The 60811-nt window shown below is 41.5% G+C and overlaps 1 protein-coding gene across 1 annotated transcript; it reads right to left on the bottom strand.

The window, feature by feature from the left end:
- Positions 1-18711: 18711 nt before the first annotated feature.
- SLC39A5 (solute carrier family 39 member 5) lies at positions 18712-51162 on the bottom strand. Its single transcript, XM_018560784.1, has 12 exons — positions 51122-51162; positions 46922-47215; positions 43660-43826; positions 41639-41828; positions 32595-32775; positions 28530-28699; positions 27105-27251; positions 26501-26576; positions 24152-24349; positions 22764-22844; positions 19767-19957; positions 18712-18940 (listed from the first exon to the last, which is right to left on the bottom strand). Exons 1-12 carry the CDS (start codon positions 51122-51124, stop codon positions 18797-18799), a joined length of 1842 nt encoding a protein of 613 aa, XP_018416286.1. The 5' UTR covers positions 51125-51162; the 3' UTR covers positions 18712-18796.
- Positions 51163-60811: the final 9649 nt, after the last annotated feature.

Below are 60811 nucleotides of genomic sequence, written 5' to 3'. Positions count from 1 at the left end.
TTTTTTTTTTTTTTTTTTTCTTCACAGTTATCTAGAAATATCTTGATGCACATACTCATGTTATCAACTCTGGAGGCAAATTGTTATTGGTAAAGGCTCCATGTTGCTTTCCATGACTTCTCTTGTACAGCAGCCTAATAAGCTTTATAATGTACTGTACACCTCTGGAGAAGCCAAAACCTTGCATTTTTGTACGCGGGGTAAGGCTGCAAATGTTTTTTCCGCATTTCATCATACTGGACCAAAGCAAAACTACTTGGGTTTTCTCAAATTCTGAAAAGATACTTTGCTGACCTCTACAACAGCACACAGTCTGAGGTGAGATTAGAAGTTGGCAAAGGTTGATAGCTATCATTGTGAAATGTGTTACATGCATTTAAATAGTGGGCTCACAGACATAATTGCACGGCTGGGTGAATATTGTCTAAAATCAATTCAAATTACTGTAGCCCAGTGAGTGCTCTAAATCTAAACTGTTTAGCAATATTTCTAATTATCCAATAGAGTGAATGGTGGGAGGCAAAGCTTACTCGTTTTATTTTGCATGCAATTGCAATAAGACATTGCAATTACATTTAAAACTAACCAAAACTAAAGACTGGATTAGTGGTGTTTTGTTGACTTTTTTTATTTCCAGACTGTAAACCAAAAGCAGAAACTAAACTTGGACCAGATAATACTTACTCCTTTTTATATGTGTACCTTCTCTCAGTATGGAGAGGTCTGGTGTCAACCAGAATTTGTGCTTTAGAATTGCGTGACATTTATCCAAGAACTGCTGACCAGCTGGTTGGGTACTATATAGTAAAACATAGATATTTTTATGTTTCCAGTGTTGCGTTTTGTTGACACATCTGCGTCCAAAGCACAAATGGACACCAGACGTCATTAGTTGTCCAAAGTTGACAATATTGCATGTATTATGCACCATTATATGATAACATCAGCTGCTGTTTAAAACTGTTTGACTTTTTTTTTTTATTTCCTTTTGTAACCATTTTGTGTTACAACACTTGTAATGTGTTGATGCCACACAGTTAACTTGTAGAGTTGCAGTGCAGCTAGTTCCATCTCCACATATTTTGCTTAACTCCCTGAATGTGGCATGTTTCCTCTATATTACAGAGTAACGCATGGCTCGCCCAGATAAAAAAACAGGGATGCCTTTTGTGTAGATACCAAAGCAAAACACTGAGCTGTTCTATAATAAATAGACTGAATGTCACCTACATATTTATTCCCTGGAAGGGCCAGTAATGTTCATTTTGATTCGTGTCATTGTGTTTTTAATTCATTTGACTAATACCCCATTGTGGCTTTGGTGTGAGTGATCTATTTGGTGGTGGTTAAGTGCATTAATTGTTAAAAAGTAAAACAAGAAGCGTCAAAGAATAGTTTTTATTTAATGAGTACTATGATTGGAAGCACAATAACTTGGCCTGTTTGTATGTTTTAATCAGAAAATTATTTAAAAATAAGACCTAATCGTCTCCTGTCTCCAGCAGTAAGACGTTCCCAGCCTCCACACTACCTCCATGTTCCCATTGCCACTTTTCTTACTTTGCACATGCCCTCTGGTGACACGTCCAGAATCTGGAATTCTGTGCGGCAATAAAGTCATGAATAAAGCTGTATTGCAATCATGAAATATTTCTCTTTTCGGCTGAGATTATCTGAGAAGGCCCACGGGGAGGAATCCTGCCTTTTTTAACTGTGTATATATGTCATTACCCTGTTTGTAAATGCTGCACCCATTATAACACCTCGAGGCCCCCCTAGCCGGGCCTGAGAATCTAACAGACCTCGTTCTCACAAGTCAGGTAAACACTGAACTCATCCTATGATTCTTGATGGACTATTCCTTTTACATCTGACAGCACATGTGCACAACATATTAAACACTAACTGGAGTCTAGTGCTTCCAACATTTCCTATAGTGTATGGTGGTGGTGACTGTCCTCATACACCCTGGTTTACCCAGTTGTCTTTGCAGTTTAGCGGGGTTTTTTTTTTTTTTCTTCTTTACTGCCTCAGCTTGCTACTGGTTTGAACTGTGTGCTTGCGTTTTCTCATTAACCTCTTCCAATACACAAGGAAACAAAGCCTTATTTATACCAGTTCTACTTCAGCTGTTACAAGTGAACCAGTGTTGATGAGGAAAAATAGAGGGCCACTTAACAATGTATTGCTGCTTTATGTATATATTCTTTAATGCAAAGCCAGTATATGTGCTTTATGTCCATTACATTTGTGTCCCACTTCAACTTTAGGGCTGGATATTGAAAAAAAAAAAAAGCCTGTACACTCAAAGAGAATTATAAACATAGTTGCAGAGATCTTAATCAAAAGAGTGCTTCCTCTTTGACCAGTTTTCTGTTTTTGTTTTTTTCTATTAAAGTTTCCAGTTTTGGAGGGTGGGGAGACAGATTATTGTGAATTTTCTCTTGTATTATCCCTGTGTCTGAATAGTGCCATAGAACAGCAACTCAGGGACATGTAATGGCAAAGCATATATTTGTAAAATCCTAACTTATTTGGAACTGTGATGAGATGCCCTGTTATCTGGGGAGGTCCAGTAGTCTATTGCTAAATCTGAAAGAGTCCTACTTTTTTTGATCTTTTTCTTTTTTGCTACTAAATGTCAGTGACCTTGAGCTATGCATTAGATCTTTAAGGTTTAAAAGTACAATTTCAGAGGTGTTATCTGAGCTTTGCTTTTAGTGGCTCATTCTTAATCAAATATTACTTTGTTTAGACCAGTAGTTGCCAAACATTGCTCAACTGTGAACCAACACTTTCCAGTGTCTTAACTGCCTTCTGTACCATTTCATACAAGCTCCACCCACCAATTTAGAATTCAATCAGGACATTGTCTTCTACAAAATCTCTACCATAACCCATAGCAGACCATACCGATCATTTTACCATGGCCTCTGTCACTGGTAGGTGCATCGCTCTAGTTTTATGTTCTCCCACAAGCCAGTTCTGCACAAAAAGCCCAAGGCCTTTGGGTTTTTATCAACAGTGAAAGAGTACAATCTGTGGTACATGTCTCACAGTTTGAGGAAACACTGGTCTAGGCACTCCTCGATCTGCAAGACTAGTCACCGGTTTTTAACACCAGAAGGAGGGCTCTTGCATGTGATTTAACCTAAGTTACACTCCTTGAGCTGCAGTTTATTCTGTGGCCTTTTTTGTGTGTAGCACAGACCAACTCGGCCATCTTAGCAATCAAATGTTGACCTTTCTTACCTCCGTAGACCATGGTCACAAAGGCAGCACAACTAAAGGAAGCTTGGACACAAAACATAATTCAATCTGACTCCCCTCCTTCCTGTGGCTATAGGCCACACGGACTGTGAAGTTACTATGGGGGTCATTTAAGTTTTAACTTTTCATATGTCTGGGTTTTTGAGCAGTAGCCTGTGAGCACAGCTTTTTGAAAGGTCTATTTTAGAGTATTTTTAGAATTTATCTAATAAACCTAGTCAGTGGCAAGTCAATGATGAATGAGAACCAATTTAGTATATGGATACTAAAGGAAACTGATTTCATCTGTAATAGATATCCCGTGATGACCAGGAACCAAAAGCACTGACATTTATGAAGCCATACGTAGATACTTCTGAATCCTATTCCTGCTGTCCTGGAAAATGATACAATATGATATGCTTGCCATACACAATATAAATTAAGCGTTTTGATTTTCAACTCGTGTCTTTTGAAAATAGAGTAGTCATGGGTCCATGCTAAGCAGAAAAATATTTAGACACAACAAAAATTTAGTGTGGGTCACAAGCTGTCCAGAATGCTGGAGGGATTCTGTTGTCTCATTGCTCATGCTTATGTGTGAATAAAAATAAGAAAAACATGAAGTCAGAGAGTAAATAACATGGATGTTCCAAAAAAAAAGTTTTGCCAGGTCAGACTTGTTCACTTCCAGAGTTGAATACAATAGGTGAATGTGCATGCAACAGCCAACAATTGCCATTCATTTTGCCTGGATGTTGTTCACTTGACAGATGCCCAACTCCATGTATTCCCCTTTCATTGCTATCCCACCACTCTGGCTACTGTGTGTCAAGAGAACTCCCAGTGCTTCTGGGTATGTGGAGAATGTGTCTTGTTGCCCACAAGAGTGATTGCCTGCTTCTGACTGAAGTTGGCTATACCCTGCGAATTTTGGATGGTTCTTGAGCAACTGGTCGAAATTCACACAGTGGGTTCCGCTGTCTGCACCCTTTCGGCCGACATCCCTCGATCAGCTGATCGAAGGAGCCGGTCGGAAAATATATATAATGTATATATTTTTTTTTTGTTCAGCTTGTGGGTTGAATGAGAAAAATAGCAGTGTATGGCCAGCCTTAGAAATTAAAGCTGAATTCCAGGCAAATTGCTAAATAGATTAAATACGTTTTACCAGCCAAATAATTAGTATTTCTATACGTTCAGTCTTGAGAGTTGCACAACCCTGCCACACAGTACAGCCAACCTGGAAACTTGCCTTTTTTTCTATTCCAGTTAAGTAATGCAAATATGTCTCTTCCTTGCCCCCAACCTTGGATTGGATATTGAAGGAGAAGTGGCTTATCTGGCATTCAGCTCCCCACTTCTGTCACCATGTTCCTTATTAGCACATGAGCACCACAGCACCAAGTAATAGGCTCCTTGTGCTGCGTCTTCCTCTCCTAGCCTGAGCTCTTCTGCACAGGGAATTGATGGATACTAAAACAATTAAGTGAGTCCGGTATTTACACTCATTCTTGCTTTAAGCAGAATATCATCTTTGCTTCCAGTGGCCACAAAACAGCGGGGAAGTAAAACGAGTGGTAGCTGTTCAGTAAACTCATTGCTCTGTCCTTCGTAAACAAAGCACGTTCCCTTTACAGAGCGCTATCAGCTTTTTGGTAAAGACGAGGGTTTTATCTTGCCGACCACTGCAGCCAGCCCAGCTTCTTTCCCTTATTTCTCCTCCACTACTGTGGGACAATGAAAAGAAGTATCTTCCCTGTCGGGGAGCAGAACAATTCAGACATTTTGATAGAACCCTTGGTTTGCACCACTTCATACTTCAATTTGAAGTATATTTGTGCATTCTTCTAGCACAATGAAATTAAAGGGTTTTATTTTATTTCCCTGTTTTAACGCTCCAATTTTATTTATTTTTTAAGGGGTTTTAGTATTGAATACCCCATGCTGTTTATCTTTCAAAAGATTGCAACCATCATTGACTAAGTAGAAATTCCTTAGAAATTCAGGCTTCACCCTGAAGTGTGGCCTTTTCAAACTTCACCAGCATAGCATTGCTTTAAATATGCCGGCCTCCTTTAGTAGACCGCATTGCATGTCTATGGGCCAGTTATTGGAGTTGTACAGTTACATCATTTAGAACTGGTGTTATGTTGCCATTTTTATCCATGCATTGTGGTGGCACTGATTGGAATTTTCCATAGTTTTGTAGCAGAAATATATTCCCAGCACAATCACTGTTCAACTTTGTACAGCTGTCATTAATAACTGGTGATTTGGCAGGGGAAACTTTTTTTTTTTTCAAAATTGATTTTATAGCGCTAATATTTTGCAGAGAATATAATTAAATGGTAACCACTTTGGCTCCAATTTCCTTTATATGCTTGAGAAACAGGCAGCTATTAACGTCACATCCTGACAATGTCCATAAGAATGGAGAACCCTAAAGAGCCTGGGAACAGTTAACATTTATAATTTATTTTTTTTGTAAGATCCAATATTTCAAGGTTAGAAATGAAGACTATACTGGACCATGTTGATCAAGAAAATACATTTCTTTGCACAACACCTAGACCTCTTGAGACCTTTACATTTTGTGTGTGTGGACGTGTGTATTAGGTTTTGTTAGGGCATTAATGGCTGTAAGTATTCAACATGTATGTGTTGATGTCTACTGTGTGGGAATAATTTTATTCCTCACTGAAGTAGCAGGATGGGTTTTATTGCACTTTCATGGCAGAAAACAGGATTCTGTTGGATGTAAAGTTTTCTTTCGTTAATCATGATATTGTTCAACTTGTGTGACTATAGTGTTTGTAGACTTTTCTCTAGTGAATGGCATGTATAGTAGTCTGGCAAATTTTTGCATAGCTTGCATTGGTCAACATATTGTGAATAAAGTCTTTTTATTGTTCGGAAGTGCATATATCAGTTTTTCCAACTTAAGTCGAAATCACAGTATCGTGTTAAGTGCCTAGGAGGGGACCCTGTTGTGCAGCTGTCAGTTTTGAAGTGGACCTAGATCTATACACCATGGAAGCAGAAATATTGGCAGTACCAATACAGCTTATCAGCACGGTGGTCATAACCAAACTAAATGGTGTTTTATGGTCTTTTTTTTTTTTTGCCCAAGCTACGTTTATTTAAAATGTGTGGAAACAAATGTGTGAAATTAAGAAAAGTAGATGTAAGATTATACCAGCATATTGCCTGCCCATACATCATTTTAAAACGTCATTGACCAATTACTAAAAAGCATTGTCAACTATTTTGGAATCTGCCCTTCTTAATAGTCTTGGATCCATCCTAAAATCTGGTGTTCACTGAAATGGCCGTCAGGTGGTATCATAGGCAGGCAAGTTGCTGTTTTGAGTTGCAAACAAATTTTTTGTTTCCACAAGTATTAACTTTTTTTTTTTTTTTGCTTTTGATCATTTTCATCTACATCACCTTAAATGCCATTTGTGGAATTACAATCGCCCTATATTAGTAGCACAAGTTTACAAGTTCCTATTTAATTTGAAGCATTCTCTGAATTATCCATTGTCCATAAAATGGCTGCTTCCTTGGTGCATGTGGGCCACAGATACAATTTAACTTGGTAAAACCCAGATTTCATCAGGACAGTAAAACGGCAGATGTTAAACTTTTTAGTCTTGAAAAGAAGCCGGTTATGGGGAAATAAATGTGCATGCTACCATGCTGACCTTTTTAAAAATTCTAGATGCTTTACCATCCCCATCTAATTGCTACATGGCAAACCCGTGCATACTTGTTCAAGGTCAGTGGTACAAAGTTATGAAGCCAGAGATGGCCATGCAACTAACCTTTTCAGAAGGTCAGCTGTGGCAGCCTACATTTTTATCTCACCACAGTGTTCCTCTAATTAACTTCTTTGTGGGTTTTGACAGCTGTCTTTGTTGGTAGGAACCATTTTCAAGAATTTTCTCCCTTATCAAGCAGTTTCAGTGTTTGTTCATGAAGACGTTTCTGATATGTTCACCCACACAGACTTTAAAATATTAGATTAAGAATGCACTAATTTCTGAAGTGAAGATTTCACTTCACAAGTCTATCGAAGCAATCTGATGTAAATAACCATGTAATGATATCTGAAATTAATGTCCATATTACTTAACCAGTATGTAACAATTCCCTTATATACATTGTCCAGATAAACCTGTATTATAAGGCAACAATATTTTATCTTTAATATGGGCAAAATTAGAAGTCTTGTTTGACACCTCTAAATGAGATTTCATAATAATGATGATCTTCTAGAAGTCCCTTTTTATGTAACTGTAGATTCCTTTATTTTGGGTTGTAGAGAATGAGCCTTCTATTTTGCCTCAAGCAGAACGTTGTAATTGTCTTAGTAATATTGTACAGTATTAGTAGTAGTGATAGCACTGTTAAAGCCACCCCAAAAAACCCTCAAGCTACAATACAAGACATTGCCAGACACCTTTTTGCCTTTTGACTCCCACAAACAGGATAACCCTGAACCTGGGGATTGCAAAACATGTTTTTGTTTTTTATGATTTGGTTGTTTCCTCTTCTTCTTTTTTTTTTTTTCTTTTTTTTTTCCTCTCTCAAAGAAAATGTTGGTTCTTGGTGATTTTCCTTGCTAATTCTTTCTTTTTGAGAGGGGTTTTGTAATACTTTTTTTTTTTTGTCTATCATATTCCCCTGTATTGCAAATAAGAGTCCTCTCTAACCCTACTGGTTATTTGTGTTTTTGTTACAGCTAGGTAATGTTGCTGTGATGGCTTTTCACTGCCTCATAGTTATGGTATATCATAGTAATGCAACTACTGAGTGCCTGTGTGGCCTCCCTTGCTGTGCCTGTGCCTTCTCTATCCCACTTGCAAATGTTCAGTCTTCTAACAATGTTACTCTGACAGGGCCAGGGTGGGGGGGAACAAGGGTGAATGTGTGCAAATTATTTTTGTGTTTTTAAGTTGTGGGAGTTCAAACTTGGGGATCATTTTAATAGGAGAGTTCATTAAAACTTGATCTCTTTTCTATAAAAGTTCCCTGCAACCAAGTCCTGCTGCTCATATTGTGGCTTTGAATCAATTCTGTTTATTAAAAAGCTTTAGCTTCTAATGTGTCATGTGTGTGGTGTTTTTTTTGGAGGTAACCGCGATTTACTAGATCCAAGCAACAGAAAAGTCAATGATGGGAAACTGGATCACGTAACTTTTAATGTGCATTTTAGCATGCATGGTCTTGGAATGTTTAATCTAATACAGTTGGTGCATGGGTTACATTGGAGGAGGTTCAGAGCACTTGCTCCACCTAAAGGTCTTGGCATAATGCTGAAAAAAAAGAGAGTAGAGGAAGGATGACTCTGGTTTTAGCTTCCATGTAAATAAACTTTAACCCCTTCATGACTGAGCTAGTTTTTAGTTTCTGTTCCTAAATGACTGACACACTTTTTACATTTTTGCTGTGTGATCCTTCCACAGCAGCAAGTTTTGATTATTATTATTTTTAGAATTTTTTTAATAATAATTATAGTATACAAATATATTTACATATAAAAGTTTTATTTTCCTAATTTTTTGTACACTTTTTTTTTTTTTTTACACTTTGTAAAAAAAATAAGTGTAAAAAAAAAAAATTTTTTTTTGTCAGTTTATATCAAGCAATCACTATGACTGCTTAATAAATTAACTTTTTAAAATTTTTAGTTATTATCAGGCTGCTCCAAGCTTAGGAACAGCTAATAATAACTTTAGAGACTGATCCTGACAGCATGTCAGAATCAGATCTCACTAAAGGTCTTTGATCGTTCCTAGACGATCAAAACTGATACATTTCACTCAAGAGATACATTTTGTATCTAGTGGTTGAAATGTATCATTTAACATCGGGCCAGGCTCTCCAGCTGTCAAAACGAATAGCAGAGAGGTGAGTCACTGCTACCTCTCTGCTATCTTCAGCTGTCAGATACGGGATCGCTATTTAGCGAACCCGTATCTGAATGTAAAGGCTTCATTCTTTCATTAATGAAAGAAAGAAGCTTTTAAAAAAGCTTAACTATTTCATTAATGAATGTCTCAATAGTGAGGCATTAATTAATGACTGGAACTGCTGAGAATCAGCAGTTACCAGCATTACAGAGGCTAATATAACTCGGCACGTACAGTGTACGTGGCCAGTCATATAGCCACTTTGTGACGGGACGTACACTGTACGTCTCCCGTCACGAAGGGGTTAAAACCCAACTCCAGCCATAACTTTTATTTTTGATAGAGCAGGGAACACGTAGAACCACTGCCAGATTTTATTCCATTCAGTGTCTCTAGTAGGATCATTTGCCCCTTACTGCCTCTCAGGTTGGGATTGGAAATCTTTCCAATGAGGACATGCACATTTCTTTATCATATACTGTACAAGGGAAGTGGGATGTATGAATTTAATGTCAGGTGATTCAACAAATCAATTAAAGCTTAAAGACAACCCTTCCCATGCTGATGCTGCCTTCTAGTTTGCATCCTTTTCTGCACTTGCCTACTGAAGCACTTTCTAGCAGATATATACACTGAGTGGCCAGATTATTATGACCACCTGATGTTTGTAGGCAAATTAGCTATAATTTCGCCCTGAAGTTGCTAGAGGGCCAGACCATTATAAATAGGGAAGCAGGTTGTTTACCACGACAGTAGAAGTGATTTTTTTTTTTTTCTGAAGATATGGGTCAATTGCGATTTTAACAGCCTTTGAACGTGGGATGATTGTTGGTGCTCTGACCCATGGAGCGAGTATTGTATCATTTAATATAGGGGAAACTGTTTTGTTTTTTTAAATTTCGGTAATTTTTCCTTAATATAGTAAAAAAATAAAACCCCGCAATGCTGAACGGGCAGATCTTACGATCATGCTAAAAACCAGCCGAAAATCGTACGATTCTCGGCTGGTTTTCTAGCGTGCTCCTAAGACAAAAGATGTGCGACCGTACAGTAAAACCGGTGGCACGCATTCCATACACTTTACGATTATCGTATGATCGCGGGATTTCCCGCGATTATCGTGCGATAATCGCACAGTGTATGGGCACCTTTAGAAAGACCAGGGACACTGAGTTCCCTCTAATTATCATACAATGCTTCTAGATTTCTAACCCGTTGTTGGAACATCTAGTTTACAACCGATGAGATCTGCCAACACCGGCAAGATTAATCAGGTTAAAGATAGGGATGCACCTATACTGAAACTAGTATCGGTACTCGTAATCTTAAAAATGTCCAATACTAAAATCCGATACCAGCCCTTTAGAGGTACCCAGACAGCAGCACCATGCAGCCTCCTCTTGGGGGAGAGGGGAGATCGGGGGAGGGGCTGCAGGGTCTTTTCCTTGGGTACAGCAATTCCGCTCCTGAGATGTGCAGAGCATTCCTCCCTATCCCAGCCATGGTACGTTATCTGACAGAAGAGCATTTCTCCTCATTCCAGCCATGGTGTATGTTATCTGACTGCAGATCATTCCTCCTCATCCCAGCCATAGTACCATGTTAACTGCAGAGCATTTCTCTTCATCCCAGCCACAGAACAATGTTATCTGACTGCAGTGTGTTCCTCATCTAAGCCACGGTACAATGTGAAAGTGCTGCGTAAAAAGTGTTGGCGCTATACAAACACTAATAAGAAATAAATAAAGATCAATGCCCCAGGTCCCTTGCATTCCAGAGGAAAATTTAATTTAGAGAAAAACTTTTATTTCTCTCCGTTCATTGAAGGGCACAGGGCAACAGATCGTAGATCCTGTATGGTAGGGTATATCGCCACCTGCAGGAGAAGGACGCTAGGCACAACAAAAAGACAAAAACAGCCTAGGGGCGGCCCCTGCTGGTGGCCCAACCCCCCACCTGCTGACAAGCCTCCATTTTTTTGCCTAGCGTCAGGAGTAAGGAGCTCAGAATTTTTTCTCCTTTGAATTCTTCGCAGATTCGTCCTTCTTTCACTGGATCTTCTAGCAAGTGTCGTCAGGGTGACAGGTTGGATGTTTGGATCCTTGGAGTCTCCCCTGTGCGACGTCGACCGCATGCAGACTCTGCCTCGGTGGGTCGGCTGCGACAACTCTGCCATTTTAGGCAGAGTGGCCTGTGGGTTTGTCCCGGTGGGGTGCATAGGACTGAGGGTCTCGGCCCACCAGTCACAGCATTCCATACAGGCTGGCGGCGCCGCGACTACGGTCGGGGGCGTTTTTTCCGCCGTCCCTGCATCCTCGGTGCTTTGGCTGCCTGGATATCCATGAGGTGGCCTCCCCAGGACGGTACCCAGAAGAGGGTCAGTGGCAGGGACTTCGCTTTGACCCCATGGTGTGGTATGTATGTGGGGTCGGGCTGGGGCGGTGAGGACCATGTGTGCGGAGATCCTGTGTGGCTAGCCTACTAGTATGGTGTGGGGGGATCTGCTGCTGCAGCCCCCCTTGTCCTGTCTGGGATCCTCTGCAGGGGCCTCGGGAGCTTCTCCTCTTTCCCCCTCCCTCCATCCTGTTCTTCAGGCGGCCTTGCTGCTGCCAGGGCTTACCTGGGTCTGGTAGCGGTCCAGGGGGGCCGGTGGGCTGCTGTTCACAGCACTGATGGCAGGGAGCGCCGCGGCCGCATGTCTCCTGTTTTTTCAGCACATGTGCTCGGACAGCTGAAAATTTAGGCCCCGGCTCTCTTTTGCGGCCTAGCGGAGGCCGAGGCCGCCATCTTGGTTGAGGGCTTCCTTGCCCTTTCCGTGATGTCCTTTCCGGTTTACACAGCGGCGGCCGGCTGTGGCATCCATTTATTTGGCTGATTGCTGGGAAACAGAACTGCTGCTGCCTTTTCACAGAAGACAGATCTGGAAACTGGGAGTCGGACTGCTGTGGCTTTCCACTACCCACAGGGTTGTGAGTACTCTGGGGTGTCCCGCTGTCTGCTCTCTGGGATGGTTGGTGTGTGCACTAGTGGTGGGCACCATGGACTGCAGTGCATGGTCGTCCACAGGGCTATGTGAGGGCTGTGGGCACCCCTTGCAACCCGTTCCCCTCTCAGTGCTACCTGTAAGCCAGAGCCGCTTTCCCAATCTCCTTGCCCTCGGGGGCTGCGTTGGGGGTGGTCGGTGCAGCTGGCACTGCCTAGTCCTTAGAGGTGTTTTCCGCTACCATGGAAAGTTTTGTGATGCGCTTTGAACGCACCTTGATGCAGAGGGCCCTTGGGGAGCACGCTCTGCCGTCACCTTTCCCTTTTGGGGGGGGTGGGGGGGAGGAGGGTGAGTTACCTGCGGCCAACCTGACTAGGGGTACTCTTCCCGCCAACTTCAGTTAGTGAGGATGAGTCGAGCGCTTCCCCTATGGTTCGGGAGCGCGAATTGGTCTCTGCCCTGCTTCGTTCTGTCAGGGAGACGCTCAGGATTGGGGGGGCCCGAGTTCTTCTGCGCTTCCTCCAGTTCAGTTTGGGGCGCATAAGCGCAATCGTTCCACCAGGGCCTTCCTTTTGATTCCTTTCTTTGATGATTTAATCTACAAGGAGTGGAAGCGACCGACAAGTGCTTTTCGGTTCCTGAACGCTTCTCGGTTCATTGTCCTTTTGCGGAGTCATTCTTGACTAAGTGGGAGACTCCTCCCACGGTGCATCCCTTTTTGTCTGTTGGACTCTGGCCAGGGCGCATGCGCGGGGGGGCGCCTTCGACTGTTTGCTGATCTCTGGTTGTCCCGCGTCTCCGATTTCCTGGGTGTGGGTACCGGTTTCTGTCGCGTCCCGTTGACATGTTCTTTTCCTTCCAACTCGCGCTTCTCCCCGCAGAGGCTCACGGACCTTCGCTGCACGGGGGCGGACCTCTTGTCTCTGGTGGCGATCGTTCCGGTGCCCTACCCTGAGAGGTTCAAAGGGTTTTATCAAACCTGTTTACGATGCCCAGGAAGGAGGGGATTCTGACCATCCTGGACCTCAAACGGTTGCACACGTTTTGTGAGGGTCCGCAAGTTCAGATGGAATGGAATGGAATCTATCAGATCCGTATTGGCCTGTTTTCATCAGGGGGACTTTTTGGCGTCCACCGACATCAAGGATGCTTACCTTCATGTCCCCGTTTGCCCTTCCCATAAACGTTATCTTCGTTTTGCGGTGGGGGAGGAGCACTTCCAGTTGTGGCTCTGCCCTTCGGTCTGGCGTTGTCCCCTCAAGTGTTCACTCTGGCGTTACTCCGCTGTCCGGGGGATCTCAGTGGTGGGGTACCTGGACGACCTCCTGAAGGCAGAGTCGCATTCCTCCCCTGTTGGAGGATCTGGTGGTGAGCGTTCGGTCCTTGGAAGAGTTCGGCTGGATTCTGAACTTCAAGACGTCCTGTCTGGTCCCGTCCACGCGGTTGGAGTATCTAGATCTCATTCTGGACACTGTCCAGGCCTGGGTTTTTTCTCCCCGGACAAACTTGGAAAGCTTAGTTTTCAGGCGGGATGGTTGAGGTCTCGTCAGTCGTCAGACCATCCGCTTCTGCATGCAGGTACTGGTGCTCGTGGTAGCCTCCTTCGAGGCAGTACCTTATGCGCGACATCACACCAAGACTCTTCATGGGGGACATCTTGTTGCTGTGGGTAAGTGGCCCTTGTCACTGGACAGGGCAGCGAGGGTGCCCCCTGTTTGGTGGCTGTGGTCCCCGGCTCTGGTGGCAGACAGATCCTTTCTCCCATGCACTGGACGGATGCCAGCCTTCTGGGCTGGGGAGGTGTCTTGGGCTCATGGACGACACAGGGGCATTGGATCATTGGAGGAGTCTCGTCTGTCGATCGATGTGCTGGAGCTTCGGGCGATTTGGTTGTCTCTCCAGCATTGGACGAGTCGTCTTCGGGGCCTGTCGGTCCGCGTTCAGTCAGCCAGGGATCATCTCCTGGACGGAGGAGCATGTTCCGGCTTTTTCCGCAGTATACATTCCGTGGGTGGATGATTGGCGGGCCGACTATCTCGGTCGCCAATCGGTGGATCCGGGGGAATGGTCATTGCATCCGGAGGTGTTTCATCACCTCTGTCTGCGCTGTGGATGTGGACCTCCTGGCATCTCGTCGCACGATTCATAGCCCTGGCTCAGGTTCCTTGGGCGGCAGCGGTGGATGCCCTGGTGGCTCCCTGGGACCTTATGGTCTGATTATGCCTTCCCTCCACTATACCTGTTGCCGCTGCTTCTGTGCCGGATAGTGGCCGAAGGCGTCACCGTCATCCTCATGGCCCCAGATTGGCCTCGGGGGGGGGGGGGGGGGGGCGTGGTAGCTGTCTCTGGGAAAATATTCCTTCGCACGTGAAGGGCCTAATTTGCCTGGTGTGAGGCTGGGGCTCTGTCTCCGCGGTTGTTTTCGATCAGCAGAATTCTTGCGTTTCTGCAGCACGGAGTGGCCTTGAGCACAGTGGAGGGCCGGATTTCTGTATTGACTGCTTTTCCAACAGCCGTTGGCGTCTACCGCCTTAGTTCGCACTTTTATTCAGAGGGTTGCGCGTATTGCTCCTCCTGTCCGCTCGCCTTTTGGCACCGTGGGATCTGAACCTGGTGCTGTCGATGTTGCAGGGATCGCCCTTTGGGCTATCCGGGAGACTCCTTTTCTGTCTTGTCCCTAAAAGTGGCCTTTTTGATTGCCATCACTTCCGTTCAACGGGTGTCTGAGTTGTATGCCTTGTCCTGCAAGTCAACGTTGCTTGTTCTTCGGAAGGACAAGGATGCTCTCCGTCCTCGGCCGGCTTTCCTGCCCGAGGTTGTGTCAGCTTTCCATCTGAATTGTCTTGACTTCCTTGTGTTCGAAACCGGTTCATAGGAAGGAAGGGGCACTGCACTGTTTGGATGTGGTGCGCACTCTCCATGTTTATTTGGAAGCTACAGCTTCTTTCCATGAGTCGGATTCCTTGTTCGTGCTCACAGTGGGCCCCAGTAAGGGCCGGCCGGCCGCTACCATTTTTCGGTAGATTTGTACGCTTGTTGTTCAGGTGTACGCCGTTAAGGGGCGAGAACCCCCTTTCCCTGTCACTGCCCGTTCCACTAGGGCTTCTGGGGCATCCTGGGCTTTTCTTCATGGTGCCTCTGTTTTTCGGGTTTGTAAGGCCGCTGTTTGGTCGTCTGTTCACACCTTTGTTCAGGTTTACAAGGTGGATGTTTTGGCATCGGCGGATGCTGGTTTGGGGCGCAAGGTGTTGCAGGCGGCTCTTGGGGGGTCTTTTGGGAATTTTGGTTGTTTTTGCCCATCCCTCAGTGTGTTACTGCTTGGTGACATCCCTACCATACAGGATCTACGATCTGTTGCCCTGTGTCCTTCAATGAACGGGAGAGAAAATAGGATTTTTGTACTCACCGTAAAATCCTTTTCTCTCCGTTCATCGAAGGACACAGGTCCCGCCCTCTTTATTGGGTGTACACTCCTAACTGCTTGTTACTAACTGGAGACTTGTCAGCAGGTGGGGGGTTGGGCCACCAGCAGGGGCCGCCCCTAGGCTGTCTTTGTCCTTTTATGTGCCTAGCGTCCTTCTCCTGCAGGTGGCGATATACCCTACCATACAGGATCTATGATCTGTTGCCCTGTGTCCTTCAATTAACGGAGAGAAAGGATTGTACGGTGAGTACAAAAATCCTATTTTTAGGAAAGAGCAAGCAATTTAAATTTTTAAAGTTATGCTATGTAAATGAGAACAAGTAGCAAATATAAAACAGGTGTTAACCCAATTTTGGCTGCAAAAGTGGAATTACACTTTAAGGTTCATGGAAGTGTAGCCAACCTCCCACAAGAGGAAACTTGACCCCAAATTGAACAGAAACCTAGCGCGAATAGTAGATAAAGAGCCAAGGAAAACTTCGAAAGAGATGCAATCTGAACTCCACGGTCAAAGTACGTTGATGGCTGATTGTACCAGATGCTTATTTTTAAACAGTGGCTCAAAGGAAGACTTCACTGTTGAACCAAAAACATATTTATAAGCAACAATGCTTTTTGGGAGAATGCATTTGCCTTTGTACAGGACATTCTCTTTGAGACAAAACCAGTTCATTTCATTGACTTTATATGGTAAAGCGCTGCACAAACTGTTGGCACTTTATAAATCCTGTATAATAATGATTATTTTTGTCATAGTTTTCGTCAACAACGCTTTTCAGTGACTAAAAGTAGACTAAAACTAAGTTATGATTACTAAAACTATAACGAAAATATATTGAAATTTTAATCAACTAACTAAAACGTTAGGGGGAGAGAATTTGGGGAGAGATCCAATCAGCACTAATCTCTTTGGACTTCCGGTTCCATCCTGAATAGACGGCTAATAGGTAATATGTGCAATGACATTACAGCCAATCTAGTTTTTCACTTCTGGAGCGAATTAAGAACGTCTAATGCAAGTTGTTCTAATCAATGCATATCTAATTACTGGTTTGTTAAAAATACTCAGATGTGTAAAATATGACTAACTTGAAATTTGCTGTCAACATTAACACTGGACAACACTGGCAAGTGATATCAGCTCTATGTTTACAGATGGAAAAAAATGAAGCATTCAAAGTAAAAAACACAGTAGCTACTGTGAAACATGGATGAGGCTTGGTTAGATTTTGGGGCTGCATTTGGCACGAGGTGCCACAATGAAATTTTAAGTGTTCATTTGTTCATGAATGTATCTTTCTCTTCCACTAATTGAAGGGCACAGTAGAGATCTAGAGTGTTGGTTTATAGCACACCAGCAGCTATGAACCATGTTATTAATGGGTGGACACCAGGGGCCACGCTGTGATTGGGTGGGCCAGCTGATGAGTAATGCCTGGTGCTCTACCACAGACACTAAAGGTGCCCATACACTGTGCGATTATCGCACGATAAACGCGGGAAATCCCGCAATCGTACTGAAATGGATCAGAACCACAACTTGGTTTACACAAGATATCTGCTGCTGTTCCTAATTATGTCGTGTTCGGTGCACCGGAAAAATCACAAACACAGGGTTAAGGGTCTATGACGGTTCTACTTTATTTAGGGCAGGAGAGTGTTCGTCACACATATGCCCACATCTGTTATCTCTAAATGTCTTGTACTATTGGGTAAACTAGAGGAGCTGTTAAAGTCTTGTGTCTCTCGCTAATTGGTTAGTCAAAGATATCTTCTGCCTGTAGCATCCTCCCTCGGCATTCTTTTCATGCATCCTCAGCGCACTTCCGGATACAGGATATATCTTGGTTACGCATAGCAACGCTAAAGCTGAGTAAGGAAAGTCACAAAGCTAGGAAGCAAATTCAAACATAGAAAAGGACATTTTCTTGATATGATCCATATTCTTTCACAGTACGATAATCGCAAAGTGTATGGAAGGCGTGTGACCGTTTTTACTGTACGGTCGCACGTCTTTTGTCTTAGGAGCATGCTAGAAAACCAGCCGAGAATCGTACGATTTTCGGCTGGTTTTTAGCATGATTGTAAGATCAATGCCGCAGCGGGCGGGCTTGCGATGATCGCAAGTACGATCTGCCTGTCCAAGATGGGCAGATCGTACGGTTTTTTAAAATTGCTTTACAACCATCGCAAGACTAAGTGTATGGCCACCTTTAGGCACAGGGTGGCCTTTTCTACTTGCACAGGGAGGACTAATGATCCTCAGCTTCTTTGGCACAGCTGGCAGTTTTGGGGTGTGGTGAGTCTTTGAAACTACGAGTCCAACCAGCACCATCTGTTTTTACTCTCCAGTTGCTTGTTCCAAGAGATCAAGTTTCTGCAAGCAAGATAAAAAAATATTTACCTGGCTGGAGAAGTTCTTTAGGAAAACTTTTTTTTAAGACAAGTTTTAATTAAAAATTGTGTTAATGGATGGTAGATTAATTTGCACCCAGACATGGTGTTCCCCCATTGGGGAAAAAAAAAAAAAATCAGTTCCCAGACTTCAGTTTACCTTTTCCCACCTTTGTGCCAGAGCCTGCCATGTTCTGTTACACACTTTACACATTCAAATTCCATATAGCTGAAACTCCCACACATTAAACAGATTTAATAGAAAAGTTTTATTGTTAGCAGGGAACATTCATGAGGTTTTATGTTTATATAATGGTCTTGCTGTCCAAGGTGACTTAAACTGAGTAGAAGGTTGCATGTCCTGTTATGTTGTCGAAGAGGTATTTCAGTGTTAGGAGTGCTGTACAAACATGGCTTGTGCTTCAAAGGTATTTTGTTCACTGCACACTCTTTTGTGCGCAATAGGAAATACAGCTCTTTTCCATTCTCTACTGGGATGATTACATAATATGGAATGTTATGAATTTGGCAACAGTCCAGGCACCCAAAAGGTTATGACATAGAGCTTGAATTATGGAAAGAGAATGCTTCTCCCAAGCACAGTATTAAAGGCAGTGGATGGGGGACTTTATAAAATAAGCTTTGACTAGTGAATCTATTAGAGTCCTGAAATAAGAGCACTTATTTCTTTACATGAAAAAAAAAATCTCAAATAATTAGGATTTCAGGAATGCACATTTGTTTACTAATCCACTTGAGTCTACCAAACCTTTTCACTGTCCGTTACAGAACATGAATAATGTAGAAGATCCACTGTCCGTCTCTTCTCTATAAATTGAGAAAAACCATATGGTCCTGGAACAGAGCAATGCACAGCATAATGCCACATCCCACCAGGAAACCAGCACTCTGGAGGATGCAGTCCATTCCTTGGCAGCGGTCAGAGCTCTCACGGTGCAACATTTGGGGCAGCTAAATAAAAGTTGACATTATATAGTTACTTTATGGTTTTCTTTAGTGGCTACTAACAAATGCACAAAACAAAATAACACATCTTACAAGAAAAGTTATTAAAGCAACAGACTAGCATTGCTTATTAGTACCCTTTCCTATCAAAAGCAAACTGGTAGTTTAATCGGCTTCCACTAAAAAAGCTGGGCATGTGTGCTTGCCTAATAAAGATGTAAGGTCTGACACACAGATTAATGTGAATTGCTTTACATACTCTGTAAAGTAGAATGTCTCTACATTTTATTCTGCCACATCCAGAAAAAATGGAGAGAAAAACCCTTTCAGTTATTGGGCTCAAACATGCACTAAAAAACATAAGGCCCTGACAAAATTGATAGACATGTTCTCAATATGTTTAAGGACATCCTTCCTAACTGGCAATCATTTCAGATAGAAATTATATCACTTGCCTCATAGACAGATGTAAGAGATAAAAAAGGATGGGGCACATATAAGCCTAACAAAAACTTCTACAAATACTGACATGAAACCAATAAATAATACACCGTTTCTACAAATGCCACCATCCAGAAAAATTCAGAAAAACCCTTTCAGTTATTGGGCTCAGACATGCACTAAAAGAAAAAAAATAATAATGGCCTGACAAAGTTAATAGACATGTTCCCAATACGTTCAATGACATCCTTCATAACAGGCAATCATTTCAGATAGAAATTATATCACTTGCCTCATAGACAGATGTAAGAGATAAAAAAAAAAAGGATAGGGCACATATAAGCCTAACAAAAACCTTTATAAATACTAACATGAAACCAAAATAACATACCATATCTACAAGTGCCACGTATAGAAATATCCCAGCAGTCGCAGCAAACATCCACGGAGTGACTTGAGCAGAGCTCCTACTCGTTACAACTCCAACCAACATTCCCAGATATGCGAGTAATGCGGAAATCAGACTGAAGCAAAGGACCCTCTTTACTGGAACACCAGCCTGCAGCAAGACAGCAAAATCACCTAAAAAAGAAAAATTAGTCAACTTTCTTTGTAGTAAGTAAATGTTACATGTGGATGTTTTTATATATACACAAATGCATTAAAGTACTTATTTGCCAGAATCTTTCTGATATCTCATTGTACTTGTTTGGCAGAAAGTTCGAAGGTTCCAATGAACAACATATGCTAAATACACAAGTAGGTGAAATGTTATACATGTGATCCTCCCAATTCTGCTGTGCTATATGGTAGAAAGGTGCCCATACACTCTTCGACTTTCGTTCGGAAATCTTCCACGAATGGTCTTTCGAACAATAATCGAACAGTTGATGGGACACCAACGGGTTTTTTTTTCCATTGTAATCCCGCTCGAATTTTCTCGAATGGTGAGGCTGGAAAACTTTTTTAGAATCGAACTAAAATTGATGAATTAGCGGCGTTTTCGTTGGAAAAAAATTGCCGCAAGAACACTGCACATGTGCAAACAAAAATCTGTTCTGTCGATCGACAAACTTTGGTGAGTTGGTATTGTTAACAAACAATTTTTCTAAATCTGTGCACGATGGACAATTTGAGTTGGAATCGAACGTGGGTTTTTGGCAGCAACGAAAATTTCCGATTGAAAATCTATAGGTGTATGGTCAGCTTAAGGGGGGTGGCTGCACCTTTTCGAGGCTGCAGGCCTGCAGACTCTGTGACATTGCCCTGCCATCTGCCTTCTTTGGACAACTAGTGAATGACACCATTATAGTGACATTCAGCTTGACCCATAATTGTACTTAAAGTTAAAATAATTGTACTTGTATTTCCACTTCTGCAGTCAAATACCACCATATGTTTTTTTATGTGTCCTCATTCACACAGCATACCTAAAATTGCATTTACATAAAATATATTACTGTATTTAACCCTTTGTTATACTTTGTTCACTTTTCAAGGGAATTTGTATTTTGCAGAGTAATTTTCTTCTAGCTTAGTGAATGTGGTGAAAATTTACTTTGTATACAATACCCAATCACGAGCAAGAACATGAAATATATATATATATATATATATATATTTGCCATAATTGGATGATAGACGTCAGCAGAGCTTCACCTCATCCACTAGGCTAAGAGAAAATTCCCTTCCAAAGTGAACAGCCTATTTACCTTTAGTAAATCATCTCCTATGGGATTGCGAGTTCTGACCAGTTCTGCACATTATTGTTGTCTTATCGCTCAATAGTTTCTGAGTCAATGTCCAGCAACAAGCATGCAGCAAGTGATTAGAGCTCCTGATATATCCACTTGTTCCAGGTCATAGACAGACAATACTGAAGCATTTGGGTCACTATGATAGCCAGACAACAATCATCATAGAAGAGATTAGTAATGACAGCTTATATTTTTTTTTCTCAATGCAAGTTTACCTCCTTCACTGCCACCAACATAAGGGATATGGAGGAACAGAATTACTTCCAGCTGGGCAGGTCAGCCCCACATCGCCTTCCCATTGGGTGCCAGCAAACAACTCTATTCTGTGTCCCCTACACAGTTCACTGTCACCACTGTGCTCTCCATTCCACCACATGGCATGAATGGCCATGTGTACAATCGCTTTGTTTGTGAATAAACATGAAGCACTTTGTACAGAGCACTTTCTGTTCAGTGTTAGTGAATGCAGCTACACCAGTGGAAACTGAGGACTCTGTTTAGACCCGTGATATTTCATTAAAGCCTTCAGTAGTAAAATAATAATAATAATCATTAAAAAAAAAGGTTAATTAAATCTGTAAAAAATAATTTAAGAAAAGGATATAATTCCCCCTTTACATCTGACTTGATTCTCACTGCGCTTGCTGCAATTTTTTTCCCTCTTATTTCATTCTCTGACAAACTGGATTAAAAGCGTTCTACACATTCAGTTACATAAACATTAATCTTATTCTATATATTTGCCATAAGTTATTGTTGACTAGATAACTTATTAAGTAGCTAGAGAAAGACGACTTTAATCAATAGTCATTTCCACGTCCCGGCCCCCACCATTAGTACCAGGGGATGCAATAACTTTAGTGACAGCATTTAGACCTACAATTTGTAAAAATTACATACAACACAAACAGAAGTCTGTGTACATGAACCTTGTAGCAATACAATGTGTAGACAGAATGAAAGTCACAGTCCAAGAGCAAACATATGAGTTAAAGTGTATAGAGTGATCATTTTCCATTGTGAACATTATGGAAAGTGTTAAAAGTGAACCAAAGCCAACTCCAAACACTAAAATGTGGTTACTCTTACTATGGAAGAAACATAAATAAAGTACTTGGCCTTACTTATGCAGCATGGACTGAACAGTGTATGACATGCCCCAGTGTAAGAAGCAGAAAGTAACAGCATAGAAAATAGGATTGTATGATGCAGATAGCTATATATGTATGTGACTTAGGAGTAGGTGAGTGGTCAAACTTAATTATCCTGCACATTGGTTGGCAAAAGGTCACATTCATCTCACTGTACCATCAACTTAGTTGTGTCTGGAACAACATTGCCAGGAAGACATGGTTTCAAGTGATAAGACCAACTAACAACTACCACTGGCAAATTGAAGGAATGGACTGGTGGTGGCAGATTATCATGAATAGGGAAGAATCACTCCTTAGACCTTTGTCAGCTTACCATATACTGTAGCTCCTTCACTTACATTCTGTCTGCACCACCCCAGCATACACATTGTATGTATGGTAAGGTCCTACCTTTACCAGCCCAGGCAATGTACCTGAATAACTCCTCTTCATATCAGCCCTACAGTTAATCCAAAATACAAAATATTTTTCACTTACCAAGCTCATGGGGAAGTTCATGACAAAATACTGCAATGGTTGTGCTTAGCCCTCCAGATATACCAGCAGAAAAGGCTGCGCCTACAGAGAATTGTATGTATTAGATGTGTTTTGACATCTGCATTTCACAGGAAAGAGTCACAGTTGTTGACCAAAACCTGTGATTTTTTTTTGGAATAAAAGTATTTGTAAACCCAATTACTGAATTTTCTTGTAAGCTTTAACATGTCCTTATTATTTCAAAAATAATTTTTGATTTTTGTTTTTTAAATCTTCAGCTTTCGTTAAAATAATACCCTCTGACCCTGCCATGAAGGTTCATGTTGATGTAGTTTCTGTTTAAGGTGTCAAATGTTCTGTCCCTGTCACACCGTCTTCTGATCAACAAATTGCCATTTCAACACACATTACACAGGTATAGGTCCACTGTTGTAAACATCAGGAAATATGCCCTGAAAAATACCATGCAGCCCTCTCTGCAGTGGTATTTTGTGTCTGCAAAGGGGCTAAAGGAGATCAGGAGCACTGGGGTGCAAAAGACAATGGAAAATAAAAGCAAAAATGGGTATTTTGTTATTAGAAAAATTGCAATTTTTAATATTTGAAAAACTTAAGCAAAATAAATATTCACTTAGCATTCACATAAAATAACAGAGGAAAGGAGAGTACTAGCATGGAAGAGAAAAAGCTCCTTCCTTTAAGTATCAATGGGATTCAACCTTTGCTAGCCACAGTTCTTATTTCCCAGACTATGACTTTTTGGTGTAGATTAGGCCTCTTCTGGGTTGATCCTTATTTTGTTGACTTTGTTGATCAAATGGCCATGCATGCCATTGTATATGTGACACGGTACTTGATGCTTGTTGTCTATTGTCTTGGGTTTCCCTTCCTTCAATTCAAATTTGCAGAGTAATCTGGCTTAAAGAAGAACTCCAGGCAAGGGGGCTACCCTACACGACAAGTTGGTCTCCACAGGTTACGGGATAAAATTTGTCCTCCACCTTGATTGTTTGCTTTGCAGCTTACAATGTCTCGGCAACATTTCCCTAACAGGGAAATTCCCCTGACTTTGTTGAGATTTCTTCTCCCTCCCTGTTGTACCTTTGGGATAGAAAGGAAATCTCCCCAAAAGGACATAGGCAGCAAAAATAAACTCACGGGGGTTTTACTCTTCTCCATTCTATCCAAAACATTATTTTAAATGGCTTTTTACATCTTTACCTACACTGTGATCTAATCAATGGAATAGAAGACTAGACTGTGAACTTAATTTAAAAATCGCAGTGTCTGAGACTTCCATATTGCATCACTCCATCTGAAAGAAACCTAATTTAATCATAAATGCCAGGCAGAAGGATTAGAAGATTTCTGAGTTTGTATCAGCTCACCTATAGCCAAGCCATCTGTGAAGTTATGTATTCCATCTCCGAGAAGAACCATCCATACAAACTCTGCAATGCCTCCACTGGCAGCACTGTGTGAGTGTCCGGCGTGACAATGGCGGCTGCTTCCTGTTTCATCCAACTGAATGTCATGTCTTTGCTGACAATCAGCCTGTGCTCCAGAAGCCTCACAAAACTCAGGGTCTTAGGGAGAGAAAACACATTTGTATGCGTTAAATTCTAAAACTACCTTAAGGAAGATTTAAAAATGATGGCTGCTATTTTAGAATGAACCTAGAGTATATACCAGGGGTAGGCAAACTCCGGTCCTCCAGCTGTGGTGGAACTACAAATCCCGTTAGGCACTGCAAGACTCTGACAGCCACAGTCATGACTCGCAGAGGAAGATGCAGGGCCGGTGCTAGGATCCTTGCCTACACAGGCAAGGTGCATTTTTGCACACAGGCGACTGCCTGAGGTGCCGCGCGTGTCGGGATCCTCTGGCAGTCGCCGGCCAGCTAAATTAGGACCCCACCTGGAGCTCCTCCCACTGGACCAGCGCTGACTCGCCGCTGCTCTCCCGACCGAAGGTAAGTGAAAAAAAAAACATAGCGCAAACATCGGGGCATTTTGACAAGTACTTGTAAAAATGCCCTGTTTTTTCCGCCCTCACCCTGCAGCGCCGTAAGGCGGCCGCCTGACTTGCCTTGTGGTAGCGCCAGGCCTGGGAAGATGCATGATGGGATTTGGAGGGCCAAAGTTTGCCTACCCCTGCTATACAGATGTTCCTCACTTACCGACTTACCTGTTTTGCGACCACTCGCACTTACGACGGACCGCCGATCGACCTCCGACCTCGCGCGTCAGTGCGACGGGTCGCCGGCGGAAGTGACATCCCCCGATCTTCACTGCAGGTCTCGGTAAGTATTTCCATTGCCGGATGTACAGTACACTGTTCGGTACTTTACATCGGCAACGCTATACAGTACTGTCCTAATGCAGTACAGTACTGTATAGTGTTCCTCACTTAACGACCAATCCGTTTAACGACCTGGTCGTAGGAACGGAACTCGGTCGTTAAGTGAGGAATACCTGTACACAATCAGCTATCCACCTAGACTTGCTTAATAATTAAAAAGGGCAATGACTATGTGCAAAAACTCAAAGCAACTAATCAGCTTCTTCTTATAATCATATCTGGCTGCAATGAATGTTTGCCCAGAATAATTGCACTTTGCCCTCACAATAATAACATTGGTGAGCAGAGACCAATATATCTTCAGTATTGTGTCTTTATGGATTGCAATGATGAAACTACTCTGAATATCACTGCATGTAGCCAACATTACTTTATAATACTAATTCAATGACATTAATTTACCTGCACATTCACCACAATGAAAATTTTATTTGGATATCTCGCTAGAAAGAACATGTGTATACCTTAAATTCTAAAACTACCTTAAAGAAGGTTTAAAAATGATGGCTGCTGTTTCAGAATTAACCTACAGTATATACCAGGGGTACAAATCCCATGAGGCATTGCAAGACTGTGACAGCCACAGTCATGACTTCCAGTGGAAGATGCATGTCCGCTTAACATCCTTCTTAGCAGAGGCACTGTGTTTGTCAGTTCAAATAGGAAGTTAAAAACATTTTTCTGAAGCAAAAGATCCACTTGATGTAAATAAGCCTATCAAGGTGCTTTCATTTTTTAAAAACCTTGTTTTTTTATAGAAAGTTACAAATTAGATGCGTACAGAAGGCAGCCATATGTTCTCATTACAGCTGCTGCCTAACTTCCACTTCGATCTGGTAGCTGAGACAAAGGTGAGAGGCAATTATGTGAATGGGGCTGCAAGGGGGACCAGAAAATATATAGATCGTTTATAACTGTAAGCCCCCTCAATATACATAATTACATAGTTACATAGTATTTGGGGTTGAATAAAGACATATGTCCATCAAGTCCAACCCATATAGGTCCACGCATCATCTCATTCTTAGTGATACTGGTATCCCTGGATATTACGGTCCCTCAAGAAATTGTCCAAACGTTTCTTGAACAAATCTACACTCTTGGCTGAAATCACTGCCGATGGCAGTGAGTTCTAGACCTTAACCGCTCTTACTGTAAAGAACCCTCTTCGCTCATTGTGCTGGAATTTTTTTCTCCACCAACTTTAGGTGGTGGCCTCTAGTCTTTGTAATGGAGTTAATCTCAAACAGTTTGTTGCCAATGTTGCTGCCAATGTTCCCACAAAAAAAAAAAAATACACTGTTTGCCCCCTTTAAATCCACATAATCCAAAGCAAGTCTACTGTTATCTGGTATGCGTGGAAGTGTATTACTTACCAACAGGGTGTCCAAGCTCCCATAACACAGTGGTGCATCCTTCATCTTGAGCAGGCTTTTTAACACGGGGACGTTTCTAGTGATGGAAAGGGCACTTAAATGTAAATAAATTAATAACTTGCTTACTTCAATAGGAATTCCAGCTTATCACAGGTTGTTTCAAACAATACAAATAAATAAAATGACCAGAATGGAAATATATAAAGTTGCCATTTATAACAAGCTTACTAAGGTTCATGAGTTGTCATCCTGGTCCTTTCCTTGGAACAAGCATCAAGCCAGTGAAGTGGTGGACAACTAATACACATATCCTTGTTCCAGTATGGTGACTTAGCAAATAATGATGCAGGTAAGGGAAAATTTGACTGGTCGTTTAGAAAGACTGAGGCAGTTCTTCCCACTGACATTGATAAATGAGGCCAACTGTGAGAGAATCGTTTTCACTGTGAAATATACAGAATAGTGTAAAGACATTTCAGGAGATGGGGTGGCCTGAGGGTCTGTGCATTTAGTTCCTAATACCAACGCTCCTAAATCTACGGCTTGTTTGAGTAACATCTAAAACCGTTATAACTGTCAATCATTTAGTAACATGGACAGTCACCTTGCGTCTTCTCTGCCTCAAGAGTCCCAGAAGGTTTTCAATGAGGAACAGTACATAGATACCACCAAGCACACTCAACCCTTTTAGTACTGGTTCCATAAGGTGGGAGTCATTATGATGACCAGGTTCTGTGTGATCTTCCTGAGACTACAGAAGTAAGAAAAAAAAATAGTTATTTCAAAATATAAGCAAAACGCTAAAGTTAATTTAGAGCACACATTCTACTAACAAACGTACTGCAAAAACACAGGAATGCCGTTGATAGATTTGCCTTAATTTCATTTACCTCCCTTGTCCTCTACTCTCTTCCTCCACCCACCTCCCTTGCCCTCCATTAATCTCCCTCCCTCTCCACCCACCTCCCTCGTCCTCCAATTCCCTTCCTCCTCTTCCACCCACTTCCATCTTCCTCCGCTCCCTCCCTCCCTATTCCCTAACCCATCTCCCTCGACATCCACTCCCCTTCCTACTCCTCCATCCACCTATCTCGTCCTACATTCCCCTTCCTCTCTATCCATCTCGCTTGTCCCCCACTCCCCTCCCTCCTCTTTTATCCATCTCCCTTGACATCCGCTCCCCTTCCTACTCCTCCATTCACCTCCTTCATCCTTTATTCCTGCTCTACCTACCTCCCTTGTCCCCCACTCACCTCCTTCCTTCTTCACCCATTTCCCTCAACATCCACTCCCCTTCCTACTCCTCTATCCACCTCCCTTGTCCAACATTCCCTTTCCTTCTCTACCCGCCTCCCTTGTCCTCCACTAGCTCCCTCATCCATCTCTCTCAAAATCCTCTTCTTTCCCTCCGGTCTCCTCCATCCACCTCCCTCATCCTCCCCACATTACTTTATTAGCAATGGTGCTTGGTAACTGGCCACTCAAGTACCCAGTGCTGGCACATTTTGCCGGAAGAGAGACCTGCTGCTAGAGATGGCAGAATTTACCTGAATCTTTCGCTTTGTCACACATAAAGCTGGACATTATCATATTTCTTTGAATGTAGGCTTCTGAAGGCAACATGTACCTGACTTCTGGAGGTAGTGCCAGTTGGGCAAATGTAATTGTGCCTGATACTACTGGTGCATGCTCTGCCCCACAACTAAAACTGCTGCCAGAAGTCAAGCAAAGACAGCACCCAGTCCTTGGCTCTAACTAGTAATAGCTGTACTGACGTGTTCCCTTTCTCAAATTCTTTTATCAGGTTTGTTCACTACAGAAATGTAACCAGCAATACATAAAAGCAAGTGCATAAACCCATAACAACAATTAATTGGTTCCTAATGGATCTGGATCTTATGGTTTAACACACTTTCCCTATTAGTCTCTGTCTTGCTCGATAATCTGATATGCGGCTATAGTAGAGGTCTGACTACTAATAATTGCATCTACACATAAAGATGTAGCACTATAAAATACTTTGACATACATGGGGCAGGAGGTGTAGTAAAGCATCACCACATAGTGTCCCCACAGCTAAGGCTACCAGGAACCTGAGCAGGTAGCGGAAGAGAGGACGTCTGAGAAGTGGGACAAAAGCTACAGCCAGAAGTGACGGGGCACTGATCACAGTGACAGCAAGTGTCCCCCAGCCCAACACTGGAAAAGAGAAGACATTGTTATCAAAGAGTAGAATAAACAATTATACCATTTATACGGAGTTTACTTTATTGTATACATGATAGAAAATAGTTAAAGTAGTGTTAAACTCTCAAACTTTTTCCCCTAATTAATCCAGATCATCTAATATGAATGAAGCACATTATAAATAAAGAGGCACAAGCCTCTCCTAATCTTTGGGGCTCTGACTGGAGGACCCATTGGCTAAGCTGTCACTGGAATCAATTGCGGGTCCACCCTTTCTGAATGGAACTGGGATCATTCTATTAAGGTCCAAAAATATCTTCTAGTACACCCCAAGTGCCATGCTGTATGTTCCCTATTTCACAACGCCTCATTCTATATGCCATGCTGTACATTCCCTATTCCACACTGCCTAATTCTATATGCCATTCTGTACGTTCCCTATGCCACACAGCCTTCTATATGTGAAGCTGTACGTTTCTTATCACACAATGCCTCATTCTTTATGCTATGCTGTAGATATCCCTATCCCACGCCACCTTATTCTATATGCCATTCTGTACGTTCCCTATGCCACACTGCCTTCTATATGTCAAGCTGTACATTTCTTATTCCACACTAACTCATTCTATATGCTATGCTGTACATTCCCTATTCCACACTGCCTTATTTCATATGCCATGCTGTACATTCCCTATTTCACACCACCTTATTTCATATGCCATGCTGTACATTCCCTATTTCACACCACCTTATTTCATATGCCATGCTGGACATTCCCTATTCCATACCACCTTATTTCATATGCCATGCTGTACATTCCCTATTTCACACCACCTTATTTCATATGCCATGCTGTACATTCCCTATTCCACACCACCTTATTTCATATGCCATGCTGTACATTCCCTATTCCACACCACCTTATTTCATATGCCATGCTGTATATTCCCTAATCCACACCACCTTATTTCATATGCCATGCTGTATATTCCCTATTTCACACCACCTTATTTAATATGCCATGCTGTACATTCCCTATTCCACACCACCTTATTTCATATGCCATGCTGTACATTCCCTAATCCACACCACCTTATTTCATATGCCATGCTGTATATTCCCTATTTCACACCACCTTATTTAATATGCCATGCTGTACATTCCCTATTCCACACTGCCTAATTCTATATGCCACTCTGTACGTTCCCTATGCCACACTGCCTTCTGTATGTCAAGCTGTACATTTCTTATCACACACTACCTAATTCTTTATGCTATGCTGTACATTCCCTATTTCACACCGCCTTATTTCATATGCCATGTTATACATTCCCTATCCGACACTACCTATTTCTATATGCCTAGAGGGTGTGTTTAGGGGCGGAGTTAAGGCCGGGGCAGGGTAGGGGTTAGGTGGCCAACTGGTGGCGAGTAACTCCTAAGGCCTGCTTAGTAGCTCAGGACTTGAAATTTTTACCCCTGCCATACTGTATGTTTCCTATTCCACACTACCTTATTCTATATGCCATGCTGTGCATTCGGTTTACAATTACTTTACCTTTGTCTATTTTTAACACATCTTTTAGGAAGTATATATTTAACATGTACAAATACAACAGACCAAGGTGGCTAATACACACTGCTTTAATGGTGAAGTCAATGGCTATGCATGATGGGTTTTCCATTTTTATTTCAAAAGTTTTTATTGTTTTCGTCAAAGTATTCAAATAACACAATGCAACATTACACCTTAAGATAAGACAACAATCAAAAACAAAAACAAAAAACCTCAAAAAACAAAAGATTAAAACGAAAGTTTTAATATTCAAGATAAGCAATTGGATTGAATTTGGTCGGGATGGAGTAAGGTCTATAATCCACCTATTTTTCTCACATTATTGTAGGGCTTATATATGCCAGCCAGGGTCCCCAGGTGTGTTCAAATTGCACAGCTTTGTCCATAAGAATACTCGCTAATTTTTCATGAGTCATGATCCAGGACAGTTTAATCTTTACATGCCTCAATGACACCCTAGGTGTTTTCCAGGCCTTAGCAATGGTGATTTTAGCTGACAGGAAAATAAAAGTTATCAGTCGCGAGCAATGCTTTGAGATTCCAGGAACGGTTTAGTTGAGAAGGGCATATTTGGGGTCCCTAGGTACCTGCACTCCCGTGACCCTAGCTATTAAGTTAAAAACCTTTCCCCCGAATCCCCGAACACGGGGGCACGACCACCACACATGATGCATGGTGCCCCCAAGCTCACATCCCCAAAAGCACAGGGGTGACAGTCCTGGATAAATAAGAGCCAATTTAGAGGGCATCAAGTACCACCTAGAGAAGACTTTGAAATTAGCCTCCATTAATGAGACATTAAGAATACCCCGAGTTGTCACCCTAGTGCGACGCTTCCATATCTCTTCAGGAGCGACCATGTTTAGGTCCTGCTCCCAAGACAACATATATGGCTGTTTAGGGGGAGACTCTGACAGAATAGAGTAGAGCAGAGAGATTGCCCCTCTCTGGTTATTGGGCTGAAGAAACCAGCATTTGTAAGGGGTGAGACTGCTGCCAGAGTCGCTTTGTGCTAGTATAGTACGCAGATAATGAGAGATTTGGCAATAGCGAAACAACTCTGACAGAGGCATGCTTAAGTACTCTCTGCAGTACTCTAGAGTCAGGGGCTTCCCCCTCTTATAAATATTGGCCAATTCTGTATAAACCCTTGTCCAGCCACCACTGAAATAGTTTGGGGTGCATACCAGGCTTAAATTTCTGATTCTGATATAGGGGGGAAAGGGGGGTATGAGGTGAACTGATGTTTCCATGAGTTTTTACCCTATCCCAAAGGGCCAAAGAGTTGGAAAGAGTGGGGGCCATAATAGGTGGTCGTGATCTTAAAGGCATCCACTTTAATAGATCTAAAAGGTAGATCTCTAGCTGCCTTGGCCTCCATAAGGACCCAAGCTGGGGGTTCCTCCGCTATGTATACCACAGATAACTGAGCAATGCGTGCAGCACGATAGTACTGGTGTATATTTGGTACTCCCATCCCTCCCGACTCTCTAGTGCTGTAAAGCGTAGACCTAGGTAAACGATAACCTTTATCTCCCCACATAAATTTCACTAGTCTAGATTGAAATGCAGTTAATTCTGATCTAGGGACCGGAATGAGATATTGAGTCGAAGGCCTTTTGTAAATCAATTGATAACAACAAGCCTGTGGCGTCTGACTTCCCACCCCATCCAGACTTTAACAAAGATATTATATCGATTGCTCTATGAATTTGATCTGGCCCCTGTCTCCCTCTAATGAACCCTACTTGGTCTTTGTGTATATAGGTAGCCAAAAACTAGTTAATTCTATTAGCTAAAACTTTCGTAAGCAATTTCAAGTCGTTATTTATCAAGGATATAGGTCTATAATTGGCTACTTCTCCTGGATCCTTATTAGGTTTAGGAATTAAACTTAAAAACGCCTCATTAATTTGCGGACTCAGGGGGTCGCCTTTACCAATAGCTGTAAACAGAGATTCAAGATGGGGTAAAAGTATCTCTTCGAATTTCTTATAGTAACCAGCTGAAAAGCCATCTGGCCCAGGAGCAGAAGATGTTTTTGTCTGTTTGATGGCTTGTTTAATTTCAGATTGAGTGACTGGTTCTTCCAGTAAGGCTATAAGTTCAGGATCTAAACTAGGGAGTGTCACAGATCTTAAAAATTGCTGTATTATGGGTTTTCCATTTTTGTTGTGTAAAAGTCAAAATACCCCGACAGTTCCATAACATTTTTCCAAGGATCATGATAGGATTTTCAAAGCGCCATCAGCTTTAGACTAGTGCTCTTGAGAGTAATGTGAGAAATTGAAATAGTTATATAGGAAGAAAAGAATTTACTACATACCGCACCTTTTAGCAGGGACTGCTGGGAATGTGTTTCTTCATGGATCAGCTGATCGCTGTGTTTAATGCACACACGGCTGTCAATCTGATAAAGAAGTGCTGGGCACAGCAGGGCGAACTGCTGAGGTGTGATTTCCGACACCCAGCCAAGCCCAAAGTTTAGCAGCAGCTGTGTTACATTCAAACACTGTAGAGGAGAAAAACACACCAACTAATTACCACAATATGGAGAGAAACAATTGTTTCTGCACACATTTTTTTAACATTTAAGAAACCCTTTGTCACCATCACGTACCTATCAAATACCAACAGCACAAACCTATTTCCTTATGCATGAAATCTATATGTATAGGGTAGTATGGACAGTATGTGGAATGATTTTCTAGACTGGCAAATGTCTTTTCAATGCCCAGTTGACATTTCCTATCCTTTCATAGCTCTATAGTGCTGCATGATTTGATTTGTGACTGACTTGTGTTTGGAAATGCTTTTAAACACCTTTTTGCTGTTCCTGATATTCTCTTCAGTGGTCTTTGTTGGCAGAGCTGAATAACAGCCACACCCCTCAGCACTGAATATGAGTACCATTACTTTTTCTCAAGTACTCACCGATACCAATTACCGATACCTTTTTTTTTCTTTTTTTTTTAGTGTTGTGATAGTTTTTCAAAAATAATGATTTTAGGACAGTGGTGAAGTGCCAGGGCCAGGTCACAGCTTCAAACTCTGCAATCGTGGTAGTTCTGCCACTGACTCCAAGCTTTAGAGAGACTACAAATCCCAGCAATACATTATACAGCAATGCAGAATAATACCATCAGCTATAGAGGGCTACAAATCCCAGTGATACATTATACAGCAATGCCGAGGGGCAGCTAGCTATAAGGGACCACAAACCCCAGCAATACATTATACAGCAATTTAGAATAATATGAAGCTACATACTCTGTGCTGCTCCGGGGTGCCGGCCTGGTGTCTCCAGCGGAGTATCTCAAGAGGGCTGTGCAGGGTCTCAGGTGGGCTGTGCGGGGTCTCAGGAGGATGTGTGGAGTCTTAGGGGGGCTGTGCGGTGTCTCACCAGGGTTGTGCATGCAGCGGGGTTTCACCAGGCAGGAGGAAGAGATGTGTGGTCCGGCGCTGTAAACATGTGGCGTGTGGTTTACAGAAAGACTGCCACAGGCAGCCGCTTCAGAACTAAAATAAAAATTTAGAGTACTCATGAAAATGCCCAGTATCAGCACTGATACCGATATAGCGATATAAATGCTAATGCAATGGAGTCTAAAGCTGCCCATACAATTTAATTGGAATTTTTTTTTGTCTTTGGAATGTTCATTGGTTTATTTTTCTAATGGTTAAGTAAAGAAGAAGAAGAAGAATAGAGGGCGGGCACCACGGAATCGAAGTAACACCGAGTCGGCCTAGGATGACATTTTTTTCTTAATTCTTATTACAATGAATGAGGATATGGTTCCCAGCTGGGGAATTACTGTACTTGTAATGCAAATGTGCTTAGGAAACTTTAATGCAGAAGTAGAACTTTCCTTATCATGAATATTGTATTATTGGAATATATGAAATATTATTATTATTATTACAGGTATTTATATAGCGCCAACAATTTACACAGCACTTTACATAGTTGCACATTCACATCAGTCCCTACCCTCAAGGAGCTTACAATCTATGGTCCCTATGCATACGGACATTTGTTTTTCTTTTTTTTAGAGAGGAGCCAATTAACCTTCCAGCATATCTTTGGAGTGTGGGAGGAAACCGGAGTACCCGGAGAAAACATGCAAACTCCTTGCAGAGAGTAACCTGGCCGGAATTCGAACCAGAGACCGCCAGTGCTGCAAGGCAGAAGCGCTGACCACTACGCCACTGTGCTACCCAGCTCAATGCAAATAAAGTTTTGTGTGTAGTGTATGTTGGATGGTATTCAAGTGGATTGATAACACAACTATCTCTCCTTCCCCCATGTGAAGGTGCTAGGTGTCATCCTTGACTCGGACATCACCTTTCTGCCCCACATCCAATCACTATCCAAATCTTGTTGCCTTTGTAACATCTCCAAAATACGCCTCTACCTAACCAATTAAACCTTAAAACTAATTATCAACTTGTTATCTCTCGTCTCGACTATTCCAACTCCCTCCTCATTGGCTTACCTCTACACAGGCTATCCCCCCTTCAGTCTATCATGAATGCTGCTGCTGGACTCATCCACCTAACCAACCGCTCAGTATCTGCAACCCCCTTCTGCCAATCCCTCCACTGGCTTCCACTCGCCCAGAGGATAAAATTCAAACTATAAACAACCACATACAAAGCCATCCACAACTCTGCCCCCTGCTATATCTCCAACCTTATCTCAAAGTATCACCCTAACCGTCCCCTCCACACCTCCCAAGATCTCCTGCTCTAGAGCTCCCTCGTCAACTCCTCCCATGCTCACCTCTAGGACTTCTCTAGAGTCTCCCCCATTCTCTGGAACTCCTTAACCCGACCTGTCTATCTCCTACTCTGACTGCCTTTAGGTGATCCCCAAAGACTCATCTCTTCAGGGAAATCTTTCCCACCTCTTCCTAACCACTGAACTATCACTTTCTCAAACAAATTATCCCCACTCAGCTACCACCTCTTGTATCACTTGCCCCTCCCTTTTAGCTTGTAAGCTCTCACAGGCAGGGCCCTCCATCTTGCCTTGATTTGTATTGTAACTGTAATGTCTTTCTTATATTGTAAAGCGCTGTGCAAACTGGCGCTATAAAAATCCTGTAATATAATAATAATAATAGTTCACTAAATCTAGAATTTCCAGTATCTACTCATGGGATGGTGCCTATGTGAGATAATGTAACATGGATATACACTTTACATTATTCTAGAGGATTTTGCATCACATCACTTCCATGTATCCTGAAATCAAGGCATTGGCCTAACAATCAAATTAAATATCATATGAAATTTCTCGAACCCATGACGGTACCAATGAATGCTTTAAAGAATGAGTTTTCTGAATTTCCATATGGTCAAACAAAATTCTACTGGGGTACGGTTTTTCTTTGGTGCACTACACAGTCATATAGCTCAACTCATACATCTGGAAAGTGGATACAGCACAATGTATATTAGACTGTATATTTATTTCTGTGACTTTGATTAGGCTTTTAGGTGTAAGCAGCTTTAAAAGCAAAAGGCCCATTAGCTGCCATTTTCTGAATTACAGAATTTCATCGGCTAGAAAAAAAGCCATCAATTCAAGGTAACATAAAAGGTTATCAGACACAAAGAGCAACACAATGGGCAATATGCAACCCATTTTTATGGACCTCACTTGGTAATCCGTAAGCCCGGCTTCATATTTTACATACTGTGCAATGAATATGGATAGCCTGACACAGCTGGATTGCCATTGGAATAAATGACTCTGTAAATGTGAGCAATATCTGTACAATACACCAGATGTTCCGTATGTGCAGTTGGCAGTTTGTAGGATACAGCACCAATCGCATTAGTTACCTGTAATGGTGTGTATCTCGCCTCCTCCAGGCTGCTGCTTTGTGACAAAATCCTCTCTTTATGCCGCTGGATATACTCCAGAGCAACTATTTTCCAGTTCTTTGGGGGTTAACATCAGCGATTATCGCTGCCGCCCATCTGCGCTCTGCCGCCCCGAGGCCGGGCCTCGGTGGCCTTGTGGGAAATCTGGGCCTGGCGATTATCCCTGTGATAGAGTCTGCCTCATTCTGCCCCTTTCTCCATTTACTGTATATAGACTGGGGAGGGGGGGCCCAGCCGTACCAACTTTACTGTATGCCGCGGCGGTCCCTGTAAGAACCACTCACGGACACCAGCGCAATGCAGAATATACCACCAGCTACTGTATAGAGGAATATAACAAATCCCGGCAATAATACATTATAGTATAATGCATTTGCTGGGATTAGTTGTATTTCTCTATAGCTGGTGGTATATTATTTGTGTATCCCTCGGTTGTAAATTCTCAAATCATCTCTGAATTGGTGCTGACACTGTCCTTCCTTCTGGAGGGGGACTACTTTTGTTCCCCATGGTCCCTGTGTGTTGTAAGGTAGTCACCGCTCCAAGCTCCCTCCTGTGATGGACTACAAGCTCAATACAAATTAGTATTCCATCACTGGAGCCCCCCTTTTTGTTAAAATTATTTTTATCCGATCGATTAATCAAAACTTAATAATCGGCTAACTAATCGATTTTAAAAATAATCGTTAGCTGCAGCCCTACTTATTTGTAATTGTGGAACTAGGCCAGAGAAGGGGATTTATCAAAACTGGAGCAGACAAAATCTGGAGCAGCTGTACACGGCAACCAATCAGCTTCACTCGTTCATTTTCAAATCTTAACTGAACAAACTGAAGAGAGAAGCTGATTGGTTGCCATGCACAGCTGCTCCAATTTTTGTCTGTTCCAGTTTTGATAAATTCCCCCAGAGTGTTTTTTGATGGTTCTAGTTTGAAATGTACCTTGATGTCCTTCACTAAGGGCTGTAGTTGGGTAAAGGTCCACCACAGCCTTGGTCCGTGCCTATCCCTGGGTGTGACCATTGCCTAAAATACGTTGCGCTAGAAGGTGTCCTTCGTTCTCATCTCAGAAAGTTGGAAGGTAGGTACATTATGCACAGAGACATGCCTTTTCTGGAACTAACACTGCTTCTCAAGTTGGGCCAATCAGCTGTCCTAACAGGTCCTCTTTAAATCATTTAATATGATTTAGAGGAGCCAGAACAGCATTATAAGATGGTTGTAAAGGGAAATCAACATAAAGCACTATCAAACACAAAAAGCTCCAAAGCAATAAAATATTTTACTGTAGTTCAAAGTCTAAACAAGTAAATAAATCATTGCAAGAAAAGGGGCAGGACTAGAACTTTCCATTCAAAAACGTTGCTTGCATCAGATTCCACAGCTGTTCAATCCACTATTGATTTTGCAATGCTTTCACAATCAGAATATCTGCTATGCTGTTTGATGAAACCTGAACACAGGGAGCCTGTTAACATTGCAATACTGTATACAGTATTACATCATTGTTCTTACTGGTGTTTGTGCTCTATGCCTTTGGTTATACTGCAATTCAGTTCTTACTATATGAATAAAATATAGTTTATTATTGACTGAGATGCCATGTTAGTATGCCTCAAATGCACTTTAACTTGTATTTTGTGCTATAAGCAGCTAGATAAATCAGGGTCATAGTGCTGGGTGGAACCTGAAGGTCCTGATCCATCCTCTGACTGAGGCCATTCCTACAGTATATGTTTATGTGGAGTAATAAAAGCTTAACAAATTGCCCATGGGTTAATAACTACCTTGTGCCGTTTGCAGCACTGGGACTAGAAACAGAATGTATACATTTATCCAGAGTTTTAAACAGAGTAAGGAAGTGTTACAACCTAGGGTTGCCACCTGTCCGGGATTCACCCGGACAGTACGGATTTGAAATCTTGTGCCCGGTTTTCAAGTCAGTGGAAAACCGGACACAAGATGCAGACAGACAGGGGCAACCCTGCTCAGCCCGGTTGTGTTCGGCCATCGGAGAGTTAATAGAACACCGGCTCCGACAGCTGCATTCAGCAGAGAGCACAGAGCGGCCCCGCCCCCGTCACCAGCTGACCACAGACGGAGCTGGGGGGACTGCAGGACACCGTGCTGTCCTGTGAAAGATCACAGAACACGGAGTCCAGGAGAAGGTAAGCTGATGGGGGAGGGGGGAATCACTAGCAGAGTGAGAAGTGACCAGAGCTCTACCACCACCACCACCCTATGCTGGACAAAGGGGGGGGCGGGTGATTCAGAGGAGTCAAACTGAGGACTCATCTGTCATCAGAGGGGTAGGCCAATAGTTATATCCCTCATATATCCCCCTCGCCCCAGCCCATTGCGTTACTGAGCCCCGCGCCCATTGCGTTACTGAGCCCCATGCCCATTGTGCTACTGAGCGCTGCGCCCATTGCGTTACTGAGCCCTGCGTCCATTGCGTTACTGAGCCCTGCACCCATCGTGTAGTTTTTTAGGGACACATAGAGCTTTCTTTTGGTGGTATTATCACCACTGGGTTTTTGTTTTTTTACTATATTAAGGAAAAATTACCAAAAAATAAATAAAAATAAAAACAGTTTCCCCTATATTAAATTATAAAACATTTATTATTACCCAATTTTTTGGTAAAATATAAAAGACGGGGCCACGTCGGGTACAAAGACACCAAATATGTCAAGCCTTAAAATTGTGAGCGTGCGCGAAACCTAGAAAAACTACCATCTAACCGGTGTAAAGAACGGGCGTGTTTTTTCTGCCCGTGAGCATACGCTAAGCTGGAAAAAAATGCCGTCTAATGACGGCAACCCGCCCGTGTGAGTCTGCCGTCCATCCCTTCTTTCACAACGGGCGTACGGCAGGAGAAAAAAGGACTGAAAATTTTGAATTTCTTTTTCCCTATGAAATGTTATGTAACTTTTATTATCACCCCAATTGTTTGGTTAAATATAAAAGACGGGTTCACGTCGTGTAAATAGACACCAAACATGTCAAGCCTTAAAATTGTGCGCGCCTGCAAAATTGCAGAAAACGACCACACCCAAAATTGGCCATAGGTGACGGTCATCAGTTTAGTGTTATCAGTAGTTAATGGCCCTAAAATTATTGCGCTCACTGGGACGTTTGCAGTAATATGTAACATGTGCGGCACGATAGGCGGAATCATCGTTTTTGCACGTAGGCGCACCCGACGCATGTTTGCGTGTGTATGTGGGGGGAGGGTATGTTGGACTTTAAAATGTTGGGTTATTTTTAAAAAAAATTATTTGTGACTTTTTTATGCTTTCATTTTTTTAAAACCTTTTTTTTTTTATACTTAACTTTATTGGCATCATGTGGGGGGGCTGAGAAACACCTATGTGATAGCCAATTCACATGATAGGTCCTCTTTATTGAGACATCAGGGGTCTCTAAGACCCCTAATGTAACCTAGGGAACCCCAGAGAAGCTGAGGAAGCACAGATCTGCTTCAGCAGCTTCTGACCGCAATCTGTAGCGGGAGAGTGACACTGAATGCAGGAAGTGATGTAGCATACATCACTTCCTGCATTCAGGGGCCGAGAAGAGATCAAAGGGTGATCGTGTACTGAGCTCCCTTTGTTCCCAACTGACAGAGTCGCCGTGCCGGTCCCTGCCGCACCAGGCACGCGCACAGTCTTCTGATACCTGCCGGCGGCCATCATGGTGATGGACGCCGGCAGAGAGAGGAGGGGATAATCACCTGGCGGGATAAGGTATGCCGCCAGATCCCCTCCTCTCTCCTGATACTGTCGGCGTTCGGTCCATGACCGAGCACCCGACTTTTCAGAGGGGGATGACACCAAAATGACTGTGAGGCCACTGCACACACCTGCACCTAATACAAGCCATTGGGCGTCTCTAGAGACGCTCGATCGCTTCAATGTAAACAGAAATCACTGGCTGTTTACATTTCTGACAGTTTCCCCACTCGTGTGCGCGCCGCAAAGGATTGGGGGGAGGGGAAGGATGTCTAAGGATTCCATCCTGCTCCTATAAGGGTCTCATCCGGCTGTTCAGGAACGGCCAATGGACAGGAGGTGGTTCATTTTTTAAATGTTTATTTTACACTTAACTTTATTGCTATTACATAGGGGGGCTAACAACCCCCTATGTAATACCAATTAGGACATGACAGGTCCTCTTTATGGAGATATTAGGGGTCTTTCAGGCCCCTTATGTCACCTAGGGACCCCAGTGAAGCAGCATTAGAATGTTCGGGTCTCACTTGAAGAAAAGGTGGCAACCCTATTACAACCCCATCAGGTTTTTATTGGTGGGGGTTGTGGGAGAAGCACTAGATTTGTCAGTAATCATTTTCTTTGATGTGTCAAATGTTCTTGGAGGCGCTGCTTTCACACAAATCTAGGGACACCCGATCTGGATAGGGGGTCTCAAGTAGAACCAGATATAGAACAAAAGGGAGGGAATCCCTCATGTTCCTTCTGCTAAACCTCTAATCATCCACAACTGCTAATTATTGTTATGTGCCATCTCCTTCTCTTAATCCAAAACATGTGAAAGGAACTAAAACACAATGTAACTCATAAGCCCTGATGGTGGGGGATATTGTGGACCCCCGAAGTGCATTGGCTGGTTTGCTCTATTGATCTTCATAAATAAAATAATGGATGGATGAATGGACAGCACTATCTTTGGGAGGTGTTGCAATGTATTCCCTTGAAGGAGAAGCAGGGGAATGGTACTTTTAGTCTTTGGAGCTACCAGTGCATGTTGGCGCATCAGCATGCCATGGAGCACACAGCCAAGGTTGGCTACCATAGGGCTCCAGAATAGACAATGTCATCCACATGAAATGGGTTAAGCTCACCATACAGCTCAATTTCCCCATCTACACTAATAGCATAGATGGAGCAATCCCTGCTGGAACGTAGCTGCTTGAATACCTGAACAGTCACGGCAACCAATTAGCCGCCCGGTTCCTTTGAGGGCCAACAGGGCCACCCACAGCTTGAATTTCACCAATTCACAAGAATCAGCCAACATGTTAGCAGTGCATTGCCAGCCTAAAGTGAGCCATACACTCAAATATTCTATTTTAATTAAAAATTTAACAGAAAAAAATACAATAGATTCCTCCATCAACATTTACAAGCATTGATCGAGGAATCCCCGCTGTTTCCTGTGTATTCTGACGGAATACCCAAACTGAGGTGACAGCTCATTGGCTGCCGTCTCTGTTTGTTCTAAGATTTTCAGACTGGCTCCTTCGATCAGCTGAGCCAGGGATGCCGGCCGAAAGGGTGCCAACAGCAGCACCCACTGTGCATCATTTACATAATGTATCGCCAGCTTTAGTGTCATGTCTGGTGCTATTTACATCTTGTCATCACCACTCTACTTCATAACGTACATTTGGAGTTGAAGTTGAAATATAACTTGAGTTGAAGATAAATCTAATGGCTGAAAGAACCGCTGGAAGCAACTTACATTTTCATGCTGGTGGGTGTTCTCCGACTCATGGAGCTGTAGCAGTTGTTGCAGTATGTCTCTGTGTAACCACTCTCTGTGCTGCGGATATACACCATCCAATTTGCCATCTGGCACTGTGGGTTTGCTGTGATCTGACTCAGTCTTTGTAGCATGTTGCGTAGTTGTTATATTTGTGCTGGTGTTCCTTCTGTCCTCCCACAGAAAAAAAGTGAAAACGCATACAACACTTAGTCATGACAACAAACAACGTTCAGTTAAAATTAGAAACAGTAGAAATGGGGACGAGATATTCATTAATAATAATAATAATTATAAAAGGGCTAGCAATAATCTGTGTCTCCCATGTCAAATGCAGTAGAAAGTTATCATGGCACACTCACAAGCCAGCATGTAAAACAACTTGTCTCACCCAGTATGACTTGCTCCCCAGTCAAATGTACACAGCCTCCTTCACTGTTAGTTTACCAGGAAGTGTAATAAAGGCTATACTGTGTTTGCACAATTCTTTTAGACAATTTGTTAAGTCAATTCCCCAAAACAAGGCAAAAGATGTACAACAAAGGGTTTATTTGTAAACAATTTGCAGGGCCAATTATCTTGTGAATCTCTGTGAATCTTCATTCTGTGCGAATAGAGGCGAAAACACACATTCTTAATACATTTTCTTTTCAGGTCAAATATAATGTAATACTGCAAGATGGCCACTACATGGAGCTGAGCAGCATAGGATACAAGTACTTATTTCCTATGCTCCACAGCTCCATCTAGTGGTCATCATGTGGTATAACAGTACATTACATTAGACCTGAAAAGAAACTACACTAAGGGGGATATTCATAAAAGGGTGAAGAGTTTGGAGAAGGCAGGAGAAGTGAACAATCTAGGACAACATAGCTGATTTGGAAAAATCCTCCAATTCAGCTCACATTCCAGTTCAACTATGTTGGCCTAGATTGTTCACTTCTCCTGCCTTCTCCAAACTCTTCACCCTTTTGTGAATAACCCTGTAAGAATATATGTTTTTGCTTCTGTTTGCACAGACAATGTTTGCAGAAATTTGCAGGATAAATGGCTCTGCGAATGGCTTAAAAAATAGAACCCATAGTTTTCGCTATTAACTACAGTTTATTCAAATCTATTACTAATCCAATTATTAAAGCAGATGTAAACTGAATTACATTTTGTTTGCTGAAACACGATGTATCATGAATGCCATTTTTGTTTTCACAAATTACTTGTTTTTATCTTTTTAATTCTTTGTGGCATCTCAGTGCTGCTAATCTTCAGCAGCCTCTTTGTGACCACTTCCTGTCCACATACACTTCCATGATGGCTGCATGGCATTTCTCAGGGTGGGTCTGCTGATGGTGAAAATAGTGGACCACGTCTGTGTGATGTGTGTTGAAATGGCCACTTGTAGTCTCCATCAGAAGCCCATGTCATCCCATCAGAAGGGTGATGACACAGCATTGCAAGTATCAAACTACACAAAATGCCTGTACAAGGATCTTCAATGGACATTTTGGAGAGGATTGCATCATGTGCACATATACATGGTTTTGCAGAAAACACAGTGATCTTTTTGGTATTATACAATATACATTCACTGAAAACAGTGGCTGGCTACAGAATATATCAAATGTTGACACACATGTATAATTTTTATTTTAAACCGGACTATGGCAATGTACAATGCAATAAATGTTATATGCTGCTGAGTTTTGCCTGTACTGGGGTTGTTGCTGCACCTAGACTTCAGGAATTCCGACAGACCCCAATAAAACAGGATCTGGGACCCTCTGCAGGATCTATCTATCTATCTATCTATCTATCTATCTATCTATCTATCTATCTATCTATCTTTCTTAGGTGGTTACCCATGACCTTTCCTGCTTTGTTAGCTTTGTCAGCCACAATCTTTCCACAAACATGTCAGACACTAAAGAGATACAGTATGTACACCAAGTACCTATTAGCAATACAGGATAGGTACAAACAAAACAAATAGAAATATTCACCTCTTGGTATTATCATCCTCTGTTCCCTTTTTTACCCCAGGAGTGGAAAAGACTGATAAATGTTCCAAGCTGGAGTGGGCATGTTTGTGTCTATTTTCCTGGACATCCAGGATATCCAGATGGGAGACGTGATCATGTCCCAGTTCTGCATGATATATCTCCACAACCTGCAGACCAATAGTAAATCCAGACATTTCTTGTTTATCATTGTGCTTGTAGTAAAACGTTTCAGTCAATGAAAATGCTATACAGCCCATACAAATTAGTTCAAGCCAACCACCATTCCATCCACCTTCCTCTTGAATGGCACTGTCCAGAGAAGCTCAGACGTTAGAGTAGATTTAAAGAGGTAGAGAGGCAGGGCCACCCATAGTCAGAATTTCTGTCAGTTCAAAGGACTTGGAGGAAATTCTAACATTGTATTCCCATCTTTACCCTATTAATTGATTTGGACTTATTTTTAGTATGAATTATACAATAATTTGAAAAATTGATGGCATTTTGTAACCACTAATAAGAATTATAAAATTTAACACAGTAAATGAGTAAAAAGTTAAATTACATTTTATAAAATTTCTCCTAAGGGAATCACTATATAATCACCATAGTAAAAAGAACATGATCTGGTTTATGTAAAAGAGTTTTTTTTTTATAACATCCATTGATAAACATCTAAAAGCTTTGTAATTTTTAATCAAGGACAATAACAAGTCCTTAAGGCCTCATTTACACGGGCAGCCGGTCTGAAAAACAATCCACAGTGGCTGCCCAGCGTTTAGGAGGCAATATTTGCACCTCTTGAAGGAATATTTTTGGGATTCTAAGGGGGATTTGTTCATGGAATTACCATGCTGTAACCATGTTCCACGTGCTTGGTTGCAGCACAGTCCTGTGCACTGCCTGCCAAATGCAACATGCTATATATTTTTCCCGCACCAGGAAACAATGCATTGTGGCCACGGCAATGTATACAGCACTGTCCAGCTTAAATGCTAGCATTGCAGGGGACTGTGGAACAGTAAAACTGCAGTTCAACAACTTGATTTTATCACCCCAGCTGCCTGTGTAAACAAGGCTTTATTCTCTTAGGGCTAATTCACACCAGCTCCAGTGCGTTCCGGTCCGATTGGTGCCGCATTATGGTTGGCTCACTTTGTTTTGGAGCGGGAGGGTGCATGGCGGTGCATTGAAGTCAATGGCACCACAGCAACGCCCTCTGGCCGCAGTGTGATCGCCCGCACTGGAACACGTGGCACATCAGTGCCTGCGTTCCGGTCCGAAAAAAATAGTGCTTGCAGCATTTTTTCTGACTGCACTCGACCTGAAGGCAGGCATTGATGTGCCACGTTTTTCCGGAACGGGCGATTGCACTGCGGCCAGAGGGCGTCCCTGCGGTGCCAGTGACTTCAATGCACAGCCACGCCCCCTCCCGCCCCAAAACAAAGTGAACCGGTCGCAATGCAATCCAGTGCATTTCGCCACCAATTGGGCCGGAACGCACTGGGGCTGGTGGGAACTAGCCCTTAAAGCCCATTTCCACCTTTGCAGAGGTATTTTTTTTTAAACATATGCCAGCAATGTACACTGAGTGTACATGAAACAGACATATGTAGTTGATGTCTATGAAAACAGAAACTTGCATTTTTTGTCAGCTTTCCTCCTGATATCCTCATAAATGATATCCCTAAAAATATCCCCCACCAGCCCCCCCCCCCCCCCTTCTGGACAGTGTATTGTGTGTAAAGCCAGAGCTGGTGTTTACTGATCATGTTACAATGGGTGACAAAGAGGGGGAGCCTAATTACCAACTGACCCTGGTGTCTGACTGAATTTCCAGTGGAGAACATTTTGAATTTTTAGGCTTCAGGTCTAATAAATCCTTGATAAAAAAAATTAAGAAAGCCTGCAATGTGAATCATGAGCCCATGTATACATCCTGCAATGTGAATCATAAGCACATGTATACATCATCACTGCACCCACAATCAATTCTAATCACTTACAAGAATTACTATAGTCCACAAGTCCACCTTTTGGACATGGATTTCGTTGTGGCTCACAGTCTGTAAATATATATGGATACTTACTTTTCTATCACTATGGGCAATATCTGTTGCATATGCAAAGCTATTGGACTGTTTCCCGAGTCTGTCACCAAAAGCTGTGTGTCATCTTTTTTGCATCGCAGTAAACGAGTGCACAAGTTTGCATCTATGCTTTAGAATTGACTAAGGCCGGCTTCTGTCAAGCAACCTGACCAGATTTGAGTGCACAGAGTCAGTTACTACAGCAAAGTTTTATTTTCATCACTATGTGCAATGCCATTGAATGTGCCAATTTGCAAGAGTTCATTATATCAGGCTTTATATTGCTCTGTGATCAGAAAAATTCCCATCTTGCCATCTCCGCTGGCATTAGAGTGGTTTCTATTCTATTCTATTTTATGACAAATCAGCACTTTGTGGATTACAAATCAATGCCACCATGTTGTGGATTACAAATTACCGTAACATCTATGCATATGCATAGTTGGCATAATGTTTTTAGGCAACAAGTACTGTGTCATATTTCCAATATTATCTGATCGTTCAAAACAGATTTTTTTCTTGGCTATAGGCTTGCATTCATGTGTGCTTTCTTCATCAAACTTTCTGAATGCCACATTATAGATCCATATTAACATCTTGCATATATTATACTTTGTAAGCGGTTTTATTATTACATTGTCTGAAGTTTGTACTTCTGACTCCCCATTTGGCAAATGCATTTATTTATTTACCTATGCAGCACTGGGGGTCCCTGGTTCAAATCCCAGTCAGGACACCATCTGTAAGGAGTTTGCATGTCCTCCCTGTGCTTGCGTGGGTTTCCTCCGGGTACTCCGGTTTCCACCCAAACTCCAAAGACATGCTGGAAGGTTAATTGGCTAATGTCTAAATTGGCCCTGTATGTATGTATGCGAGATAGGGACCTTGTGACTGATGTGAATGTGCAGTATGCAAAGCGCTGTGTAAATTGCCAGCACTATATAAATACCTGTAATAAATAAAATAATGTATTAAATATACTGTATGTGAACCTAATAAAAAGCTTGTTTTCTAATGGATCACATTCTCTCGAATTTCATCAATAAAAGATTCCTTTCTATTGATATTTTTGAGAAAAGGGGTTTTGTAAACTTTACTTCTTAAATAATTTAATACCATATGAGTTTGAGGGGAATATTTAATAGATTTTCTTATATTTAAATTGTGTCATTCACCTGTACTTTACCGAGGCCAAGATTTTTCAGTAAAAGTGTGAGCCCCTGGTAAGTCAATGTGTTATTTTCACCATACAAGTGAAACAGCTGCTGGAGGTAGTACCCTTGTTCCTTCTCTGCCTCCTCCAGCAAGGTGACATTATCCTCAGCTGTCCTGACCAACAGGTCTTGTTTAGGGGGCTCTTGTCTGCTTGATGTGACATTCTGTAAGTGTGGTTTTTCCTGACATGCAGAGAATGAGCAGAATATCCAGAGGCTGGAAACAAGCACAAGCAAGACCCTATGGAACAGCATCTGAGAAAAAAGAAAAAGAAATTTAACAAAAATACAAAAGGGGGTTAACAATGGTTTTGTACATAGTTTATTTATTTTTTATTATTAGAATTGTGTTTACTAGGATTGGTGGAGGAGATAGCTCCCACTAATGTTGAGCGTTCATTTTCTTGGATTACTTTTTTGTATGCTCGTAAAGCTATAGCCATGTATTGGAAGAAATCTACTCCTCCCACTATTTCATTCTGGAAAAAATTAGTAAATGACAATTTGACTCTTTCAAGACACATATTATCATAGAAATACATTTTTATTTGATATAGGTAGCGAATGTTGAGAGTCATGTGAAGGCTGACATTGTGACCCCTCCATCTGAAAACACTAGTTGCCTGGTGGTCATGCTGATCTAATGGTGCTAATACTATAATGAGGCCTTAAGGATTTGTTATTGTCCTTGATTGATTTCACTTGCTATTTATTTGCTTCAGGTCAGTGATTCAGACAATCCTGAAATCAAACACAGCCAAGCAACTACCATACTCAGACAAAGGTCTGAAGTTCGCTCATTAAAGGATTATAAAGATTATAACGTTATCTAAAACATTCACTTATCAATGCGTACACTTTTTAAGTTTGTAAATGTTAAAAAAGACAATTAAAATCAAACTGACGGAAAACCATAATAAAAGAGAACACGTAAATCATTTCTATAATTGTCTGTTCCAAGAAGCAATATAAGGACGTGGCTGATAAAAATAGGAATCCATTTTATTACAGCAGATATCTTATTTAAGTCACGGCTACAATGGACAAATATTACATATTAATGCATACTGATAAGTATCAGATGGGATCAACTATGGCTTGCTGTATGACCAGCTCCAGACCCCAGATAGAATACAACAGACTACAGTATGATACATCACTATAATTCAAGTATACAGTACTGTAAAAGAAGGGGAGTTATGTGAAATAACAAAGCTACAGTGGCAATTATTCTGAGATTTTTTTCCTGTATACTGGCAACAAATTTACAGACATTTCATGATGTATTATTTTATTTTGAATAAAAATGCATTCTTGTTAAGAATTCTTAGGAATTATAACAAAGTGCATGTAATGGATCCAGCAATAATGAATGAAGCATGTCTTTGCTTTGTTACAGTTAAACATACCAACATAATAAAGGAGAACTATGGGGTGAGTGAATTAAACTCCACATAGTTAGAGCCGATGTGTGACATTGAAACTGTCACACGTCGGCTCTATTGTTCGGGAAGTGAGCGAAAACATACCGTCGCTGGCTCACTTCCCGATCACCTCCCTGCAGAGAGCGGTGACTATCCCCACAAGCTTACGGGGGAGGGAGCAGGCATAGCTGGCTCTGCCTCTAGATAGGCAGAACCTGCTGTCAATCAGCCAGCGGTTTGGATCTCGACAGTATTGTCAGGATCTGTCCCAGCTGCGGCGCTTTCAGCATATAGGGGGCAATATATTGAGTTTTGGGTCACAGGAGGACACAATATATGTCCTCCCGTGACCCTAAAGAGAACTTAGGTTTAGGTAAATCATAGATTTGATCGACTAGCATTCAGCCACCAAAGCATGCTGCACAAGCCAGGAGCTGGCAACTCCTGCGTGAATCTATATGAGCTTATTGGACATGCCATTCCAAATCCATGTGCATTTATATGGCCTATGTTAAGTGTATGAGTAGGCCTACGTTTTGTGGCCATTCAGTCAAAAGAGTATTTGTGAGCAGGGCCGGATTTACTCTCTGCTGCCCCAAGGCCAGGTTCCTCAATGCGCCCCCCCTCCGCCAAAAACTCCCCCCATGGAGAATGGCAATCGGATGGCAGGGGTGGCAGGGTTGGTTTTAATTTTTAAAATTTGTATTTATCTTATCTTTTACTTTTTTTTAATAATGTTTTTATCTTATTTTTTTAATTTTTTTTAGTTATAATTTTTTATCTTATTATTTTGTACTTATTTCATACTTTTTAAATTATTTTTTACTTTTTAATCACCTTTTTAATTTTCTATTTCAATTAATATTTCCTATTATTTTTTACCTTTTTATTTATTTCATTTTTTTTCAAGTTTAGCTTGATTTACCTCCACATATGAAACATCTTTTTTTCAGTAAGAGCTTTGAAAATGTGGAATATATTTTTATAGTTATAGCTAGTTCTAACTAACTCTGTAGGTTGTCTAAAAAAAAAATCTGGATGTGTTTCTAGATGCACAAAACATAACTGGCTATTAATTTCCATAAGTGATACTACTATAAAATGGTTGATCCTGTGAATATCCTGTTAATAGGGGATCAGGAAGTTTTTCCTCCTGGGAGCAAATTAGATCATTGAGTGTTTTGTATTCCTCTGGATCAGCTGTGGTTCAGACTTCTGAGGATGGAAGTTTTGAATGTATGTAATTTGTTTTTTGGTTGAACTCAATAGATATGCGTCTTTTTCTCAAGCTGTGTAGGTATATAGCTATTGTGGTGCAATGGATGTGTATTACAGTAAGATATTCAGCCAATATCTTCCTTTTTTTAGCTTTGAATAAAGTGGGCAAGAGTTTGAACCTGTTCTATATTTTTATTAGTCATTAGGGAGCAATTTCTCCACTTATTTTATTTTTTTTAGAGATCTGGGAAGGTTTAGAACCTTTGTTAATTTCTTGTTGTGTTTGCATTCCCATTAGCAAGACTCCTCACTTCCTATCTCAGTGACACTTAGACACGTATGCCCAGGAAAGGAGGTGAGTTAAAATCTCCCAAACAACATTACAAAAAGTTAACAGATGTGCTAACTCTTCCACACATTAAATATAAACATAGGAACTACAGAAATACATGATTACATGAAAATCTACATGAAGAACATAACATCACTTAAATTACACTACCTTAGAACAGGCAGTACAAAACCAAACTTCTAAAATCACAAGTGGCTAAAAAACACACACAAAGACAACAAAACAATATAACAACATACCAGGATTCTATCTATGCAGGATATGCACTATTGAAATAACTATAGTATGATACATACCAGTTGTGCCTGCAATTTTGGTGGATTCAGTAAGGATTTAGCTGCCTTTAGATGCTCCTTCCTTACCCACAAGCAAGCTGTCACATATCCCACCCTCATTCACATTAAAGCTGTGCTGGCCAATGCTGTTTGCTTTTCCACCCCTACATTTGGCCATTGGAATACAGATTTAGCCTTGGATGGGGGAAGGGTGCGGAAACCTAGCTCTGACTTCCATAGACAAGTTAATGTTTAATATACTCATCAAAACATATTCTAGTTTTAGACTGTGCCTTTGCCAGTTTTTCTCCGAAATGAGTAGATTATATTTTTGTAGAAAGAAATTTTGGAGAGGCTAAATAGCATTTTACATAAGAAAGATCACAGACTGATGGTGACTGCTCTGCCTGCACTCCGTACAGCTGACAGAGGCTTGTTGGCTAGGAGCCTCGTCTTGTGTGGCTTCATACACCTTCTGCGCAGTGTCATGATGTGGTTGTCAGGCATTAGGAGGGTGGCAAGCACCCCATTCTGATGCCTATGTTTACTGATTAAAAGCAAACCTGTGCCATTGCTGACCTCCTTATGAAAATGCTAACTTCCACAGTCAAGTTGATCCTTTAACTTCAGGACTTACTGAGTTATTGATTTTCCACAAACATGTAGGAAAAGAACTACTGACAAGCATGCTTATTCCAGGTCATTGACTCAAAGTATTGAAATCATGAATTAGATTGACTATTAAGGAACTAGCATTGCTATGCAGTGACCAGCAATGGCAGCCTCCATACTTCTCTCTGACATGATTCCTTTAAAGCACTTACACCTACATTCAGAGTTGTGAAAAGATACATATCCATACAGTAAAGACTAGCCGCAGACCTATACTTACCATTGTGTATAGCAGTGATCAACCACTCGAAATTCTCTCCTGCTGCATAGGCATGGTATACAGTCCACTACAGGCGCATAAAATGATAATCACGCCAAGATTTACTTGTCACTTCCTCTCATAGAGGTAAAATAAAACTGGACAAATTCCAAAAGGTCAAGTTTCATCTACCAGGAAGTGATAATGTGTGACACTGCTGCCACTCACTGGGAGAACTAGCTGTATCCAGCAGTGTCAGGTTTTACAGATTACACACATACCTGGTTAAGAAGCAGTATCAGGTTTTAGAGATGACATGCACAGGTGGTTAGTAAGAACCAGATCTTAGTCTCCATTCACACCTAGGTGTTCTGTAAACGAGTGCTTTGATGCGCGTTCACGGAACGCGTCAAAAACACGCCAGGAAAACACGGGACGCCTGTAGCAGAATTTGCTACATGAGCTACTTTCCAGCATATGTTGCGTGTACGACACCCCATTTAAATCAACGGGGATGCAACACTGGAAAATAGCATGTGCGATTGCGCACGAATGCAACATGCTTAGGTGTGAACGTGGACTTAGAGATTACATGCACAGGTGGTTAGGGAGCAGTATCAGGTCTTGGGCTGATGTCACACAGGCGATTCTGCTGCTGATGGTACATTTTTGTAATCCTTTTAAAGCCATGAAATTCAATGAATGAAATGTAATTACATGAAATGTCTCTCTATATTGAGTTGCAACTGAAAGCTAAAATTAGGCTTCCAGTAAAGTTGCATTTCAGGTAATCTGCTGTGTAGGAGGTAATTACCCCCTTATGTGATGTAGCACTGCAGCAGTGGAGGGAGGAAAGAGTACCTTATGGATTTTTTGGAAAATAACACAGTTCTTAGGGTTTATGAACATCGTAGTGGTAAAAAAACCTGATGTTGTCAAAGTATTGTGGTGACAAATCCTAGGAGGGTGCCTACCACTGCATTGCATGTAATGTGCATCCAAACTGCTACAGGCAGATGTTTGGGAGCTTTAGGAATACACAGTCAAAGTGCACTACATATGAACACATATTTTGCGTCGCAGTTTGGGCACTCGGGTTCAAAAAGGTTCGCCATCACTGATCTAGGACAACATAGATGATTTGGAAAAATTCTCAAATTCAGCTCACTTTCCAGTCCAGATATGCGGTCCTAGATTGTTCACGTCTCCAAACTCTTCACCCTTTTGTGAATAGACCTGTTAAATTTTAACTGAACCATGAAGTAAAATAATCCAAAACGTATGTGTGGTTATTATGGGTATGACTCTACTAAACCGCTTGCAAACAAGCCATTATATGTGTGCTTCAAATGTGTTTGAATGTTTTTGGGCAAGAATTGAACTAAAAAAAATCTTAACATTCAGTCACTTCAAGCATTCACTACTAGCCTGACTTACTTTTGGGGCCCTTTTCAGGTAAGAATCTAGAAAACATTTTTGTACTGCCAATATGTTCTCTTGTGGCACTTGACTGAGCAGTAGTATTCAGCTCAAAGCCAAGTAGAAGGATGGTTTTGGCCAAGGGTGGTACTAAAGCCATAGTAGACCATGCAACTGCTATGAGGCACAGAAGCACAAGGGGTGTGGGGCTGTTTGGATACGCAGTGATATGCACACGTAGCAACAGAATTTGACAAATACATGTGGATGAAATAAATGCATATAAAGTTTGGGAACTTCCATACAACTGCTATAAAACAATTGGTACTCTGATATTACTAGAGCAGTTGGCTTTGAAATGAGAGAAACAGGAAGTCCCTGTATAGTTTTTCTATGGGGCCCTATCACACATAGTTATGGCACTGGCATTTCTCCCTTTTTTTAATTGTTAAAACATGAACTACTATCAGTAAATCATCACCTCTGCCCCTGTCTTGACTGAGGATGGTAGTCTAAACTGTCCTGATGTGTGTCCTCATCAATGGCATCAATAAAGTTGCTTTATATCTTGCAAATATTAAACAATTCTGTGTAACACATAATTGCAAAAACATGCATTTTTCTTTAACTCATCATAGTACTTTCTGAAATAATTCCATAGTGAGAAATAGAAAACCCAATAACACATAGTGGAAATAAAAAATGAGTCTTGCCCTGATCCACTTTTTGACTGTTATTGTCCTTCACGCTCCTTTAGGGTCTTTGTGTGGTCTGTCCCAAGGTGGATAATACAGATACAACGCTAGTTCAATCCACTTACATATTCAATTACGGTGCATCCCAAAAATGTTTTTATTTTTTTTTATTACTTAAATACTAGGGATGCACAGATACTTTTTGAGTACCAGTGCAGATACTTGGGATTTTCATGAGAACTACCAGGGTTGCAGAGGTTTCAGCTGGGACCTGGCTCTGGCCCTCCACCACTGTCCTGAAATCATTAGTCTGTATTGTTTTAGAAAAACTGTCACATGACAATAAACAAACATGTATCAGTACTCGTATTTGTAAGTACTCGGCAAGTACCAGTACTCGTATTCGCAAAACTGGTATCTGTGCATCACTTTATTTATATTTATAAAACCAAAACCGTACATTAAAACAGAGATGTACAAATCCCAGGAGCTCCGTGTGCTCCTTACAAATGACAGCTGCCTCCTAATTTTTTAATTTGTCTCTAGTGTAGTCTTGGAGCTCAAAAGTATCGGTACATGTACTCGTACTTGTACCAAGTACTGTACTTGGTATCTGTGCAACCCTACTAAATACGTCCACAAGATGAACAACTAAACGATCTCCCTTCATAAAAAATGCAGTGGCGGCCGTCGTTGAACAGATGATGCTTTGGGTCCCATTACGGAATTATTGTGAAGGAATCCACATCTATAAGTTACCTTGTTGTCCTTTTTAGCAGTCTATAAATGCATCTGAACAAGCAAGGCAAAATTCAGCTTCTCTCAACGCCAAAAAACAGGAAGTACTAAAAATGAATTGCAATGCATTCTGTAGACATAGCCTATTGGCCATGGGAACAGAACCTGTTGTTCAGAACGGAACCTATTGTTGGTAATTATTTTGTGGTTTTCTTGTGTTTTATGTATTTAGCCTTGTACACTGCTACATAATTCACGGAAACATGAGCATTGTCAATGGGCCCTCACTGTATAGTATATGCCTCCTTTGTCCTGCTCGCATCTCCTCCACGTTGTGTGTCACTTGTGCTCTTCTCATTAGCATGCCACATATGTCAACTAGGTTTTGTGGATCAGGTGTCCCCAAAATATACAGCATACCCTAAGATGTGAAGACATTGGGTGATACTGTATATGGTGAGCTGCAACATGTGTAAATCTTTTAAGCCATCACCTCTTTCATTAATATCTAGAGCCATTATTAAGGCACAGCACATGTTAGTAAGTTCCGTAGACTTATGTTGGGGATACGGGTCGGTGCCACAGATATCCCCTCAAAGAGTGCACTCACCGTTAGGTAGTGGCTGTGGTAAGCAGCCGGAAGCGCTTAGATACAGGTTTCTGCAGCCGCAGCATCCATCCACTATCTCGCTCGGTCTGTGGTTGGTGGGTGATGTATCTCCACGTTCATAGAAGAAAAAAGCCTTTAGTTTTTTTCAACAAGGGGGCTTTATTTAAAATTGTAAAAACCAAAAAACAGCGAACATTCGGCAGAGGAAAAAACAGCAAGCGGAGTCTTGTATTCGGTATAGCATGTAAATAGGCCCGCCCCTACGCGTTTCGTCGTCTTGACGGCAGATGTTATGTGTCCTCTACTTCTACTTTAGGATGTTATGTACACAGGAGAAAAATAATTTTGCTTGTATGATGGAATACTGTTGTGTCAGAATGATGAAAAAAATTGTCATATACATAGGGGCTGATTGAATGCCATTTACACGGAAATACCACCACCAGATGGTGCTGAGGACTATAGGAATTCCTTATGCTCATTGGCTCCATCTAGTAGCAGTAGTGCCATGAGAATAGCATTTTCCCAGTCCGATAGTATATGAGAGTGTTAGCAATGTACTGCATTTATCTGTTGTTGTAGTACAAAATGGTAAGTGTTTATTGGCTTTATGCAGTAAATGAAGGTCCCTAATTTGAAAGCATCCTACTTTTTAATGAATGACTACAATTATGCTAAAGTGAATATGATATAGCGAATTCATATAACAGCGTCAGTCCACAATGACAGAGATGGATTATAGGAAATATACTACATTTATTCATTTGCATTAACCATTACATTCTGCAACTAAAAAACAAGCGCATGATTATTTAAAACAGGGCAGATCTTTGACAGAAATGCAATTATGTGACAATAGCAGGTGCTGTGTGAATTGAGGTAACACAGTGTAATTCTGAACAGGTGATTGCAAGGTCACTGATAATCTTACCAAATGTTGTTCCAGAGATCTCTAATCATCGACACGTTTTAATATTTATTTCAGGCAAATCTGACAATGCTACACACAGAAAGAAAGCTTTATTATCCTGTTTTTATTTATCATAATATTTCAAAATGAATGTGATGAAGGCTTTAAGGCAAGTGACCCTATCATGGTATCAAATAATTTCCCTTATTAACAAGGGGAGAAGCAGCATATAAAATGGCAGCTAGTTTTCCAATGGTGGGGAGAGTGGCAGGGAGGCCATGCATTGGTCTTTCACTAACAATGGTGGGCTGTAGGATATCTTGCTACCTGTACTGATACTGTTACTGACAGCGTTTTAATATTAGTATTAATATTAATTTATTGGTTTAACATGAATTCATTTTATATATAGATTGCTAGTATTATATTCTATTTATTTACATGTTAGTTAATATACAGCATGTATGTAATATGGGGGACCGTGTATGTATTTTACATATGCATAAGGTATATAGTAATGTGTGAGGCATAAAACAAAATAGATGTAAGAACCATGTTACTGAGTACCACAATAAGCAAAGGAGCCTATAAGTGCACACAAAGGGTTATTCCCCCGGCAATGGAGATTGAAGCCGGGAGTTTACCATGGCAATCTTAAGCCACAGTAGTACATATAAAGGTAATTCTGAACCGAATACGAAGTCTACATGACATATCATGTAGGGCGGAGTTTTGGTCACATTATACAGGAGTGGGAGGACCCGGAAGTCACAGGAGGGCCGTTTCAAGAAGTATGATGCAATGTTTTGAGCACATGTGATTTAATGTGATCACAGTTATATTGCCTAGATAATGAGAGCTACACTTTTATATATGGTTTAGGGATTCACATCGATGAAATATTGTATTGAAATTTTGTGATTTTTGGATGTGGTAACACATTCTGAGTGCTTGCTGGTTTAAAATGAGTAGCGTGTGCGTTAACTGAGAGTGCAGAGGGTTTTTAATATTGTACTGTAGGTCTAGATAAACCGCACATGCCGGGTTGAGATCCCATGGAGTTACTGGAAAAAGTACAGAAAGAACAGTTCGAGCAACACACTGTACTAAAGACCCCCACAAAAAAGTGAGAGGCAAGCCCCCTCTGGAAAGGATGCTAGGACCGAGATTTCACCATTGATGGTCCTCAAGGCCAAATGTCAATCCAGATCAGACTAGACAAGAGACTGGATATGTCCCATGAAGTACAATCCTGGGATGGAATCCCTGTCTCGCACCAAGCAAAATATGCTTTTCCAAGTGCAGTGGTAGACTTTGCGAGAAGTCAGCTTCCCAGCTTTCAGGGTGTAGGGGCCTCAGTAGCCAGGCTGCCAAACCAGCGACCAAGAATCAGGGTGACAATCCGATTCATATGGCAGAAGATCTTGACAATCTGGGAGGGCCCATGGAGAGTCAGTCAAGCACCTGACAAGGTCCAAGTACCATGTCCTCCTGGACCAAGGCATAGGTCAGTATGAATTAATTCCCTGAAGTCACCAGAGCATCGCCTGCGAAGGCCTGAGGAAGCCTGGATCTGTGGTGAAACCTGTGGAGTCTGCTAAACCTAGAAGCCAGGAGGTTCACGTCCAGTTTCCCCCACCTGCAACAGGGGTCATAAACAACTTGGAGTGAGGACCACAGATGACCTTGCAGACAAGAGGTCCAGCGGAGAAGGGATAATGCAATTGCCGTAGTTTTGGAACATTGATCAGGAGACAAGTTTTATATATATTTTGTCTTAAAATCACTCAGCAGCATAGTACAATATATCAAAGTCATTTTATTAATCTGTACAACAATCACCTCTTCATAAGCTGGAAATCACTCATGCAGAAAATAATTGTAAAGCATCGGTATACCAATATAACCTGTTCTGAATAGCAAAAAAACAGTTCAAGCACAGCGAACAAGTAAATTCCATTGACCTTAGCATCCACATAACAGTTTGATAAAACACAGCATATGGTATTTTTAGTGTAATAACCCTAACAATATTGTCACCATATACCACATTCAAACATAGTGCTGCTGATTTAGAGAACTAAAAGGAATACATGAGTCTTCACTGCCAACAGCACCCACTCATCATCTAGCTCACATTTTATTCTAATTTACAGCAGAATTTGTATTCTGATTTGTTGCTACAGGTAAAAAAGATAGTTAGCCCCACTTTGTAATATGGAAAGGCAATTGGTTTCCAGTGCTGGCTGGAAGAAATTGCTAAGAGTTGCAGCTTATTATTTATTTATTTATTTATTACAGGTACTTATGTAAGGCTGCCAAATTACACAGCACTTTACATACTATTCATTCATATCAGTCCCTGTACTCAAGGTGCTAAAAATCTATTTAGACAGGAGTCAATTAATCTATCAGCATGTCTTTGGAGTGTGGGAAGAAACAAGAGTACTCAGAGTAAACCCACACAAGCACAGGGAGAACTTGCAAACTCCAAGCATAGTGTCCTCCTGGATGGGATGTGAACCAATGACCCAAGCACAAGCCATTGAGAGTAGCAGACCTCCCTATCTGCAAGAGGCAGCTCGGTTAGTCACAAAGAAGTACATAGAGAACAATAGGTCACAGTGCCGTGTCCTTCAATAAATGCAGAGAATAGGATTTTACTGTGAGTACAAAAATCCTATTTTCTCTTACGTTCATTGAAGGACGCAGCAGAGATCTTAAATCTCTTAACATTGGGATGTCCCAAAGCAGTGTCTACCTGGGGGTGGGAAAACAAAGCAACTCTCCCAAAGCAGGAGCAGTACAATGGTGCCTGTATGATGTGCACACTTCAAACAGGATACAGAAAGATGAGAAGTCACCTGACTAAGTGACATGCAAGGGCCAAAGCCACCCTGATGAACTGCTCTAGGGGCCCAAAGCCTCTTCTAGGGATCTTGGAGACAAATACTTTCTAATGGAAGCAGGGGCTGCAAGGTAAACCCACTCAGCAGGAACTAATATAGACAGGGAAGTGAAAATATTCTTCTAAGTCATTAGAGCTGGACAGATAGGAAACCATGGCTATGTAGAATTTAGAAGCATGTTAGGAAGGAAGGAGACTGGACTGCAACACCACTTCACCTCTGCGAAGGACTAGAGAATCTTCTGAACACCAGAAGTACATAGAGATACATGAGTGAATTGTTTTTGTATGTAAGGAATGTGATCTTTTACCAGGTTAAATTACAATGTAACATCTTGAATGGGCATCCAGATTTAAATGAATTACTATGGGGTGGTTATTGAAAATGTCGAAAATCACGCAGTTTCCAATGCCTGTAGTATTTAAATTATAGTATTAAATTTTGATATTTTGAGCAAGATTGGCTTGTGGAAGTTATACAGTTTACCTGCACTCTGCCCATGACTGCATTGCTTAGGAGGGGAATTACCAGAGCATGATTTTCATGTTCAATAAAATTAGATACAACAGCACTTTGACTTGGACAATAAACTGAATTAAAAACAATAACAGTAGTGTACACATTATCCCAGGTAGTATTACGATATCAGTGGGCTCAGGACAAACATCACAGTAGTGAGTCCATTATCAAGTTTACTCTGGAGTATAAAACATATGACCGTTACATTACCATTAACATCAAACTGTATCTTACTAAAGGCAACATACATATTAGCCATACAAGGAAGTACTTGTATTGCCTCCCTGACATTCTCTATGAATGCTTGGCAAATAACATTATTGATCCATTACAGATGGTTCAACAATCCTCTGGTTACTTTCATATTTATCCCAGGAACTGTAAGAAGCTGGCATACACCGTCTTTAATTGAAAATGCCTTAGACAGAGCTCAATTTTTGTATTTAAGTGCAGAAGGATAAAAAGATGAACCTACTTATAAAGGCCATAAGTCTGTGAGAAGGGTCATAGGTCCCCACAAAGGGAAAACAGGTTCCATATACATTATTGAGTGAAAACAGTGAACAATAGTGTATAACTACCTGTGTCATCTCTTTTTTTGGAAGAAACAGAATAAACCGAGTACAATGATCTTACACCTAGAATATCTATTCGTCTGATATTGTGCTCTCAAATTCAGCAACAAAAGATGAACAATAAAGCCAGCCTTATGAACAATTAGTATTTTATGCTTTTGTTCCTTCTGTTGAATTCTTCATACTATTACTAAGTAATTAGCATGGACAGTGGGGCACTCTAATAACTGCCCTGACAGGAAAGCAGAGTCTCTGAAAGACATAAGAAATCACTGGGTGATCTAACTCTCTAACATCTACTAAAAACTGACATACCTGTTTTGGGTTAACTGAGCCTCTACAATCAATTATGTTGTTTAAATGACACTTTAGCACACAGATAAAGCACAGATAAACATGTGAAGCCAAATTATTGGGCTTTTCTGCATCGTCAATGCATATTTTTCTCTCAATGTCGGGGCACCATTAAATATTATGATGTTGCATCATATGAAACAATACTATGGGGTCTAGTTATACATGACTTCACCACAGATTCACATACTTTTCACCCAAGATTTATAAATTTTCGATTGGAAGATTTATACATTTTCGATTGGAAAATGTATGAATCTTGGATGAATGTTAAGTGAATTTTGCGTGAAAAAAAGATAAATAGATTTTTTATATCTTTCAGGAGGTCATTATCTAACATGTATCGTTTAAAATGCTAGATGAATATCTTGATAGATAAAATATGAAAAAGTAATATCAGCTGGAAGAATTGCACGCCATAATCTGTCAGCAGGTAAGTATTGTTCAGAATCAGTGCAGTTAAGTGCCACACAGAGCCCTCACACCTCTCACGTAGAGGTGAGCTTCCGCAAAGTACACACGCCTCCTCATGTGCCAATCCTCAGGCCTCCTCATTATCATTATTATGATACAGGATTTATATAGCGCCAAAAGTTTACGCAGCGCTCATAGGTCAATATGGCACAAACGCTGCACTGTGGGATAGGGGTGAGGGTGTGCCTAACTTTTACTTCCAGTAACTGGAGAAAGAGTTTGGGTGGCTCTGGACTGCCCCGATTCTGCAGCAATCTCTTCACTTTTGATTTATCCACAGGCTGGTTTAAGTGATATGGCTTAAACCATTATTTAGTGGTGCCAAGGTCAAGGTAATTCTTAAAGCCACCCACAGAATATAGACAGAGATCTTTCCTAAAGTTGCAATGATCCTACCTACTGAAAAATATAATTCATCTGCAAAATACAAATGTGACAGTGATTCTAGTAGCACAGGAATATATATATATATATATATATATACACACACACACACACACATTTTCTG

This window comes from Nanorana parkeri, unplaced genomic scaffold (assembly GCF_000935625.1).
Source record: "Nanorana parkeri isolate BGI_ZX_2015 unplaced genomic scaffold, ASM93562v1 scaffold478, whole genome shotgun sequence".
Taxonomy (NCBI): Eukaryota; Metazoa; Chordata; class Amphibia; order Anura; family Dicroglossidae; genus Nanorana; species Nanorana parkeri.
Note: the sequence above shows the minus strand (reverse complement) of the source record. Positions and strands in the feature narration are given on the sequence as shown.

Excerpts from the sequence above, each read along its gene's own strand:
- SLC39A5 (XM_018560784.1), bottom strand. Across the intron at positions 41,829-43,659 it reads GAGGATGATAATACCAAGAG|AAGGAACACCAGCACAAATA; the intron begins GTGAATATTTCT and ends GTGGGAGGACAG. Across the intron at positions 27,252-28,529 it reads TACTACACCTCCTGCCCCAT|TCTCAGGAAGATCACACAGA; the intron begins GTATGTCAAAGT and ends TTACTTCTGTAG.